General features: G+C 40.2%; 2 protein-coding genes across 3 annotated transcripts; one reads left to right on the forward strand and one right to left on the reverse strand.

Annotated features, from left to right (window-relative positions):
- Nucleotides 1-707: 707 nt before the first annotated feature.
- GSG1L2 (GSG1 like 2) lies at nucleotides 708-12,430 on the reverse strand. Its single transcript, XM_008933690.4, has 6 exons — nucleotides 12,406-12,430; nucleotides 12,015-12,338; nucleotides 10,389-10,436; nucleotides 7,911-8,063; nucleotides 5,715-5,826; nucleotides 708-963 (listed from the first exon to the last, which is right to left on the reverse strand). Exons 1-6 carry the CDS (start codon nucleotides 12,428-12,430, stop codon nucleotides 708-710), a joined length of 918 nt encoding a protein of 305 aa, XP_008931938.2.
- A 692-nt stretch (nucleotides 12,431-13,122) lies between these two features.
- On the forward strand, nucleotides 13,123-52,634 carry GLP2R (glucagon like peptide 2 receptor). 2 transcript variants are annotated; one of them, XM_018073142.1, is made up of 14 exons: nucleotides 13,123-13,217; nucleotides 16,110-16,270; nucleotides 23,009-23,117; nucleotides 25,832-25,936; nucleotides 27,394-27,515; nucleotides 29,269-29,375; nucleotides 29,968-30,124; nucleotides 31,425-31,584; nucleotides 40,958-41,018; nucleotides 42,379-42,448; nucleotides 43,254-43,342; nucleotides 44,861-44,999; nucleotides 49,066-49,107; nucleotides 51,914-52,634. In XM_018073142.1, exons 1-14 carry the CDS (start codon nucleotides 13,187-13,189, stop codon nucleotides 52,250-52,252), a joined length of 1,692 nt encoding a protein of 563 aa, XP_017928631.1. In that variant the 5' UTR covers nucleotides 13,123-13,186; the 3' UTR covers nucleotides 52,253-52,634. The 2 variants fall into 2 exon arrangements, with proteins under 2 accessions (XP_017928631.1, XP_008931939.2); XM_008933691.2 differs by having other exon boundaries at nucleotides 23,024-23,117.
- The last annotated feature ends 8,729 nt before the right edge of the window (nucleotides 52,635-61,363 follow it).

Below are 61,363 nucleotides of genomic sequence, written 5' to 3' on the forward strand. Positions count from 1 at the left end.
ATGTGATTATGGATGCTTCATGTGTAGTAATCACAAATCAAATTTTGGTTCTTTCTGTCACTGTTGCCAGAATGATTCCTAGAGAATGGTGAGTTGTGTGCTGTCTACAACAATGTATCTTTCCGATTTCAGTTTGCCTTCCTGATTGTTTTGAATAAGCAGTGTTTGCTTTGAAAACCTCTTCCCTCTATTAGCCTTCCTTTCACAGCAAATCTACTATGCATATGGTGAAACACTTGAATCATAACCTGCAATTCACAGATTTTCCTTTTCCTTCCTCCAAAGAGATTGTACCTTTAATAACAAAAAAATTAATCAAACCATGCACCATATGTCTTATTTGCTGCCCTGTTCTTTGTGAGTATTGGTTTTGGTTTGGGGATGGGATTTTTTACAGTCTTTTCAATAAAGAATAGAGTGGAATCCATAGTGCTCTGAAATTCTAACAAACTCACACGCTCTGTGTTAGCATTAGACACTGCTTAAAAACCAGAGCAGTAGGGGACCTGCATCACTGCTGTTTTCTGAAAAGAGAAACCTGAATCTACTTTTCCAATATCAAGATTTCCTTGAAACATCCATGGAAATATCATTTATTCATTAAGAAAAATAAATAATACTACACATTGATACGTTTTATTCATTAATACTGTTTCATTTGGATCTAGCATTATAATTTACAGAATGCCTATAGATGCGGTTCAGCTTTACAGAACTGAAATAGTGGCCAGGTGACGCAAGCCTCTTATTGCGTGCGTGGGGTCCTCCGTGGTGTTTTGAAAAGAGTTCACATACACATTGCAAGCTTTCTCTGGAGCTGTATGGTCAGGAAACTTGTATTTAATCTTTAAACTCCTTTCCAGCTTTTTTCTTTTGTGCTTGAATTCCAAAATAGTTTTTGTGTATTTGTTAATAGTGGTGACAGCTGCAGCCATACAGCAAGCGAAGGAAGCCCATGCGAGGCTATAAACAAAAAGGTTTATCAGAAATTAGCAGGACATTTTCATATCCAAGTCCTTCAATTTTATTTTTGAAAACACTGCACACATGTGCTTGTATTGGTGTGTATTAGGGAAAGATGAGCACATTTGGTGAGGAAGAAAGATTCTTGGTTAATGGCCATCTACAGATCTGATTTACATAGTTGACCTCTACATATTTGTTACAATATTCACATTTGACATTCCTGTTTAATGAAACCTTTCCTCCAATTTCGCTGTTTACTCTGCTTAGAGCTTAATGTCAGAAAAAGGAATTGCGAAAAATGTGTATGCATTAAAAAAATAAAAGGTGCGATTACTCAGACAACTAATCTCACAGGGGACACTGAGAAAAATGTGTGTGAATTATCCAAAAGTGTTTAAAAGAACAGAGAAAGCACAGTTAAATAGTTGACTAAAACAGGTTCAGAGCACTGAAATGCATTCCTGGGAAAATACAGGTCATGATTAATAGAGAAAAAAGGACATCGAGTCTGAAATGGTAAAAGTAAAACCCTAAGAAGACAGAACTAAAAAAAAATGATATTGAGATACAATTTGCCAAAAATAGGTGAAATTCCAGGCTACCAAGAGGGCAATGCATGCTGAAGGTATAAAAGCAGTATGTAAAAATATGTTCACAGTGGCATGGATTGGAGTTCACAGTGCAGGAACTTGCTCATCAGTGGCTTTTTTAACATGGCAAGGTCACAATTATCAAATGAAATGTGCTTTGGTGGAGAAGTCAATCTCATCTCTCCCTCAGAGCTGTTTGTTACCCCATCCTTGATGTGGTTCAACAAATTAATTTCTGTTTTTAAATAAATCCTTCTCCCTGCCTGCTTTTTTCCCCATTTCCCTCCTCAGTATTTTTGGCCAGGATTGATTTCTAGGGTGATCAGAAATCAGATGTGTTGACAGAACTTGAGGATAGTGGAGTATGGCACAGGGATGTGGAAGGATCCCAGAAGCAAGAAGGGGAGCAGCTTAAGCAGTCTTTGCTCCTAACATCAAAGTACACCCTGAGTAAGAACTCTTATAGCAAAGAGAGAGCAAGAATAGGGGAAAAATCATCAGATTTTCTCCCCATGCCAACAAAGCAAGAATGGGACAGCAGGTCTACCCATGGTGCTGTGTAACCTGTGGGTTCAGCCAATCATGGTAGATAAGAACTGAAGATTCAGGCTCTGGAATGACATAAAGGGGACTTAGTAGTTCTGAGTTGTGTAGTTGGCATTTTTGGTTGAATAACTGAAGCACAGTCACATTAGTAAACAAATTGATAGAACTGATATCATGAAGCACAGATTTTTTTTAAAGGTGCTTTTCCTAATTCATCCATTGAATCTCTTTGAAGGACTTGGTGACATAAGGGTAAGAAACTGACTTCAAGAGAGCCTCTATAAAAACTGAAGGAAATTAATCTGTTATGAACAGATTCTCTTGTAGACTAATATTGTGTTAAAAGAGAAAAAAACCAAAAGACAGAAACAAATGGTTTTCCTTTGACAACATAAGTATACTGGTGTGATTTGTCAAAGTTTTTGCCAGAAATTTTGCTTTTCCATAAACAACTTGGAATTAATGGGGAGTGCCCAATCTGACTAGAGAGGAAGTGAGTCTTGTTATCAAGGGAGCCAGAGACTAAAGGGCAGTTTGGCTGCAGAGGAAATTCAGCTTCAGTAAGGAGAGCATTCAACTTCAGTTCTGCCCAGAGACAAAGGAGACAAGGGGAAATCAAGTAGGTTGACTGGATAAGGAAAAAAACTAAAGCTACCAGTCCTTCATCTGCATAAGAGACATGCCAATAGAAGCTCAACTGGATTATGGATTCTCCATTTTCCTGTAGGGAGCATTCCATATGAGGTGAGTTATGGGAATTTAGTACAGAGGGCAGCTCTTTAGAGAGAAAATATCATCTTTTGATGTGAGGATGTCTCAATATGAGAAACATAATGAGCATGAGAGATTCACCAATAACAGAAACATCTTTCAACCTGCAGGAAAGCTGCTGAAGAAAAGAGGAATACAGAAGGAATTTTTGAAGAGAAGTTCAGGGATATCACAGAGTTAGTCTATCCATTGTTAGCAATTCCAGCACAGTAAAGGAAAAAGAAAGGTCTTCATGTTTCTTTGGCCAAATGGAAGAAAAGCCCTGGCCAGACAGTTGGATGGACATAGGGGAAACTGTGGCAGGTAGAAGATTCATGACAGAGCCTCAGTAGTTCTTGCAGGAATAGCTGCACTACTGGGTTTGGTGACTGGGAAGAAAAGCAGCTGCCATGGGGCAAATTCTTTGGGGATTTTTTGCTACTAAGGAGATGATTCTAAGTCCCAAAGAAAAAACAGCAGTCTTTGCCTGTGCCTCTGCCTGCCCACGCCCTTCTCATGGTTTTGGTGGTCACAGGTGGGTGCTGAGGTAATTAGAAAAGAGTGTCAGTTGTAATCAATAATGCCCCTTTTTTTGGTATCTGTTCTCTTTCCTCTTGTAAAAGACAAATAGCATTAGCATTCTTCCTCTCTTACCATCAGATGCAGTCAATGGGAGAGCAGCTAAGGGAGGCTGAAGATGAAGGTTCATATAGCAGGAAAGGAGGTGCAAATGTTGGTTATCAGAAGAGAGACAACATTACATATGAAACAGGACAAGAAGAAAGAAACCAAGGGAGACAACTGTGAGGAGTGTGTGAGGAACCTGCATGTATGGCTTGCTTTACTTTTAGATTACTGTCAAACAAGGTGGTGCAGTTGCAATTTAGGCCTGGGAAAAGGAAAGAAGAAAATAAATCTTGATAGAAAAATGGAGCATAGAATTCATTAGAAAAAATGCACCACATAGATCATCCTCCTCAATGTCTTCCTGTATGCAGACACTGATGGCTTGGAAAGTCTTGTGTTGGTAGAAGCATTTCTTTGGGCATTCGGGTGGCCCAAGCTGCCCTGAATCATTAGAGGGCAGCCGTGAAATCCTTAATTCCATGTATGTGCTACATGGTAAAAGTCATTCGTTCAAGGGCTCAGGAGAATATTGCCTGTAGTGGCAGCAGTGTTGACATCAGTGATTAACATGATAATGATGGTGATAGTGGCATTGATGGAGTTATGTCCGTTACAGTAGTAGTGACAGTGATTTGGGTGTTTTTCTTCTTCTCCCAGTGGGATGGAAAGGAGGGAACAGGGTCCTCAGTACCAGTCTGCAGTTTTCTGTTTCCACTCCCATAGGAAGGGGCAGATAATGAAGGAACACTTCTCCTTTCTCCACTGACTGTTCTTCTTACTGGTTTTTGGGTAAAAACAGACCCAGTCCCATTCATGAAAGAAATTGAGAGACTTTCCAGAAAAGAGATCCCAAAAAAAGGAAAGCCAAATTATTATTTTAAGAACAAACATATGAATGAATGGAAGCAAAATGTAAGCCTGAAAGGATGGAAGAAGGATCCTGCACACCTTTTGGAATAATATCTGTTGAGGTTATCCAAGTAGCCCCTGGACATTGTCCTAGGTGTTGTCTCGATGCTTGGTGTTGGACCTTCTCAGGTACATTCTTCCTGACGGAAACATGATCACACTTTCGACTTTGAGCAAGTGGGTGACATATAGGTGCTGTGCCACCTTATCTGCTGGACAAACATGGTAAAATACACCCTTTGTCACGAACTGGCTGATCTCCTGCTTGGGAGGACTGACCAGGTCCATCCTTCTGTGCTGTGAGAGCACTAGAGAAACATCTCTATCTATACACATGTAGCAATAACTTCAAACAAACTGCTTGGGAAACAGACTCCTGGAAAGAGGCAGAACAATGCACATTGACCTTCAAATGAGACTTGAGTTAATAAGAAGTTGAAAAGTGACAGAACAAAAGACAAAGGAACCCCCAATTTCACTGCAAAAATCCCTAGTGAGTCTGCATCATAGGGACCACGTGCAGCTACAAGCACCTGTTTGATAAAGATATAATAAAAGTAGAAAGAACAACTGAAAATGTGAGCTGTGATCTCACCTATCAGAGTGCATATAAATGAGACAATCAGCCTGAGCTCTGGTCTTCTGACCTAAAATATTGATCCTGAGTGACTTTTGATTTAACCCAATACAGTTGTTCCTATTCTTTTTCTCAGTCATAGTTGGGAAAATAGCAGCAGTTTCCAGCACCTGAATATTCAGATGTTTGCTATTGATCAGATTCTATGGATTTTGAAAGACACACTTCTATAGCAAAATTAATCTGAACAGCCCTCTTTCTGAATACTAGATCTCCTCAGAAATGAGGCCAAAATAATGTGGATTTTACCTAAGCCTATTTTGAACTTTGAATCATTACTTGTCTGTAATGTTCCAGATACAACAATCTCAAGCACATATGTGATAGGCAAATGCCAGCCTAAGTGGCTAAAACTGAAAGAGTTTTAAGCAATTTATGTAAGGCAGTTGTCCTGGGAGATGAGGATACTAAACCTGGGTCTGATGTGTATGGAGAAGAACCTCTGCTTTGTGCAGGGCAGTTGGACATCTCTGTACTGCCTGTAGGAAGTCATATGCAAAACTCACAAGTTTAAATGTTCTGTGTAATAATCTAAGACAACTGAATTTTGAGAACAACTGGTTACTGAACTGCGTCCTCAGGAGTGCAATAAGGGAAACCCATTGCTTATAAATTAGGTATACATTCCTTGAATGTAGGGTAAAACAACTGAAATGTAGTGGAAGAACCAAATATAAACCAGTAAGTACCAATAAGACCAGCCATAATCCCATGTGTGAGGTCTCCAGTCTTCAGGACCAAGATTTACTGTCATTTGAAATACAGTTGTGTACATCATGTGAGCAACCATACCCAGAAGACCTGAAAAGTATAATATTATAATAACATTAGAAAATTTATATTGAGAGTGTTCTTCTATGACAACTGTTTCCAGTTATCCATTGAACTCCTGCAGAATATTTTATGAACTATCTGAATTCCATAAAGCACTCACAAATACTGGACACTAACACTATAATTTAGATGTATTTAATGTGTCATGTATTTGCCACTATATTCATTCATACATTCCCTTAACACATATTCTCTATGGTAGAGGAATCTAGGGGCGCAGTGGGACATGCAACTCATAGATTTTAAAAAGCAACAGACTAGTTGGCTCTCATCCTCTGAAAACTTCTTAATTATATAATACTGAGCAAGGATCAGCTATTACAGAAAAACATTGCTCAACTGCATTGTGCTGGACACATTTCCCACAGTTTTCTGTCATTCAGTGGAAAGATTTGTCAAAGCTGTATGCCATTCCCACTGCTGTAAATGCAGTCAGATTTATCAGTTATGAAGGTGAATAAAAAAGTGGACAACACTTACTAAAACGTCCTGAAAGTCTAGGTTGTGAAAGAGGCTTATATTGAATAATTTAATTTTCAAAATTACTACTAGGCTACTGGCTGTTTCTAGGAGTATCTGTTTTCCCTAAACATTTTGTCTTCCGGTAGTGAACTTCCCTGTAAACACTGATGTTTTTTGTTTCCAGTTTCATTTACAAATTGATAAATACCCTTGAATTATCAACTATCCCACTGTATAAAACGTATGAGCTTCTCCAAGCAGACGGTCCCATACCAAGCTCGCAAGACCCAATTTGTTAGGTGTTCTTAAAGTAGGTCTCTTTCATGAATTGCACAGCTCGCGCTCTAGCACACAGTATCCCTGAGGCTCCCGGGCATAACAAATCCGTGCAGATGTGGCCTGGCTTCGGTAATTGCTGGGAAATGGCCTTCCCTGAAATACTGGTGTTGACTGAAACACCACCCACAGGCAGTTAGGAGAGCCTTTGGTGTAACACCGAGCTAAGAGGCTTCATGTTTTCAATCTCTGCATCTGGCACTGTATGGCAGACTCCTTACTGAACTGTTTGGAAAAGTGGTTTGACTGTTGATGTGGCTATCAGCATGTGGGATATTCTTTAATGTGGGTTTTTTTTCAATGTGTGGGAATGGAGAGTAGAGGTGGTGTGTCATAGCTATTGCTGAATTACACAAATTTCTGTCCTGATTCCTCCAGTCTGGCTGCCTAGAAATGCATATAACTGGAGTGAGAACATGAGCTCCTGTGCTGGAGCTCTCCTGTTAGTTAGCTCTTGTACAATCCTGAGTCAAGCTAGCATCTCAGCTGTGACTTCAGGGCAGTTTAGTGCCAGAGAAATGGTGAAAATGTTACTAATATAGATATAAAAGGCAAGCATAGTTATATGCTTGCTTAGTCACAGTGCCTGTCAAGCTCCATTTTCATCAAAGGTCACTGAGGGATAAAGGACAGTGTTATCGATAATCTGTATTTCATAGCAGGGTAGTTAACTAGCAGTGCTTATGTATTTAAGAGAAAATGCTCACAAATTAGAATAGTAATTTCTGTATAGCCAAGAGCCGCATATGGGACATCATAAATCTACATACCTATGGTCAGAAAATGTCACAGAGAGATTCTTCTTTAATTGACTTCTTCTTCAGTTAGAACATACATTTTAGAATTTAATTTAGTCTGAGCTAAAGACTGAGGGAACTGAGAAATCAAATAGTAGCTTTAATGTGGTTTTTTTCAACAGTTAAATATTGTAACAGGATTTTTTAATTGTATGTTTTCAATATAGCTAATGTTTCCAGTAGCAGAAGTTTAATTTGCATAGTCTGGAATGAAAATAAAAATTATAAAGTTTAAATAATTGAATTAAAAATGGCAAAAGCTATATATATAAAATACAAAATAAATAATATTAAAAAATAATTAATTGAAAATAATATTTTCCCATAATATTTTTCTTCATCTTGTATTGTTAGTGTCTCCATAGGCATTGTAAGAGTTTTGAAACTTGGACACTGTTATTAATTTTCAAATGGAAGATTATTCTGGATGCAATTAATTGAGATACTTAACCGTACCTGCTAATACGGTGACTATTGCAGAGAAGGCGTTGATCTTTAGCCCGTCAATGACAGAACTGTAGTAGCACATTTCTACTGACATAAGAATGTTTCCTGTCAGAAGTAAAATGACGTAGAGAAGCTCTGCTACAATAGACAGCCATAAAACCCCTGGAAACCAAACCAATAGCACTAATATTATAAGCAGTCATTTAGTATTTTCACAATTTCCTTCTTCTTCATTTATATAGTTCATACAACATTAAACAGAAGTTCAAAGGCTGTGAGGATGCCATGATAAGATCTATGGGAAGACTTCAATGTCAATGGACACCCTAAATTATAATTTCTTCTACTGACTTGGCCATTTAGTGGAAGAGCAGTTGCATGTTCCTGTTATACACTTAGAAGCTTACAGTATAAAATGGGGCAGTATGGTTTAATACTCAGCAGCTACCCTAAAATCACAGTGAACCAAAGTTAATATAAAAAGAATTACTATCCAATTGTCTAGCTGTCATGGTTTTGAGTCCAAAGAGAAGTGTACAGGAACAGCGGACCATGTCACCCAGCTAACAAACTGTGAGGTCATGCACATAGGGACACTGCCTGTGGGTCTAGTCATTAAATAAAATCTGCCCCATGGGCTTAACTTTCTGCCAAACAGGATTTTGATTTTCAGACAGAGAAGCCTTCATGAGCCCAGGCACTCTCCAGGTTTCAAGGGGATTCATTTCTCTGCTTATCTGCTAATTCATCTCTTTTTGGATATCTGGTAATTACATCTTATGCAAGAAATTAATCCTGCCATTAAAGTCTCTCAGCCAGCTGTTTGACCTTCGGCATGCTGATGTCCCACAGCCAGGAGCTGGAGGCCAGATTCACAGTAGCGAGAACTGGTAAATGACCTTCCCTAAACTTTTTAAAAAACAAATAAATGTGTCCTGACACAATTGGTTGTACATTCAAGTACATTCATTTCATATGAAGATATATACAAACTATCATAACTTAAAAACAAAACATTGCTAAGATACGTCCTTGACTACTAGACACCATTTAGGATAGCAGACAATGTGTGGTGAATAACCTCTACTGCTGGCTTTGACAATGTCTGTGGGACTTCTTTGATTCACTGGCCATTTAGACATCAAATTCTTGGACCAGGCTATGTGTGGGCATTCTTGGGCAAGGTTTATTTCTCCAGAAAGTCTTTGTCTCATTAAAAAATCGTGATTTTCTTTAGAAACTCCAGATGTTACATTTCCCAACAGTTTTGGCTGCTCCAGCTGTGGAACTTGCATCTTAACACTTTTAGTGAGTGAACCATCATTCCATATGCACTGACCAACGGTGATCATCCCTGCGTATGAGACCCACAGGTGATAAATTCAGGAAGAGTGAGCCTGCTGAGTTTTGTGCACACAGCAACCATAGGCATGTGCAGAACACAACATGGCTCTTCTCCTGTGCAGGGCAGGAGCCTATTTCCACACAGGATTTCACTGCCCAGGAAGAGCTTTTAAGTTTGGTGTTTAGGTACATTTAGCTGTCTAGGTCTAACCTGCCAGTGCCTGTGATGCTTGCTGGTGCTGTTCACAGAGTTAGTTTCACCACTGTGTCCAACAGTAGTTTTCCTTGTGAGGATCTCTCAGGGCAGAGCCTAGAATACACCCATCATTTCTGAGGACCATGTCTGTGTGACTACACCCATATCTCATTTATATTTTTTCTCATGCTATGAAACTCTTGAATTATTAATACTCAGTGACAACCTGCAATAGGTGGAAGGAAGACTAGCCTTCAGAGACTGAATATTTCTTCTTGTCCAAGGGGCTGAAGTTGCATATCCAGGAAAATACTCCACTCCCAGTATCCTGGAAAGAAAGCCTTTTTTTTTTTTTTTCTGGATCAGCCACTTGCAAAGTGATTGGTGTAATCAGACAAGTTTTTACACTGTTTTTACACTGGAGATTGGGCAAGGGAGGGGGCACTTCACAGCATCTGCAGGGATGTTTTATGGGAATATGAGTCCTTCTTTGGAGGAAGAGAATAGAAATGTCTCCTCACAGCTCTTTGCAAGGCATGGGGAGGAGATTCTGACTGTCATCAGAGAGCATAACTCCCTCAAGTCCCCTCAGCATACAAGAGCGAATGTTCACACACTGCCTGTCCCTCTGCCCTCTCAGTTGTGTGGTGCAGGCCACAGAATTCTTGCCTGGGAATATGGAGTTATGATGAAAAAGAGTGCAAAATTTACAAATTTATTCAAAGTAATTTCAAAAGCAATTCATATTCAAATGATGTGTCTTCAAAAAGACATAGATTGATATTTGAAGTCATATGGACCTCATTTTGAAGTTGGAAAACTAAATAAAGGAAAAAAAAATCTGTGTAGGATCAAAGCTAATATTTTTGAAAGTAAAATGCAGAATACTTATATTGGTAAATGTGATCAAGAAAGTTTTGATTACACAAAAAAATATGCATACCTACCTCGATCAGAAGCTGGAGTCAGACTGATAAAGCTTCTACATTTCTCACCTAAAAAAAATCAGGATTACTTTGTATTCTGTAATGATCTAAAGAAATAGATTAATAGAAAGAGGAAAATGCAAAATCTATCAGAAAAGCAGAAACTGGGACGATCAGGAAAAGCTATTTTTGATGTATATTTGTACACAGAGTGCCTGGTACATCAATCTACTCCTGGGGCTTAGCTAGAGAATCCTTACAGGCTTTTTCAAGGTGGAATCAGAGCCTAGAAGACAGAGAAAGGCTATGAACTGAGTTCCAAAAGGTGGTACCTGTGAAAGCCAGAATAGGAAAATTATCAATTCCTTTGGAAGATTGTCAACCTGGGTGCAATCTTCCCTGTGAGAGGAGAGCTGCTGTCCTTACAGCAACAAGGCTGCTGCTCACTCAAATTACTTCTAAGCTTCATTCCAATTTCTTTCTGTAAGCTTTGATTTTCAAACCCACGTGACCCCCTGAGCCCCACACAGATGCTGTGAACAAAGCTCTTCGAATTAATTCCTCTCTGCTCTGGAAATGCTGGGTGTTTTTTTCGAGCTCCTAACTGCACCAAGTTGGAAAATATGGACTGGTCATAGCAGATGCACAAATTACGCAACCTGGTATTCATAGCAATCACCACTTGAAAGGTATCTTTTGGACATGTAGTTTGCTCTGATCTTTGAAATTTACCCCATTAAAACTGCATAATTTACAAGACCTTCTGGTAGAACTGGATCTTCAGGACAGGTGACTGTGAAAATATTTGCATTTTATAGCACAGGTGACAGCTGATTTGATTTCTCTGAAGTTCTGTTCTAGTTTTCATTTGTACAGTGATCAGGACAGCAAGGGAAAAACTTAGTGTTGATCTGGATTTACAATAAATGTTTGAATTCTTGAACCAACAATCCCCTTTATACAAAGATCCAAAATTGACTGGAAAGTTTCTGTAATTGCAAGCTAATTTCATTCTACAGATATTTACATATGCAGAGTGAGTCTCAATTACATGCTACCATTTTTGACAGGTAAGTCTTTGAATCATGTTTTATCAAGGTGAAAAGAATCGTCTTCTGCTTTGATTTATGAAAGGTGAGATGACAGTAAGAAAGTAGAAATACTTGTGGTCAAGAGGAAATCCAGGAAATAACTGAGATCCCACAGATTTAATAGTGCAAATGATTTTTAAAACAAAAAAAGTCAGTTTGTGCTTTTTATGTTGCCATAAAAGCAAGGATCAGAAGCAATTATTTAAGGAAAGTATGTTCATTTTAACTAAGGGAAAATGGAACACTTCCCTGTTAAAGTAATTTAACTTACTGTTATGTTTAAAAGAATAAAAAATAAATAAATCTTCATCTGTACCACAACCTATCACTAAACCAGAAAGACAACCTGTCACTCTAATGTACTTTGCAGAATTCGTTACAAAATCTTGACTAGACAGTACCCTCTACGGTCCCCTTTGCCAGAGAAGAGCAACTTTTTAAGGATATGAGCACAACAAAATACATACATGATAATGCTGCAGATCAGAAGAGGACACCAACTAAGTAGGAAGAACTCTGATTGCTTTCTTGAGTAAATTTGCATGGTTTTACTCACCTTCTTCATTTATCATTTCTTCACAGGAATACCAAATCCCAGCATGAAACTTTCGCTCAACGAATTTATCATCTCCTGTCTCCCAAATATACTGCACAGCTTGGCTGTTGTTGGCATCAGGGCTGTTGAAGCGGATGCAAAGATCCCCCTTGCTCTCTCCTGTACAGAAAGGTTTGGCAACTTTTCTTGTCCCTTCACACCAGTAACTGCTACTGAATGCTGTAATAGAGAAGACTAAGGAGAGAAAACTGAGAGAAAATGCTGCTGAAGCTCTGTGCCGTCTGTCTGTCTCTGGGAATGAGGCTGGCATCCTCCAGGACTGCACTAGCAATTATTCTAGAAAAAAACCTTTTAGAAATTTATGCATCTATCTGCCTGGTGAAACACCTACCCGTCTTTACCATCATATTCTTCATTCCTCTCAGAAAATTGTACCAGCTTAGGAGTTAAGACAGAGAGCAGAGGCATGACCAGAAATCATGTGGCAGGAAGGATTAAGGATGTAGGACAGTGTTGTTTGGCAGTAATTTGTTGTGAAAGAAATATGAGGAATAGGGGCAATAAATTACAGTTTGCCCCACGAATCACAGGAGTAAAAATACACAGAACACAGAAGCATTGGAAGTACCCCAGGATGCAATCAGAAAAGTTTTATTTATACAAAAAATGATGCCTTTTTACCTTGGTTGGCAGATGGAGTCAGACTGATGGAACCCTTATATTTCATAGCTAAGAAATAAATAAAACAAATAAATGCTCCTGTTACACAGTGTTTAAATTGAATACAGTTGTGACTCTTACTGTAAAGAAATTATTAAGGAGCTAAAGCCAGTTGCTAAGCATTTCACAGCCATTGCAGCACTGCTCAAGAACACTGGAAAGGCAAATGCATAATGTCGAAAGTTCCACCAGTGACAAATGAAAGTCATAAGTTACCTGACTTTGCTATTGACAGGTTCCTGGGTGCTGTCCAGTCTGCCTCCATGAACACATAATACAAGTTTTGCCCAAGTTAGGTGAAACAGTAGAGAAAATGCTGAATTATTCTCATTTTGGCTGTGCATCTGCTCTCTCTGGAACAGCATTTCTTTTCTCTTCATCTAGGAAACATGTCCCACCTTGACATGTTATATGTATTGTTTTTTCTGCCTGTTTGATGATGCAAATAAGTGATGCAAAGAACCAAAAGGAGCAGGAGTGTTGGTAAGTGACTATTTCATTTTACAACTGTAAAGTCAAAACACACACCATAGGGGAGAATGATACCAGAGGACAGTGAAATTACATGTATATCTTTTAATGAAAATCTTTTGGATTTTTAAGACAACTCTACCCAAAGATATCAGAGTTGGAGAAGCATGTGACTAGATAAGTCCCCTCATGAAACTCAAAGGAACAGGATAAATTCCTGCTTTAGGTTGTTACGAAGAGCTCAGTTTATAGGGCTGACCAGCAACAGAGTGAAAGACCAAGCAGGTCTGGACTAAAAAGGCAGAGCAAATCTCACAACCCTGAAGTCAGATGTAGATTGAGCCAGGAGTTATTATTTTCTACATATTTGTCTTACTGCATCTTCACAAGGATGTAACATTTGTGAACCACTGAATCCACTGAGCATTGACACTGCTTCTGGACAGCTTTATCAACTGCACAGCAAGTATGAGGGGAATGAAGGAGGGAAGTCCTCCTAAAAGGATTACACATTTATCTATTTTTCCTGTAAATAATCTGCATATGGCTGTATTCAAACATATTTTGAGACCTGTGAAACCACTGATACCTTCTGGTTGACAACTGCAGTCTAAGATGTTTCACGGAGAAAATTTTCTGCTCATGCCCTAGCAATGCTGGTACCACAACTTTCAAATCAATTCTTCATATAAGAATGCTCTATGTAATAGGAGAAATATATTGCACAAGCATTTATTGGTTAGTTTTGTCAAACTGTGAAAAAAGAAAGAAAATAAGAGAGGAGCAAATTCATTACCTGGACCCTCCTTCAAAGTGTTATATGCAGTAATTTTTGCCAAAGTTGAGAGGGCACAAGGGTGGGCAGCTGTGGTGAGCATTCAGCAGTATGACTTTCCTTGCTTACAGTGTTCTAGTAAAAACTGTAAACAGTAGCTCAGAAATTCAAACTTCAGCTCTACCTTCTGTCTTTACCACTTTCTAGGTGGTATTAGTGGCCTTACAACATACTGTGGGTCTCCTGCTCTGACCTAGTCCTGAGGAGCATTAATTCTAGACAGGGACCACAGAGTTCCTTCATGTTTAAACTTCTGATGATTTTAAGAAGTGAGCATGTAAAAACCAACAACTCGTAGATGTCAATAACTAAAGAACAGACTCAGCTGCTGAGTGATAGCTATCAGTGGAGAAAATGAGGGGACTTGCATGCTTGTATGCAAGTGGTGCAGTGCAGTTCATGCCCTCACTGAATCACAGAATCATGGAATGTCCTGAGTTGGAAGGGGCCCATAACTACCAGGCTGCTGGAGTAGGCTGGATGCATTTCCACTGTGAAGAGCACTTCCACATCCCATGTCCAGGTACTCTTTTTTTTTACCACATTCAGACTTTATGTAAAGATGAGACATGGGTGTACATCACGCCCTTCCCCACTCCTGGATTCCTGCAGAAGAGAGTTTTGTCACATGTGTAGAGGAGGGAGTGGGGTCACCCTGGCAGTCAGGCTGATGGGGTGTGCTGCAGGGTGTATCTGCCACACCGTTTGGGTTTAGCCTAGGTCTGTCTTCGAAAACTGAGCTCCTGCTGGCCTCCACAGCCCCAGGGTGACACCTCTGCCTGTTCTCCAGCTATGTTGCTCACACCTTGAGGTCTTGACCAACAGCAAATTGAATATGAGTCAGCAGTGCCCTGAAGGTAGCGCCACATGAAGGTGGTGAAGAGCCCAGAGGAGCCTTATCAGGAGCTACTGAGGGAGCTTGGGTTGTTTGGCCTGAAGGAGACTGAGGTCAAACCTCACTGGGGTCTGCAGCTTCCTCCTGAGGGGCAGCAGAGAGGCAGCTTCATCTCTGCTCTCTGTGCCAGTGACAGAACTGGAGGAAATGTCTGGAGCTGTGTCAGGGGAGGTTTAGGTTGGATATTAGGAAAAGGTTCTTCCCCCAGAGGGTGGTTGAGCACTGGAACAGGAAATGATCACGGCTCCAACCCTGCCAGAGCTCCAGAAGCATTTGGACAACACTTCTATGATTCTCTGATTCTGAAAAGGACACGAGCTATCCTTCAATAGCCACAAGTTTCATTTCTCTTGGAAACAAATGACACAACATCCTCTTGACTCTCCATATTCCCAACTCAAAATATGACAATTATAAACTAGACCCTAAAATTATTGTATTATAAATTATTTTATTCTCTAAAACTAGATTTATTAATGTATTCAGGGTTTCTCGACAACTGGAAAAATTTTTTGAAAATTTAAACTGAAATTCATTGTCAGTTTCTACAACCTGGCAACTGAAGCTGTGAAGAAAACACTAAATGTCACAATAATTGTAGTAAAACTTTAACTGCTGGTCCCAAATTTTTTTGCACATTTAGATTCTCCCTGATCCTGCACTGGCATATTTACAAAACATAACAGTTTGCACATTTGCAAAACATATTTGACAAAACATGATCAGAAAGCATAAACCCAGCTATTATTTAGTTGCTTTCTAACAACCAACTAGAGTCAACAAGTTTCCTACAAAAAGTTTTTCTTGTGTTCTTAAACATCTTTTAATGATTTCGTGTGTGTAAGTATACATGTGAATTTATGGAGCTGGATTTCATTCTGGCAAAACCACTGGCAAAATTCCCATGGAGCTTCAAGGGAACAGCATCAGCCCCTTAATGTTTTAATAGTTTTCTGACTTCTTATTGGCTAATGGACAAGCTACAGTAAGCAAAATTGCTGTGAAGTTTAAAGTAAGCTCTCTCTGCCTTTAATCAGAAAAAACCAAAACGTAGTTGGAGTCTGGCAAGCCTAGACAGTTTAGGACACTTCCTCACTTATTTGTAGAGAAGATTCATGGAACAGTGGCACTCATAAAAGAAGACTTTATTTTTATTTTTATTTTTTTGTACAAGACAGAGTGAAAAAATTGACCTACAGTAGAGTGAAATACTGGGACAAATTTAATAGAATGGGCATGGTGACACTTTTTGGTCTTGATTCCAGCATGGGACTCTGGACCAGAATATCTCCCACATCTGCCAGCTCTGTCATGATATTCTTTCTCGTGAAACAGGTAAGCTAATTCAATAATTAATAATGGACAGTATGAAAGCAGATTTCTACCTTATAACATTTTAACCTTCACAAACAGCATGTTTGTTTCAAAAATCCTTCTGATATAACAACTTATTTTTATTACAAATTAGTCATGAGAAATGTTAGCTGCAAAGCTGTAGAGTTTTATATTAGAACTCAATTCTACTAGGTCATTTATTACAATTTACTTCTATTAATACTCATTCACACTGTGAATAAATTGTGTTTACAACCATTTATATAATCTCTTTTCCTACCAAGATTGATCAGTATTGAATTATATTTGTTTTTCAGTTTTCCTACCAGATATCATTACTATTGTGAATCATGTTTATTTTCTACTGTTTTTACTCTGTTCTAAAACCAGCTTTGCTTTGTTTCTGACACTACCTTTTAGCTTTTCTCTTGTATGAGGGGTGAGCATTGAATCTCCCATTTGTGAAATGTGGCATTACTGGTTTCATTCAGCACCTCCCTCTCCTACGGAGGGCTAGTAAATCTGTGTACGAGTTCTACCTTTATTTCTTGTAGAGGTCCACTAAACTCTTAATTTCCTTTTTTTTTTTTTTACTAAATAAAAAAAATTCGAATTCTTACTTCTTTCTTCTATACTGTCTTATAATTTGGAAGAATTTTAGGTATTTAATGATAAAACATCTCAGTGTAATTCACTTCAAGGAAATTTTCAAGTAGGTTTTTAATAATCATTATTTATTAATATCAATCTTGATTTGAATAAATTTTCAAAATAATTAATAATATGTGGTAAATTTCAATTCAACAGAATAAAATTCATATATAGATTTAGGGTACATTTCTTTGAAATGAGTGTATATAGGCATTAGCACAACCGACAGATTTACTCTAAACTGAAAACAATAAGGTATTTCTATTCACTCCTTCTCCATTCTTTTGACTTTCTAAGGAAGTGGGTTTGCATCTCTATGTGCTGGAGAGCTGATAACTGTGTTTCTAGCTGTTTTGTGAAGAAAAAGCTACCAGGAAACTCAATTTATTTTTTTAAAAAGAAAATATTCCTAATGCTTTTCTATAATTCAAATCTGGGGCTTCTCTGTTTGGAGCTTCTGTTTATAGAACTGAAACAACTCTTAGGCTTGTGAAACACCTCGACCAAAGCACTGGTTCCATCAATGTTAATAGAAAATCTCCCAAGTACTTCTGTGAGATCAAAACTTCACAAGACTATAAATCATAGTGAATTATTTTGTCATAGTGGTTCTTGGAACTTGTTTAAAGAAATATGTGCTATATTTCTTTATATTTTATTTCATAAGGAAGAAAAATTTAAAGGAATAAGAGTCATACATCACTATATCTGTATTTTCTAGCAAAAACTTCTATAAATATGAAAAATAATAAACCAGGACCATGGCTGAAAGAATAAGAAAATATTTAACCTTCTATTTCTAGTTTACACATACACTGAAGGATTTTTTTCTGTCCATTATAGCCTAGTCTCAATAAACAGAAACATTTCATTTCACCAGTAGCTTAGTACAAAAAATTAAAAGCATGAAATCCTGATTATACTGTGGTCAGTTATGAAAAATTTAAACTTAAACCAGTCTGCAAATCATATATAATCCATTTCCTAAATGAAAACTTCAGGCAGCACTTTCTGCTGCTTCCAACATATTTTTAAACAGAGGTGTCATCTTGGTGCAGTTTGTGGACTCTGAGCAAACTAAATAAATTGCTGATTTCTTTTGAGGTATGACCATCAGACTTAGTCATATTATCCAGATGGAGTTGCACCAGGGGCAAGTACTACTCATTAATGTTGTCCTGTACTCCTTCTCAACATCCTCTCTTGTATGTACAACTCCAGAAATGTCAATATTTCCCCGTACTGCAACATTTAGGACAGTAGGAAGAATTTCTTCACAGAAATGGTGATTTGATTTTGGAATGGGCTGCCCAGGGAGTGGTAGAGTCACTGTCCACAGAGGTGTTTAAGGAAAGACTGGATGTGGCACTCGGTGCCATGGTCTAGTTAACGTGATGGTATTTGGTCACAGGTTAGACTTGATCATCTCAGAGGTCTTTTCCAGCCTAATTGATTCTCTGGTTCTATGATTTTCAACAGATGGTTCATGTAACTTCATTTCTACAGCTAAATACAAATTTTCAAAAAGTCCTGACATATATCCTCCAACTGTGGCTCCTACAAGCAAAACATTGCATTAGGTTTATCATGGTGCATGCTCTGCCAAAGGATTCATGTTTCTCTGTGATCTAAATGACCCTTATTTTCTCCTGCCATGTCCAGGGACACCTTCCACCAGACCAAGTCACTCCAAACCCTGTCCAACATGGCCTTAAACGCTTCCAGAGGTGGGGCATACACAGATGCTATAGGAAACCTGTTCCATTCTGATTAGTAATTTAAATCTTTTATATGTTCTTCTAAGTATATTTAAAATTGATTTTTCAGATCAGCTGACAGCTCAACTTTTTTTTCAGCTGCAGCTCTGGTTTTACATAGACTTGATGTTTTTTCATGAGAAAGTTTCATGGTAGAAAACCAAGCAACTCACAAGTATTTACATCAGTAGTGACCAGGTATTGGCTATCTGACCATGCCTGCAGCTTAGAAGAAATGGACAATTCCATAAGGAAGTGATGTGGTTCATTTAGGCTTAAACTGCTCCTCACTGTGGTTGAGTGAACTTCTTCACGACTGTCTGTCAACCTTGACTCCAGGAATGGAACCAAACAAGCAGTCATGTAGCAGTGAGGCTTTCTTTGTATTTCCTTGTCTGTTTAATGCATTTGTTTATCAGAAATTGAAGTGTTCTCCCTTAAACACTGTCTTAAAGTCCTGTCTCCAAATGCATCATCTCCATGTCTCTGCCTCTTCAAATGAGGTTCACCGACCTCTGAGTGTCTGAAAAATCTCCCATGGTTCCCAGCATTTTGAGGCCTGCATGAGGGAAATGTCAAGATGCTTTTTATTTTGGAAACATGCATTCCTTTCTCATGGCTGTTGTAAATATTCTCTCCTTATCTTACAAGCCCATCAGAGGAAGAATAATTATAGTCTTTCTACTCCCTGTAACTTAAGGTAGAATGTCTGGAAATTAGCTGAGAGACTAAAAGCAGAGCACTGAGTGGGTAACATTTTACACAGTAAAAACATGCATGAAATAGTGGTCCTAAGGAAGACCTAGCTCACAGTCTCCATTGTTCTTGTTTTGAAAGTAAATAAATATGGTTTTCTTTTCTTTCTTTAAAAAAAAAAACACTCCATAGGTTCAAAGGAACAAATACAGGTGAAGTTCACAGCCATACATTGTTCTGGTTATAAATCTCAGCCCTTAGCACATCACAAAGCTCAGACAAGTTCCGGACAACGATGCATGTGGGAAAGGTAGTTTCAAAAAAAAGGGTCTAGTCCTGACAAAAGGAAATTGATTTTTCCTGGAGAACAGAAAAGCATTCTTTTGGTAGAAGGATTGTTTTAGAAAACTTACATTTGGTTTGGTCACCAAAATTTACTGACTACAATTGGTAACATTTTAAATTTTCATTTCAATTTTCATTTTCGGTAACTTACAGTGACAGTGTTTTTTGACTGTTGGCCTGCCTCTGGCCTCTCAAAGCCCTGGTTTCAGGAGACCAGGGTGCTCATTGCACAGAGACTTCTTAGGCTGGTGTTCTTTTCCCTGGATAAAAAATGATCAAGTCATTGTGCTAATATTGGACTGTAAGCAGCATCTAGCATTATCCTTTCTCTGCTGCTTGGATCCTAATTGGGCATTTCTTCATCAGACCAAACTACCAAAATTATCAATTTTGCATTTAATTCTTCTATTTTTAGCCATTGCTTTTCTAAACAGTTATTATCAGCTATGGCCCTCTTAAAGGCCTCTGCAGTCAGTGTTGTAGGATAAAGATGTGCCAGAAAATATGAATATCCATATATTTAGGGAGGGTATGTTAAAGTATGAGAGTCTCCTTGGGAAAACTGCAACCCTTACATTGCTAAAGGTATATGCCACAGATGTCGACACCGTCCTAAACATTTCAATCACTGTATATAAAATCATTACTAAAATTTGCCTATAACTGGGAATTTAAATTTTTTTTTAAGAGTATAGTAGATTTGATATCAGAACTAATTTTATCATTGGAGATAAATTTAATTTTTTCCTCTCTGCTAGCAGCTGTTGATTTACATCCCTGACTTCACCTTTTCATGCTAATGTCTAGGTCTCTTTCCTTTCTGCCTACAGGCTTCCCAGTGCTAAGGGGGTAACTCAAGCCAGCACATCCAAGCAGGGCTCCTAAGACTCTACTCTCAGTCCCTTTATCAATCAGCACTGACAATCCCCTCAAGCCCTGTCATCTGTGGCCACAGAGTTATCCACATCTTATAAATGCTGCAACTCTCTCCCATGCAACATGCCAGAATTTGTCTGTCAAAGCAAGTACCTGTTCAGACATCAATGTCCTTTTTTGCTTTACTTGCGGTCTCAGCCCATCTTCACCCAGAGAAGAAAAGAGTGGGTGATAGGCCCAGTATGACCTTGTGGGTTGAGGGTGGATTGTTCTTGCTTTTAGGAGCAGCTAAACATGTTTGGGCACGGAAGATTCCAGAGCACAGCACAGGGTGAGCAGGCAAAGAGAAAGAATCAGAGCAAGTGTTCTGGTTCCAGCCATGGTAGGGACAAAGAGATTATTCCATGACACCTCACCTCATTGCTGGGGGAGGGGGAAGGGACTCTCTTCCAGGGGGAAGGGGTTACTTCCAGTCAAGCAAATGTGGAGGAAGGACCGGTTTGGTACTGTCTGTTTTCAGTGGTTGATTTCCATGTGAGTAATTTCTTCTCTTGTACCCTCTATCCTTAGTACTGATGGTGTTGCTGTTCTCTTTCTTATCTCATTGCTGTTTCCAGTAAATTGTTCTTATCTCAACTTGTGATCTTTGCCTTTATGCCTCCAGTTAGAGAGGAGAGGGGAAGTTGCTCATGGTTTTATTGGGAGTACTAAACTGGAAAATACCATTCCTAAACCATGACAGCCTGGAGCCAGGAGCCTGCCAGCATAGGAGCAGCCAAGCAGTGGAGACTGCTCTTGTAATCACAGGATGGTGGCCTTCCAGAAGGGACTCAGTAGAGTCTGCTATCATTAGACTGACTAAATACGAAGTTAAGACTGTCTTCAAAGCTTCACTACTAAAAGGGAGATTTTTCTTGAGGTGCTTTTATTTCTATTCTTTCTAAACAGATCACATCAACATATCATATTCCAGATTAAACTGTCTTCAGAAATGTAGCTTTTCAGAATTTAAAAATTCTTGATCTCCTCTGGAAGAGGAAGATCAGACTGGAAGGTGTAGAAAAAAACAGCTTTGAAAATATCTAAAACATAGATATTACATAGTAATACTAGATATTATATATTGATATAAGGTATTAGATATAACATTAGATATTGAAAATATCTAAAACAAAAAAACCCCAACGCCAGTAAAGCCCCCCAACCATGCAAAAACATCTCATCCTAAAAAAGAAAAAAAACCCAAATAAGAAAAAAGGAAAATAAATGTACTTATAAAAGTTCAGAACATAAGAAAATCCATTTGTGTGAGATGTTTTATATGGAGAAAATTTTGAAAAGGGGAAAAACAATTCTCCATTTTATTACATGGATAATCTTGAGGGCAAAGACTCTTCTCACCTATGGACACAAGAGGAAAGCAAATTAGTGTCCTGTCCAGGCAAAAAAGGGCAGCACGGTGCAGATGGGAGAGTAAAACTAAAATTTACAAAAGTGTTTCTTAAAAAAAAAATAAAAAAAGAGGAAAAGAAATATGTCTAGGGCACAATTGTGCAGCTGCTAGTGAAATAAGTGGTCTTTGAAATGCTGGACAGGAGTACAGAACACACCAGAGGAAAGGTGGTAGTAGTTAAATAACAAAACTTATTCATTACTCTTATATTCTTTTTTTTCTTTTTTTTTTTTCTGTACTACTCAACCAGGTGTGCTTGATTATCTTTAAAAAACTGTAAAAATAAACAGCCATCAAAATTGTCGTCAGTCAGATTCCTGCATTGAACTAGCAGAAACCTAAATCCATGGCTGACCTTGGCATAAGTTAACTATAAAAAGACTAGAAAGACTGTGAAGTTAGTGAAGATCAGCACACATTTTCTACAGTAGAGGAATGAAATGACAATATTTTTAGTGCACCCTCACAATTCCTGGCAATTAAATGTCCATGTAGATTTTTTAAAAGGGACTTTACAGAAGTTGAAAAAAAAATGTGGTAATATAGCACTATGGCAATACATTACTTGTTTGGGCAGAGAGAGCAAATGAAGAAATTTCAATAATAGTGTGGTGAGGCCCTGGCACAGGTTGCCCAGAGAAGCTGTGGCTGCCCCATCCCTGGAAGGGTTCAAGGCCAGGTTGGACGGGGTTTGGAGCAATCTGGAATAGTGGAAGGTGCCCCTGCCCATGATGGGGAGTTGGAACTACATGATCTTTAATCTCCCTTCTAACCCCAAGCTTTCTGTGTTTCTGCGATTCTATAATTTCCAGAGAAGGAATGTCTGTCTTTATCTCCCTTTTTATCTACCCTCCATTGTCCTCTCTGTCCTCTTCTTTCCTCTTCTCTGACATTTCTTATAATGGAAAGAATCCTGCCATTAAAGACCACAAGACTCTAACTGATTTTCCTCATGTACAGTATTTTCACTCCCAGGCCAAAGGATCTCTGCTGGAAAAAACCACTACTGAATGGAATAAATATAAACAGGAATGCTTGAAAATGCTACAGGAATCAACTATAGATACTGGTAAGGAATTAAACAGCACAATAAAGAATCATGTTAAGTAACATAAATGAATATGCAAATCATGAAATTAATGGCTCTCTTATTCCTGAAACATATTAGGTTCCTACACATAAAACCAGGTCATATAAAGAAAGGAAACATTGAACAGATGATACCACTGTGGTGTGTCATTGAGTGCCTGGTCCAGAGGTATCTGCTAGCCATTTTTTGTAAGAACCTGGTAAGACCAGTTTTCACTTCCTGTTTCAGCCTGAAGGAAGTCAAACCTGATTCCTGGAAACTATGCTAACCACAGGAGAACAGAGCACCCAGGGAAAAGAATATGTCTCCCATTTCTGTACTTTGAAACCTGAACCATGGCAAAAAAGGACTCAAAACACTTGGGACATGACAGAGGACAGAGTCTGTTTTCTGCCTGGTCAAGGCAGCTGAGGAGCTGCTACCTTCTCACAGGACTGCTTGTGCATTTTGGGACACAGTCATTAGGATAATAAGCTGAGATACAGAACCAGGTTTCCCCATGTTCGCTTGACACAAACATTAGCTTTATGTCCCTTGTTTATTCTCTTGTGTCTATGGCTCTTGGATTCTTGGATAAAGAGCAGTATAGCTTCAGAGGACAGTGTCTTGTCCTGAGTCCATACCTCCCACCTTTGGTTAGGTGCTCAAAGTTTTATGCTGTTTGGCAAAAAAGGATTTTATAATCTGTCATTCTTTCACTCTGCTCATGTGTAAACTCTGCTCAGTAGAGTATAAACTCGGCTCAGCTAGGTGTTTTGTCTTAAAGAAAAGATAGAAAGGATTTGGTTACAGTAGTTGGAGAAGTCCAAGAAGCAGCTGGGAGAGAGGTGATTGCAGTTCACCAAGGAAAGATTAAAAGTGAATCTGGCTATAGGTAGGTATTGAAAGCACCCTCACCAAATTTGATGGGGACTCCAAATGAGGAGGTGAGGTGGATGTGTCAGAAGTCAGAGTCATCTGTGGAAAATAGGACAGAAAACACAGAAAGGTCAGAGAAAGAAGCTTGCATAAGTTACACACTATGTGACTACAGTCAAAGAGGCAAGAAAGTGGTGAGGACTGCAGAGAGGACAAGTGTTTTTCTGAAAAGCAAGGGAAGCAAAGCACAGATCAGCTCAACCAGTACACGTACAGTATGGTTTACAACTAACACTGACAGGAAAGAAAGAGAAAGAGTAGTGAGCAGCTAGAGATCAATGACCAGTGGTGACCTTAGTGTGCAGAAACCCTCAGCATGATGCAAAAGAAGAGTATGTTCTCCTGCGAAGGCAGAGAATGGTGTCTTTGGTGGCAATTACAACTAAGCCAGATGACCCTGGCAAGATATTAGAGGGAAGTAGTTTGTAGTAGGTGATGAAGAGAACTATGGGGACTCAGAACTCCAGTTTTCATGAAATCAAAAAAAAAAAAGAGGTATTTATCTGGCAACCTACCCAATCTACACTTGAACAAACCTTGATCAGAAATTGGGGAAAGGAATAATAAAAATGCAGCTGTAAATGTTAACAGCTACACAGGTCATAACACAGATGGTGCCACAGATGTTGAGCCTCAAAGATAGAATGGAATTTGTAAAAATGCACATACTGTGCTCTGTATTTGAGCAGAAGCACCCCACAAAATATGCTAGTGAGATAGCACACAATATATTTTTGCTAAGTGAGAAGAACTTCAGTGTATCCCAAAAAGAAAGACACTAGGGAAACCATTAATGCATTTTATTTTTTGTTACCGTCACCTGATTGCACCATTTCAATTCTGCATTATCAAATGTTTTATCTTTACCTTAAGTCCTGGGAGTGATATGATACCTATGAATCTTAAAACTGAGTTAGTCTGAGATATTACCAGTGATACCACCTCTGTTAATATCTCTTGTAATATGAGGTATTGCCTAAAGTCTAAGAGAAGTCACTGTGAGAAGCTGGCAGAGGTCTGAGCTAAGAACAGTTGTCACAGGGTTTGGGAAAGGTGAAATATCTTCCATTTACCAGTCTGCTGCATGTACCAAAACCAATGAGTGATAGCATGCCCAGAATCTGACTGTTATATTTGGACCACAGAGGCCTCAGGATCATAATCTCGTAAAATCACAGACACATAGAACTTCCTGAGTTGGAAGGGACCCACAAGGATCATCCCATCCAACCCCTGACCCTGCCCATGACACCCCAACAATCCCATGATCTCCCTGAGAGCATTGTCCAAATGCTCCTTGAGCTCTGGCAGCCTTGGTGCTGTGCCCACTGCCCTGGGGAGCCTGGCCAGTGCCCCACCACCCTCTGGAGGAAGAACCTTTTGCTGAGATCCAACCTGACCCTGCCCTGACACAGCTCCAGCCATTCCCTCAGGTGCTGTCACTGGTCACAGAGATCAGAGATCAGTGCCTGCCCCTCCACTACCCCTTTTGAGGAAGTTACAGACCACAGTGAGGTCTGACCTCAGTATCTGTGAAGAGCAATACCCTTATCTCTTAGTAAAGTGTGTAAAACCTGCAGCTGTTGTGTGGATCCAAGGAAGAAAGGCAGCAGCTGTTTCTGCCCTGTGCATGGAGCACTGCACAGTGAATGCACAATGTTTATCTGCTACATCTTGTTACTCTGGAGTAGCTTGCAGGTTACCTGGAACAGCACACTGGTTTGTCCATTGTCTGGACAGCTTTTTGTAAAACTTTTATTTGCTTCTCTCACCAGGAATACATTGCAATGGGACATTCGATCAGTTTGTTTGCTGGCCTTACTCACCCCCAGGAAATGTCTCTGTTCCTTGTCCTTCATATTTGCCATGGTTGGAAAATGGTAATGTGAAAGTGGTAACTTGTCTTCGAGTTTGTACTGGGAATCCAGCTAAAGGACAGGTGATGCTTGTCTACCTTGTCCCTGTGTCCTCTGAAGTGTCTGAGTGCTCTCTTGGCTCTTTCTACCCCTTTTCTGAATTGAGGTACAAAATCATTGTTGATGTTTATTTGCTGTTTTTTCCATTTGTGCTTGCCACATCTCCATATTGTCTGCTCTAAAGCAACATTGGCAAGGTCACATAAAGATATTGTCAGGACTTTATTGATAGTAACTGATCAGGGGCTCAGCTTCTGAAGTTCAACTTCTGGAGTCCCCACTGACCCCCAGACATGAAGTTCTCTCCCAGAAAACTGTAAGAGCCAAACCAAGCAGCAGACCAAGCAGTCAGCCCTCCAGTAGGATATAGCACATCAACAGCAAGTGATGTGGTGAACAAACAAGCCTTCCAAGTAGTGTTTTCCTGGCAGGAGTGGAGCAAGGAAGTTCTTAAGAAGGGAAAAATAAAAACATCTTCAGAAGCAAAATTGTTGAAGAGCAAACAACATTACATTTCTCCTAAAGAAATGAAAAGCTATTCCTACCACCACAGACCAGCATTTGTGAATCCTGCTACACAGCCTTTCTTAGCTGCATTTCTAATACCACTTGGAGGGACCAATTCTGCCTGAGTTTTTTAACACTTGGGAGACTACTATAGGTTGCTTATCTCAGCTTTCTCGAGCTCACACCACACATAGTTTGTTCTTTAATATCATTTATTCTTTTTTATGCTGATAAGCAGAAAGAGACCAAGCTTCTATCTAATCTTCCAAACAACCGCTTCTGCCAACAATTTAGAACAGATCCAATTCTTCACAATAAACACAAAAACATCTTCCCTCCGTGTAACAGAGACTCTTTTTTCTCTTTTTCTGTCTGAATTTTCACAAAAACTAGGACAATGCAGTGAAAACCAAGAAAGATTCACCAGTTCACTCCAGGTGCTGAAGGGGCCCCGTAGCACAGAACTGAAACGCCAACCTGCAACACTTACCATACCAGGTGTTACAGGGAAATATTATTCCTTAATCAAATTCTCCTACAGTTTTGACTGCACAACCTGGGCAATGAATTACCCATATTTGATGGAGCTTAGGAGCTTAATGAGGAAAAAGAATAAAGTGAGATTTAGGCTTTTTTTTTTTTTTTTTTTTTGGATGTAGTAACTGTGTGGAGTTGTTTGTAAAAATCAGGTACTTTCTGGGAATTTATTTCTACTAGATTACATTCCTACTTTGTCCTATGTAAATATGGAAAATATATTGTCCAAGACAAAAGAAAAGTGGAGTTTATTGCTTTTTTGAGTGGGGGTGGTGTGGCATCTATTGTGGTGGTACAAGGAAGAAATCTTTCCAACGTGTATGAAAAAATGAAATCTTTATTTTGATCTTTCTGACTAAACCTCTGTTTACTTTCAGGAAGCATAGGACATGTATACAGAGTCTGCTTGGATGAAGGGATTTGGCAAACAAAGGAAAATTCCACAGACATTTGGCGAGATAGTTCAGAATGTTCTGAGCAAAATCATTTCAAAAAAAAAGTAAGTATGTTTTATATTATGGTTGAATACTTTAATCTTCTTAATCCCTTCTTGAGTAACTGACAAAACATTTCCACTGAATACCTGAAATGAATGTTCAAATTTCATTTAAATTACCAAATGGAAAGCTGTTATTTTATTTAGAAGCAGCAGAAGAGGAAATATTAAGGAAGGGGATTCCTGCTTTAGATGCCACAAATTATTTTCTCTTCAGAGTCTAGTGTTCACATATGCTGTTTTTCCCTAATAAAATAGAAAAAGACTGCAACCTGTCAAGCAAATAAATGCAAACATCCCAGCATCTCCACAAATCATAATAGTCTATCAAGTTCAGACAACTTCCTCTTGAGCCCTTCAACATTTAATAAGCCTTTTAGCACTTAATGAACCATTAATTGGTCATTTCAAGTTTAGCTGATCAGAGACTGGAGGATTCTCTCTAGTGCTGATGCCTTCCATCCTGTATTTTCCGTATTGCATCAGCCCAAGAGCTGGACTTTGTCAACAGAGGGGAAACTTCTTTTGCCATGGAATTCAGCTTAGCTGATGTAAAAATTAATCTTTTAGATGAGCACTGTTATTTTTTACTTTATTGGATGAGTACTGTTTATTACTTTATCTAGTAACATTGCTTTATTGATTAGTAATGAAACACTATTAGTTCAGTATCTCCAGGCACTACAACTACTAAGTTTTTCATAAGCTCTTTATATAGTGAGTACATGAATTTATAAACTTTCAGTTTATTTAGTGACTAATGGCTGGGAATCTCCTGCAACCACACTGCTCTGCCTGGTCATTTTCACCCTCTTCGAGAGGCCCAGCTCACAAGCATAAAATCATTAAGGACAACTACTAGCAGAAAGACCGTGCTAAAATCCCTGGTGCTGAGAAGGAAAACAAGAAAAACAGCAAACTCACGGAGGAAAAGACACAGGTTCCAAGAAAATCTCTGCAGACCAGATATGGATTATGAAAATTGCATATATCTCACATTCCCTCTGCAGAGAAGCTTTCATTGAGCTAGAAAAGGAGTATGAATAGTTGAGAGGTAGACATAAGCAGCTAAAATGGAAAAACCTAGCAAAAAAAAAAAAGTTAAATGAAGTAAATTGGAAGGAAATTTGTGGTGCAGGGCCAGGAGCTGAACTTGGACTCCTTGTGGGTACCTTTCAGCTCAGGATGTTCTATGATAATCTATGAAAATGTAAGTGCTTTTCTTCCTCCTCTGGGGTCTTATTTGTCACTTGAAGACATTCTATAAAGCTCCAATTTAATATTTTTTATTTTTTTTCTTTGAACTCGAGGCTGAAGTCAGGCTATTTCAATACCTCTCGACAGAGCTAACTCTCAAAATTGTACAGCACAACTGATCTATAACTGTGTCTCCAGGCCACACACAGAGTAAGTGTACTTGTGTGTGCAGGTTGAGTGTGTTGATCTCTGCAACTGTTAACCCACCAGGATCTATTTGGTGCATGGAATCATGGCAATGAGTAGCTGTGATTCAGACTATGAATGGTGTTTGTGCAGGAGAAATTTGAAAAGAGTCTGAGAGTGCTTTTGAATTTATAAAGAAACTAAGGCTGGCTGCAAATGTCTCTGTCATACACTGGTTTCACAAGGCAGTGCAGAGGGCAGGCACAAGAACTCTACCCTGGCTCCTTGCAGCTCGAAGGTGAACATGAAAGTTTCTGAGCTGTGTTTGTGATCTGCCTGCCTGCCTACATAACATATTTTTCTTTGTTTCTAGGAAGAAGAACATAAACTACTTACCATATTACAGCTGTTATACACTATAGGATATTACTTTTCTCTGATCTCACTTGTATTAGCTCTGCTTATACTTTCTTTACTCAGGTTAGTACAAATTTACATGCATTTTAGAAGTACAGACTCCTGTACACACATTCTCCTTTTTATGTAATTGAATGTATGACTTAGATTGCAATGCTCTGGTACATTCCAGCCTTCCAGTACCTAAAGGGGTTACAAAAAATGCTGGAAAGGGACTTTGGACAAGGGCATGGAGTGACAGGAAAAGGCTTTAAGATGAAGAGGGTATATTTAGACTAGATATTAGGAAGAAATTCCTGTTAGGCCGTGGCACAGGTCATCCACAGAAACTGGTCTCCCCATCCCTGGAAGTGTTCAAGGCCAGGTTGGACAGGCCTTGGAGCAACCTGTTCTAGTGGAAGGTGTACCTGACCATGGTAGGGGGTGGAATGAGAAGGGGATTATGGTCCCTTCCAACCCAAACTATTCTGTGATTCTATGTAAATAACTTGTTTTCCTAATAAGCAATACAAAAGCAATTCCTAAGCAAAATCCACTCATGACAACAATATGAATACAACAGCTGTTTTGTTACTTTTTTGTTGATTTTTTAAAATTTTATTTCTGCAAATTAAATATATTGCAGAGGATTCATACATTATTTTTTCTCCCACAGAAAACTTCACTGCACAAGAAACTACATCCATATGAATTTATTTGCATCTTTTATCTTGCGTGCCACAGCAGTTCTTATAAAAGACACTGTATACTACAATATTTACTCAAAGAGACCAAATGATGAAACTGGATGGATACTATACCTCAGTCCAGAGGTAATGAGTTATTTCATAGCTAATAGTAAATATGTGCTGCTAGTGGCCATAACAGTTACAGTTTTGGAAATTTACCATCATCAGGTTTTGAGGTATTTGTTGATTGAACTTAGGATGTTGAAATTTGGCTGATAAAATTTGGCATAATCAAGATAAAATTCTGATTTGACAAATTGTAATAGATTGATTTTATAGGAAGGCTCTTATAGAAAGAACATATTAATGGAGTGCTATATTTAGAAACAGACACCTAAGTGAAACAACTCACACCTGCAACTTTCAGGAAGAAATCTCGGTATTTATTTGGCACCTATTTAACACCACATTTATTCACTCCTCTTATGCATAGCATAAAGCAGTGCACACAAATCTTGCTTTTCCGACAATAGTAATTGTAGTGATTTAGGAATGGTATTCCCCAACTTGGTGTTCACTGAAACACCACGTGCCGCTCGCTCACTCCCCCCATCCCCCTGCGGTGGGAAGGAGAGGAGAATTAGAGATACAGAAGGCAGAGATCGTGGGTTGAGAAAAGAGCAATTTACTGGAAGAAGCAATAAGATAATAAAATGAACAGTAATATCCACAATACCAATGACAGAGGTAGGCAAACGATTCACACCAATCACTCACCATGTGGAACTGATGCCACCTGACTGCTCACCCAGCAAACCGGAAAAATGCAACTGCCCTGTGCAGGGCTGGGGTGGGATCGAAAACCCTGGGGTCCTGCTGTACATCTCCTGGCTGCTGCAAAAGTTACTCCTGGCTGGCTGGAACCAGGACAGTATCACACAGTGTATTTCTTCCCTGTGAGAGTGGTGAGGTCCTGACACAGGCTGTCCAGAGAAGCTGTGGCTGCCCCATCCCTGGAAGTGTCCAAGGCCAGGTTGGATGGGGCTTGGAGCAACCTGGTCTAGTGGAAGGTGTCCCTGTCTGTGGTTGGGGGGTGGAACTAGATGATCTCTAATGTCCCTTCCAACCCAAACCACTCTGTGATTTTCTATGAAACAGCACTAAGAGAGAGGAAAAACAGTATAAAGGCTTTTCTGTACTAGGAAAATGTATTAATTTTCTTACATTTGTTTAGAAAATGGAATAACAACACCTCATTTGTGACCACTGTGAATAAATTATACTTGCAGAATGTTGTAAGAATAAAGCTTACCCATGTCAACAAGCAAAATTAACTGCAAGATGTTAATGGTGACTATTATTTTAATAGTTCATCAGTAAAAATTCTGATATGCGGATTATGACACCTATATTTACAATGATTCCTGATCTCTCATTCCTACAGATTGTAATAATTTGCAGGACTGCCCAGTTTTTCATGCATTACTTTGTTGGGGCAAATTACTTTTGGCTATTAGTAGAAGGAATTTATCTGCACACATTATTGATAACTGTGGTACTCTCTGAAAGACGACTGCTGCAGACATACATTGTGATAGGATGGGGTAAGTCCTTAACTATTTCTAAGTACTTGATTATGTGATGCTTTGTTGAGTCAGTGGAGGATATTTTGTAAAGAAGAAAGTAAAATCTGAACTCTGCTAGTTTTGAAGCCAGCAATTGTAAATGAGAGTATGCCAGTAGTGGTACATTCATGGCAGCTCAGCTGGACCTGCACGTAGAGGACTTAGTAAAATTGGTTCATAAGAAAACAGGAACCTGGTGGGCAGAACAAGAAGAAATTTTACTATATTTGACTGTATATTCTGTCGTCACTGAATATTATGGTACCACCAGCAACTTCATTTCCTTCTTTTGTAATAGAGCACCTACGTAACAAAAAATGTCAAAACATAAGCAATTTTCTTTTAAATGTTCCCCTTCCAACCTCACCTGAAAGTTCTACAGTGTGCTTTAAGGTAGAGGACAATCTGAAACAGTGCATGAGTCAGGTCTTACATTTCAGGCATTTTTCGTGAAATAAAGACAATGTAATGTTAGTTACAAGCATTTAAACAATTTTGTATATACTATGTCCTGTAGTCTGACAATTTTTTATTTTTTTTTTGCTTACTCAGTGAGTGTAATTCTGTATCTTGCCTGGACAAAGGAGAAAATCAAGGTTTCCCAATTACAGATAATCATCTAAAAGCTACCTGTACAACTTGCTGGCCTCTGAAAGTTTAAAATTATGATTAAAAGTGTCCTCTTAAACAGTATCTAAGTTTGTTGCAAGAGCTTTTCATTCAAATCTGGGGGCCTGAGCTAAGAAGTAGGATAGAAGGGTTGGCCATAAGAAGTTCTGACTATAAAACTTTTATCAATGTATGATTTTACAAGATGGTTCACTGTCACTCCCGGAGTGCGTCCTTCACAGCACCGCGGCCCCGGCCTGGCCCCGGGCGTGTGTGCACGGCTCGACCCCGCGTGCGGAAAGGAGCGAGAGAGTGGGAGCTTTGCCGGTGCGGACAGTGCCATCGTGGGACATAAGAGGGGGAGCTTCGGAGCGCACAGAGGAGAAGGACAACTCTAAACCCGGGCAGATGGAGCTCGATCAGCCCTGTAAGGTCATCCATCTAAGAGAAGGTCATTCTAATTAAACCTATGTCCTGAGGACCTCGCTGCCACCGTCCAAGCTCGCTCGGCCCTGGCAGATGAACCTTAGGATTAAAGGGTGGGTTCAGTCCAGCGCATGCTGCGTCTCACCTAAAAAATCCATTGCGCGGGCTCGAAGGCCTTACCCGCATTTGCAAAGCCCTGTAGTGACATCTTCTACAAATGCAGTCACACAAAGATCAAAAAACAAAGGCATACACCTGCCTCCAAAGGTGTACCCAAATTAACTCTAGCATGCTGGAACATCAGAACCATGCTCGATTCGGCAGATAGGGGATGTCCTGAGCGTCGGTCTGCCCTAACTGCCCATGAACTGTCATGTCTCAACATTGGCATTGCTGCTCTCAGCGAAGTTCGCCTTCACGAGGAAGGCAGCCTCAGAGAACATGGTGCCAGTTACACACTCTTTTGGTCAGGTAAGTCCAGAACTGAAAGGCATCTCTCAGGAGTCGGCTTCATGATCAAAAACTCTATTGTTCCTAAACTCAAAAATCTGCCAACAAGTCATTCTGACCAAATTATCTCCCTACATCTTCCACTACACAACAAGCAACACGTTGTCCTCTTTAGTATATACACCCCAACTCTCCAAGCTGACCCTACTGAAAAAGATAAATTTTACACCAACCTGCGCCACCTTACCCAGGAGGTTCCTGCAGATGATAAGATCATTATCCTTGGTGATTTCAACGCCAGAGTAGGAAAGAATTTTGAAGCCTGGAAAGGAATATTAGGCAAGCATGGTGTTGGAAACTGCAACGATAATGGTCGACTTCTGTTAGAATTCTGTGCGGAGCAACAGCTCACCATCACTAACACTATCTTTCAGCAGAAAAATAGTCTGAAGACAACCTGGATGCATCCCAGATCCAAACATTGGCACCTCGTCAATTATGTCTTGGTGCGTCGGAGAGATGTCCACGATGTCCACCATACCCGTGTGATACCCAGTGCAGAATGCCAAACAGACCATGGGCTGGTGCACTACAAACTTAACCTCAATCTTAAATTCAAACCTAAAAGGGGCAGTATCCCAAGGAGGAGACTCCAAGTTAACAATCTTCAATCAACCACAGTGAGAAACAAATTCCAGACTAATCTTCAAACTAGGCTCAAAAACCATTCCATGGATTCTACAGATACCTCTCCTAAAACACTTTGGCACCATATTAAAAACAGCATCCTGCAGTCCTCTGAAAAATCCTTAGGGTTTTCCCTCAAGAAGAACAAGGACTGGTTCGATGAAAACAATCAAGAGATCCAGGAATTGTTGAGGAAGAAGAGAACTGCCCACAAGCACACCTTGCACTGCCATCGTGGCACATAAGAAAAGGAGCCTTTCGCCTTGCATGCAGCAAGCTCCAACAGAAACTCCGTGACATCCAGAACAAGTGGTGGATCAGTCTAGCTGAAAAAACACAATTATGCCGAGACATGGGTGATCACAGAGGATTCTATGAAGCCCTGAAAACAGCATACGGGCCTACATACCAAGCTCAAAGTCCTCTACTCAGCACTGATGGTCAAACTCTTCTGACACATAAAACCTCCATTCTGAATCGATGGTCTGAACACTTTCAGACTCTTTTCAGTACTAACCGTGTAGTCCAAGACTCAGCTATTCAGTCCATCACACAACAACCGGTGAAGTATGAATTGGATACTGCCCCCACTTTAGGAGAAACCCTTAAGGTCATACAGCAGGTGAAAATCAGCAAGGCAGCTGGGGTTGATGGAATTCCACCTGAAGTCTGGAAACATGGGGCCTTGCACTCCATGCTAAATTTCACGAGTTTGTGGTGTGCTGTTGGGAACTAGGCGAACTACCAGATCTGTTCAAATTACCGTGGTATTACTCTGCTCTCCATTGCTGGCAAAATCCTGGCAAGAATACTCTTGAACAGACTAATACCCACTATAGCAGAAGGAATTCTACCTGAAAGCCAGTGTGGTTTCAGAGTCAACAGGAGTACCACAGACATGGTATTTGTTCTCAGACAACTGCAAGAGAAGTGTAGGGAACAAAACAAAGGTCTCTATGTAACCTTTGTTGATCTCACCAAGGTTTTCGATACTGTGAGCAGAAAAGGTCTGTGGCAGATTTTGGAACATTTAGGATGTCCCCCCAAGTTCCTTAAAATGATCGTCTCACTCCATGAGGATCAACACGGACAAATCAGATATGGCAATGCACTTTCTGAGCCCTTTCTAATAACCAATGGTGTGAAACAAGGTTGCGTTCTCACACCAACCCTATTCACAATCTTTTTCAGCAGGACGCTCCAAAGGGCCACTGCAGACCTTGATGATCAGGATGGTATCTACATTCATAGAATCATAGAATTGATTGGGTTGGAAAAGACCTCCGAGATCATCCGTACTGATGGAAACCTTTTCAACCTAAGGCGACTGAAGGCCCACATTAAGACCTTAAACCATCTTGTCCAGGAGCTGCTTTATGCTGATGACGCCACCCTCGTGGCTCACACAGAAGCAGCTCTGCAGCGTTTAGCATCCTGCTTTGCTGAGGCTGCTGAGCTCTTTGGGCTGGAAGTCAGCTTAAAGAAGACAGAAGTTCTCTATCAACCGGCACCTCAGAAAGTCTTCCATCATCCCCATATCACCATTGGTGAATCAGAGCTCAAATCAGTCCAGCAGTTTAATTACCTAGGCAGCCTCATCTCCTTGGATGGTAAGATTGACGGGGAGATAGACAACAGGTTAGCAAAGGCATACAGTGCCTTCGGAAAGCTTCATAAAAGAGTTTGGCGAAATAAACAGTTGAAGAAAAGTACAAAGATCAGTGTTTACAGAGCCATAGTGCTGTCTACTCTTTTATATGGATCTGAATCTTGGGTCATCTGCCTCCACCACCTGTGACTCCATCAACGTTGCCTTCGTACAATCCTAAACATCCACTGGTTAGATTATGTGACTAATACTTCTGTTCTAGAACAAGCAGCAGTCACAAGAATTGAGGCCATGTTGCTGAGAACACAGCTGCACTGGGCAGGGCACGTCTCAAGGATGAAGGACCAACCACCGCCTCCCTAAGATCTTGCTTTATGGTGAACTTGCCACTGGTTGCCGCATGAGAGGAGCCCCGAAGAGGAGATACAAGGACTCCCTGAAACAACATCTCAGCCTTGGCCATATTGATCAACATAACTGGTCTACTCTGGCCTCCAATCGGGAGGTCTGGAGACACACCATCTATAACGCTGCTGCTTCCTTTGAGAACGCATGCAGGATCACCCTTGAGGAGAAAAGACAACACAGAAAGAATCGTGCCCTGCAGAATTTACCACCTAAGGAGTCCTTCTGCTGTGCCTTTTGCAACCGGACATGCCTGTCTTGTATTGGCCTTTTTAACCACCAGCATGCTTCTAGCAAACGTGGGTAAAGCCCTTTCCCAAATCTTCGTTCGCAAAGCCTGGCCATGATGATGATCACTGTCACTACATCTGTGTCTATTAAATTGTGCTGAAAAAAGTAAAACTGTGTGTCCAGGACTGTGGGACTGTAGTGTACAGCACACTTGAAAAAAAGGAAAAGTGATTTTTAAAAGGATGGTGGATAATTTTTCAATTGTAAATGAACTATTCCATATTTACTGTGCTGTACTTCTTGCTAAAATTATCTAATAAATTGAGGTCTGATTTTAAAGGGGTGTTCAAACTTAAATGTAAATTGATGAAGTTGAAATTATTGAAATTTTAATCATTAAGTTGGAATGTTACAACATCTAAATATTTGAAGGAAATTTTTGGTTCTTGTTATCAAGACTGTGACAGTCTCTCTGTCACTTTGACAGTCATTCATGTAATTTAGTTTCAGGTATCTAAAAGCTGTACTGAGCTTGCTTTGCAAAAATCACAGGGAATGAATACAGGTAGACTCTTTGATGTCTGCCTTATCTCAAATTTACTTAATTCTAGAAATTTCTGCAGTAGCTTGATTTAGATGCTATCCAATTTTCATTTTAAAATTCAAGGGATAAGACCATTTTTATGCTCTTCTAATATGACTATTCATTTATTAATAAAGAACCCTTGTAGAAAAATGTCAGTGCTTAAGGCAAGATTCGAAACAGAACTTCAAGCATCCAAATAACCACACAGGGCGAAACCTCAGCGAAACATAAAGTCCTCTTGAAGTATACCAGATGGTTTTGCTTTAAATTAACTATCTTGCTGGAAAGAATAATGATCCGTTAAAGAAAACCCAGAAGATTTAGATGTCTCTTACAGAAATGGCATGTGTTTACTACTACTGATCAGATTAAAAGGTACCTAACTTATGTCTCTTAGAGTGTTTGAACCAGGTTTTGAACACACATGAGATAGTATCGTATGTATTGTTCTGAGGATGTCAGTAGAATGGACACTTAATCTTGTGCATTGTGTAATCTTGTTATTGGGCACCAATAAAAAGTATTTGGACCCAGCAATGTTAGCAGTGGCACATTTAATTAGGAGCATTAAATCAGTTAGTTATCAGTGAACATAAAACTTATAGTTGGCATTGTGTCAATTTTTCCTTTTGTTAACAATTAGAACACTTCTGTTCTTTTCTCCTTGTTTTGCAGTTTTAAATCCCAAATAAGATTTTATTTAGCCGCTTGTAACAATAGAAGAGCTCTAACAGACTGTTTCACATCTCATGCCTCTTAGTTCTTCAAAGACCAACTAAAAACTAGCTTATCTCCAGACGTTAAGAAACTCAGGTTGTTTTAGCGAGGCCCATGAGAAGCAAAGGAGTTCTGAGGTTCAGATGACAAATGCAGAGTCCTCACTACTGAGCACCATCACAATTGAATAAAGTGGAAAAGCTGAGAGGACAGAAGGAGGATTAGACAGAGGTGTTTGCATTTTGACATCACATGAGAAGGGAGCTTCAGGGAAAAAAATCATTACTTTTTATTGAGGAATCATGTACAGTGGGGAAAGGGGGGTTTACTGCATAATTGCAAAAAAACTGATTTTTTTTTTCACATTTGAAACACGATGACTGTTCTTCAAGTTAAGCTGAAGCTTACCTTAATCAAGTCAACATAGTAAACAATTTGATGAAAATTGTTATTTAATACCTATGATGAAGAGATAAGGAAAGCCTAAGCAAAGCAATCATCAATCATTTGGAATGCAATTCCGCAAAGTTAATACTAAAGTTTTTCCAGGTTCCAAGGCAGAAATTTGATACATGAAATCTTTTTTCACCAAATATACTCATGTATTTAAGCTGAGAAGGACATCTACATCTATGGCACTATATTACAACTCAGACTTGGGGACTAAATCTAAGTACATATTGAGACATCTCTGTGGAGGACAATGTTTTGTCAGGACAAATACTAAGAATAAACTGGAATATTCAAATATTGCATTTTGGCGCATGGACAGAAATTTGATGGTTAAAATTGCCTCAGAAAGTTGGTCTTGCCCCAAAACAACTGTAGTTTTTTAGAGTAAAGGCACTTGACAAAAAAGAAGATAAAATACATTCCTGTATCCTTTTCTGCACAGTCGGTACTGAGTCCTGTGTTCCAGACCAACTTTCTTATGTTTACAGGGAAATCAAATAGTTAATATTAAAAAAAAACCTCCAACTTTTCTGATTATCTAACTATGAAGTCAAGTTTCATATGATTAAAGCAGAATTCCTAATTTTTTCATCCTCGTTCCATCTCCCACCCTCTGTGCCTCCTCTGCTCCCCCAGTATGATTTCTGCTGTGTTCATCAAGTGCTCTGAGGGGTGTTTTCAGATCACAGAGTTCCTGTGTGTTCTTAGAATCAGGAAGAGCTTAAATCTTTAGTTTAGTCTACCTGTGGAGGAGTACGAGGGTCCAGAAAGCTAAGATGATCCCAGATATGGAGGTAGAAACTGGAATACTTTATTGAACACATGAGTGCAATTTAAGGGTCTTGGGGGTTGGATATGTTAATGAGGAGGATGGTTTATGATAATTAGGGGACTGACTATGGTAACTAGGGGATTACACAGGTTTCTGCTATAGTTACACAATTGATTAATATTTTCCTTAACCAGGATTACATGGGGGAGAAGAAAACAAAGGGGTTTCAACATGGTTTGATAACTTCATCTCAAAGTCCTTCCTTATCCTGCTGCAGGAGCCAGGTTAATCCACATGACTGTATATCAACAGGTCTCGTGAGGAAGGTCCAGTCCTTCAGATGCAGGGATTTCTCTCAGCCTCTGTTGCCCAAAGTTTACTGCATAGGCCCACCAAGCTCCTTTCTGCTGACAGCTGGGTTTCAGATCCTACAGAGGAGGGATTTAATTTTATCTAACAAGGTTAAATTCAGGTCACTAATACTGAGATTTTCTCTAGAACCAAAGTAAGAAGAAAAGTACCTTCGTAGACTGAATTATTTCAATGTTTCAGTGAAGTGGGATATTACCTTAATCTTTTATGCAACTCTATATATAGGCACATTAGAACTTGTCTTATTTCCTACAGCATTTTTTTTCTCTGTCCTTCCTGTATTCATCCATTATGCTGCTGCGACAACTATTTCTCAGGCTTGTAGTTTTGAACATGCTACCCCATTTTTGGCATCTCTTCTTTTGCTCTTTTGCTTCTTCCTTATCAGATATAAAATACTTTCCTTCACTTTCACACTAATTCCCATCCTTCCTCATCTATCGAAAGTTCCTGTCAAAGCCTAACATCACACTCCATTGCCCGTTGCCAAGCCTCTAGGCTTTGTCCTCTGTTGTGCCCTACACTTTTGAGGGTCCTTCTCACCACCCATGCCCTGATTTCTCTGCTCCCCTTCAGATTCTTCTTTAAAGGACCCTTGTGCTCTACCAGTATGGCCATATGAGCGCACAGGTTGCTGATGCACCAAGACCACTGTCTTTCACGGTGCTTAGTGTTGTTTCACCATACTTCCGTATCTCTCTAAATCACTTTGTTGCTTTGATCACCAGCTTGTTGGATGAGTGGTGACTAGTTATTTTATTCCTTGTTCAAACTGCAATAGACAAGTTTGTTAGGAAATTTTCTCACTAGAGTATAAATAATAATGATCCTCCTGATTATTATTGTTACTATTATGCCTGTTGGTCATCCTCTATTGCACTCCTATCTGCACCATATTCACTGATTTCCTAAAGGCTTTCCTCACTAATTAGTTTAATCTCTTATTTATATTTATTACCATCACTACTAAGATGGGCCATCTGGCAAGTGTCTCACAGACATGCGTCAGCAGGGCTGAACTGCACTCACACTGACTGAGACATTTCCTCAGCTACTGTACAGGAACTGCCTTTTGATAACATCCCCTCATCATCCTTGGTATCACCTTTCCTCATGAGACCACGTCATACTCCCCCGGATCTATTGCTCCGTTAGCAAGTTCTCCATGCCCTGATTGTTCTCTCAGACCCGCTTGTTGCACCAATGCCATCTCCCACCGAAGTGAGACCCCTTTCATCTCTTTCCCCCTTTTTACCTGCTCAGAGATCTATTTTTTAGAGAGTATTTTGGTTTTGGACCTTTCCCTGCATCGCCACACTCCAGCTTTCCCCCTGACCTTAGCTAGTGTCCCAGAATACTGAATAATCCCTCTTCTGGCCCCGGCGACCCACATCTCCTTTCATTTCTGCCACATCCACCACAGACTCTCCCATGTGTTATTGGGCTGAGAATGCAGTGGAACGCCTGCTTGTTGTAGCTCACATGCCTTCTGCTTCTGATTGAGACTTGTGCCCGGACATATGTAGACCATTGCAATAATGCACTAATCCTTTATTTCAGGGTGTTTGTTTTTTTTTTTTTCCCAACCTGAAGCCTATGACTTCCAGGAAGGAGTGAGGGTAACAATGGGGGAAGGGGGACCACAGATCCTCTTGATCCAGGACAACAATCCTTTATCAGCTCTTTTGATTAGGCAGAGTTTCATGCCTTCACTGAAAACTCTTTTAAGGTTCAACAACTGTTGCCTAAGGTAGTCTACGAGGCCTCATGTGCCAGTTACTTTGAATTCCCAGGGTCAGAAATTTAGAAAATTTCAAAAGGCCGGCAGTGTGTGTTTGTGTGTGTATGTATATGTCAGTCTGAAAATGAAAGATTCAATTACACAATGAAGCTTCATTTTGTATTTGAACTAGAAATGGGGAAAGCCAGGATTAGGTTGATTTTTGTACATTTCTAAATAGAAGACTGAAAAGCACATATCTCTGCACCACACACTTCTGCAAACTTGGCTGTAATTGATGTTTTTTCCTTTCAGTTGTCCCGATCCTGTTTGTGGGTCCTTGGGGAATAAGCAGATCCAAACTGGAGAACACTGGGTAGGTTACTAAATAAAAAGAACCTTAGCACACTGTCTTTCTGTTTACTTAACTTTTCTGAAAGCCCTTGACAGTACTTGACACAAGTACTGATTACTAGATTATAAAATACATACAGCACCTATAGATACTTGTTACATTTTTCAGGTTCCTTTTAGTACTTTTACATTAAACTACTTCTAGGAATTCTCAGATTCACTTATGCATGAATCAAGAAGTAGAATGAACCTTCACTGTTCCTGAGAGGAAAGGTATCACATCCAGTGTTCATCCACTTACATGAAGCAAGTTGTCAGCACCACCATCTTTATGGAGAGCATCCTCTCAGTAGGAAAAGGGAACCAGTGGTCTCCTTGGAGACCATCTACACTTTGCATTTAATTACTAACTATTCCCCGTCATTTTGTAAAAAAACAATTATTATGAATTCTAATGGCAAAATCTTATAGTCACTGAAAGCTGATACTAATGAATGTGTTCATATTTGGTGGAGGAATTAGTGACAGTAATGTGCACTAGTAAGCATCACTTTTCCAGTCTTCTGGTCTTCAATGATGCTGTTAGTAGCATCACATAAACTTTGTGAGTTTTGTATGATTTCTCTTGTTCTCTTTTTATTATTCATGGCTTCTAGAGAATTTAATGTGGAATGCCAATATAGATAATAAGCAGCAACCAAATAATAATTACAGGCTCATAGAGTTAGATGTTATCTAAATCGTAAATGACAAACCAAGATAGTACAGAACCTCAGGCAAGAGAAAACATGTGCATAGGACAAATTAGAAGGCTAGAGCAGGATAAAAGGACATAGATTCAAGGAAACAGTATGCATATTTTTTAGCAAGACATGAAGCAATTCCTGTTTACTACACAATTCTTAGTTTACTCATTTATAGTTTCCGACAGGTAATTTAAGTAGGATGAATTTCATTATGAAGGTTTGGTGTCATATACAGTTATTTTGTGGATTTGAAGATTGAGTTTGCCAGATAGTTCTGAAGTTTGTGGTCCAGGGAAACAGCTCTCAACATTCACGTGGAAAGATCTTCAGAATAAATACAACTAGAGTTGTTGATGAGACTCTTCATAGTTTTACTCTGTTTCTTCTGAGGACCACCTGAAAAACTTGTACTGCATCAACTTCCTTTTGAAATATATACACAGGTTATGTAAGCTTCCTAATTTTTCTATGAAAAATTATATATTCAATTATTATTAAAATTATGTATTATATGTACATATATAAAATGTAAATAGATAAATATACAAAATGTATATTATATAAAATTACATATTATATTAAATTATTAGTAAAATTATATATTAAATATTAATTATACTTCAAATTATTCTCCAGGTGCTGGGGAACAAATGAACACATGGGAATCTGGTGGATCATCCGAGGACCAATGTTGTTTTCCATTACAGTAAGAATTATATAACCCATATTTTTTCCCCTCCTTGGTCTTTTTAATTAGTACCTGTTTTGTCCTTCGATATTTTGGAACAAATAAGATACAGTTTCCTACTACAGAAATATCATGGGGCTATAAAGTGACATAAGGGATAAACTACTGTTCAAATAATGAGGAAGCAGAGTTCTATGTTAAAAAATTAAAATATAATTTTGTACTGGAAGATCATGTATCACAAATTATACGCCAATCAGGCTGAATAAGGCAATGCAAAGTTCCTCAATTTTGCAACTTTAGTAACTTTTTTGCATAGGGCTTTTGGTCTGTGAAAGATAAATAGTTCATGACTCATAGGCATTGGCAGGTCTCATTAGAAAGAATTATTTGCAAATTTTTCTGGCTCAAGTCAGGACAACTTAATTAACAGAGGAGATAATCAGTTGTAAAAAGAATGCCCAGGGCTTTTTGGTCTGCCTACATCCTCTTTATCTGAAGAATTGCGATCACTGTGGATTTTTACTACATCCTGCTTACCTGTCATGGTTTGGCGAAGCGTTGCATGACCTAAAGGTAAATAAACTGTTAGCTGCTTTGTTTGGAGAGAGTTGATACCAGCAGAGTCTGTCACTGCTGCTCTGTACGCTCTGCTGCAGATGTGGCAAAAACCTGCTTGAATTCCAGCCTCATCACAACTGCATTCCAGTTATTTGGTGGCAGGTTTTGCAAGTGTTTAATATCAATTTTGCATTTATTTAATAGTTATATGATTAGTGCCATAACATTTATATTAAGTAATCCATATGTATTTTTGTTAAAGGTTAACTTTGGCATCTTCTTAAAAATTCTCAGGATGCTGATTTCCAAACTAAAAGCTCAGCAAATGAGCTTTCATGACTACAAATACAGGTATGTAATAAGTAACACAGAAATCTAGGCCCTTTCTTTTTATTTTCTCATAACATCAGAAGATTGCCTGTTTGTCCTTAAATATTTACCTACCACCACCAGGCGTAACAGATACTTAGAGTATGATATAGGAAAACCATCTGGGAAAAAAGGCTCCACAGACATTTCCTTATCTGAGAGGTAAAGACAGGTCAGCACCTATGTGCTGAGTTTTGTGGGCATTTTCACAAAGGTTTTGCAATGCAATGACATCCCTGCTCTCAGGTATCTTCACTCACACCTGCGGCCTCTGCTGCTGTGATGCATTTTTCCCTTGAATGTGACAAAAGGTCCTCAAAAGAAAAGGGTGTGAAGATTTGTTAGACACTGAAATGTCTCAGTGTTTCTGATATACCTTCTTCCTTAGCCTGCACTCTTGTAGGCCTTGGTGTGGGCTCTTTTGGAGGAGTCTCAATGGTACATCATATTAAAGTCTCGGAGTTGACATTTTCACAAATATCTTCTCTCTTTGTGGGAACTACAAGGGCAGGCTGCTCTGCAAGAAGCTAAGGCTGCAGTGAAAACCTGGAAATGATGGAAACACGAGGATTTAACTGCTTTCCATATGCCAGTCCTTTCCTGTTCTTAGTATCTTTTAGTATCATTGTGAACCCCTGGTTGCTACTACAGTCCTGCCTTACTAACACTAATTAATTTATTGTCAAAAAGAACCAGGTAAGGGGAGGGGGGGGATGGAAATTTTGCTACTGACTTCCTCTTAAACCTAGTATTACATCCCTAACAAAATAATATTTCCATTTTCCTTCAACAGTCAATGTCCAAAGGATCTCAGCTATATTCTGCAGAATGATGCGGGAAGGTGGTTGTGATGTACAGACAGCAATGCCTATATTTAACATTGCCTAATGTTTTGTATTATATTCCACTTTCTACTGTTTATAATTTTGCTAAACTTTTAAAGAGTCAAGCTATTCTTCATAATGCAAATCATCCTCATAATTCACTTTGTTTTGAGAGCTCTTCTTTCATCCATATAAATATGTCCCCAGACTCGTTAAAGAAGATTCTCTTCTAGCAAATTATTCTAGTTGCATTTTTTAGGAAGCAGATGGCTGCTGACAGTACCGCAGGATGTTCTCAATGCAGCTACACAGAGCTTTCAGCAGTGATAGGAAGGTCTAAGGACCCTGTTACTAGACCACTCATATTTAGCTACGTAAATATTTTTCTGTTACCTAACAACATGTTTGATGATAGCAGCCTTCCTGTTCTATTTCTTGTCCCTAACTTTTCACCTGAAACTCAAAACCAAGATTCCTTCCTGTTCATACCTTTATGATAGTATGTTTCAAAACTCATATCTGAGGATTTATTTCCAAAATCACTAAACTGCTAATACCATTCCAGAGTCAGAATATTGGGGGAATGTTTCTGGAATCATTTCTTTGTAGCTGAATTTTTTTATATTTGTACCAAAGATACTTAAAAATATAATAATCAAACATTTTCTTTTTTAAGATTGGCAAGATCTACGCTTGTGTTGATTCCATTGTTGGGCATCCATGAGTTTGTATTTACCTTCATCACTGATGAACAGGTGGAAGGACTTCCAAGACATATAAGACTTTTCATTCAGCTGACAATGAGCTCATTTCATGTAAGTACTGTTTTGCAAGTACTGTTTTTAGGGGTCATAGATCCATGTGCATATGCTGCTCACCTATATATACCACAAATATAGAGAATTCTTATTTAATATTACACTCCAACCTAAAATGTCTCTAAATACACTATTGCAGTGACAAGATAAAACATTCACAAACTGCATATTCAAAATATAGTAGTCCCAATCACCAAAAAAGGAGTCAGACATCTTCAGAAACAGTGTATCCTGTATTCTTTGATAGTAGGTGACAGTTCATCACAGACCCCTGAACACAGGATTAAAGCGATCTATTTAAAGTAATCCCCACCAAAATCATAACTATGAGAATGTCTGTCCTCATCCAAGGTTTGGGTTCCATTTCCCTAAAGGATCTGTTCATTCACCTTATCTGCAAAGTGACACTATGGGCTCCTAGATGTACACTCACAAAAGTACTGTACTCACAAATTTTTAGAGCTAGGAGAAAAATTTTCAGAGCCCTTACATGGATGGAACAGACACACAGACCAGTGTCTGCAGGTCGAAAAGAAGTTTCTTACCTATACGGTCAGCAGCGTTTTACAGATGTTCGCACACTTGACTCCTCTTCAGTCACCCTGCCTTAGTCTTGTGAAAATAGGCAGAAACCTGAGGTAGGAAAGGAAGAGAGTTTGACTGTAGCAAACCTGTGGCAAGCCTGAGGGGGTGAAGGACTCACACTCCAGTTAAATAGCCAATCCTAAGTAGTCCTAATTGTAGAGTGAGCTGTCACTGGAACTCTCAGATGGCCACTTATGCACAGGTATAGGTGTGCTTCCCCATAACTATTTGCTCTTCAGTTTGCAAAGCCAAAGAACTGGACACTGGCACAAAGCAGTGCTGTCTGCTTCAGTCTGAGTTCTGCAGAGCTGCTGAGTAACGGCTCTTCCAGGTAGTAGTAATGAACCTGCTTAGAAAAGTTGTCCTTTACCCTTATCTTCCTGTCTTGACCTTCTTAGGGCAACAGAACAGCGATTTCCAGGCCTCCTCTCTTTACTGAGGAACCCAGCAATCTCTCTGGCTACAAGTCCTTGCTCCTCACTAACTCAGTGCTCTGACACATGCTGCCCACTTCTGCAGCCTGAGGCATGAAGTCATCACAGCATTGCTGCACTTTTCCCACAATTTATGATGATCCTTGGTTTTGACCTTTATGTATGCACCCACACTACGGTGTACGTATGCATCAGTGTTTTGACACTGTTTTTGAGGCTCCAATTAAAAATTTCCACTACAGTTTGAGGGGAAAAAACTCCCAGAGAGTTCCTGCAGAGCCACAACCCTGAGAGGCTCGCTGACATGGTGTTCACAGAATCACAGAATGATTTAGGTTGGAAGGGACCTTAGTGTTGGAGCATGCATTCCTCAGTTAGACGTATCCTTACTTGGAGACGTTGCAGTGGCTAGATGTTATTTTAAAAACACAGAAAACACTTAAAATTAAGTGAAAATTTCATTTACTGGATTGTACAGAGAAATCTGATATATAAACCAGCTTACTCATCCTTGCTAGAGAACACAAACTTCATTCCTTTTAGAGAAACATTCATGTGCTTGGCTGCATGTCATGCTTTAGAAACAAAATGTCTTTACAAAATACCCAAAGTTTATTGCAGACTCTCTCTTTTAGCTATGGCATTATTTGTGAAGGGATTAGCCAAAAAGCGCATCAACTGTACACAATTACATTTGTTTAGTCTGTAAATCTTCTCAATAGTTTTAAAAGACAGTTAAACTGTTTTGTTAAAGAAAAACAATTACCCCTGTGATCTTATCTGGAGGTTTAACTCAAACATTTTGAAGGAGCACAGAATTAAATTCTAAATAGGAGTTCTGCTGTACGTATGATGCTGCTTTGCTCTAGAAAGTGGAGCAATCCAAATACCTTGGCTCCCTGATGCATGCAAACTGCTAGCCACAGGAAAACCTACTGTTTCTGGTGGAGAGAACACGTTATTTAATGAGTAATTTATCATGTTGCCATTGTCAATGGAACTGAAAAACAGTTGTGAGGCTTACGTGTGCATCTATTCTTTTCTATTGGTGTTTATGCTAATGAACATTTCTTCTGAATTTCTGATTCTTCTTTTTCACTCATACTAGGATAATTCTGAAATTGTGTGCTTGAGAAGTCACAGCATATTGGAAAGATTTCTAAGTGTGAAATTCAATTTATTGGGAAAAAATGAGTAAGCATTAAAGAAATCAGGATATAAAATGAACATCAAACATGAATAATCAGCAGAACTTTCCACCTTCTGGTATGATTTCACAGTGCTTCTGCCTGTCACTGCATGCTCTGGTCCTGCAGGAGCAGGGAACTAGATTCACAGAGGGATTTACAAACTGAAATCAGCACAGAGATGTCACTCGTGTTCACACAGGCAGCTCCTAATCTGGTGAGTCTCTGCTTTTCTGGCAGTGGCTATCACCAGGCTTAGCAGTCAAAGGACTCAACAGCACCATGTAGTTCAAATCCTGTTTCTGCTTGCAGTGCCCGCGAGGCTAAATTTAGAGCTCATAAATAAAACAAAAAAACCCCCAAACCACCCACCAGGTAAAGACATTTTCATGAACTTTCTACCTAAAATAATGAGAACTATGTCCAGGTGCAGGAGCAGTTCTGCATAAAAAAGTTGCTTTTTAAGCTCTTAAATCTGTACTTAATATCATATGTGAGAATATATTGTAATTATAATAGTTATAAGATACAATTATTATAATGTATTATAATTGGTATTTAATATCATCCATTATTAACTCTAATGTCCACAGTATTTTGTGAATTTTTTTGCATATTTCCATGAAATAATTCAGATGCCAAATATTATTTAAAAGTTATGCTGATAAATGACATGCCAAAATTAACTATATCTTGCTAGCATAACCCAGGTGAAGCACGAAAAATGATAGAAATAAAATACATGGAAAAAGCAATTGTCACTGGTATTTCTCCTGTCCCCGTTTCCACTGGTGTGGCAGATAAACTGCTTGTTTTCATACTTACTGCATATATGCTTAAGGTATTAATGACTCCAAGCCTTTCAGGATTGCTAGACAATTAACAGTGGCCTCAAAATGCTATTGGTTAACGCTAGGTATAATGAAAAATATTGAAGATTCTGGGTATGTGAATTTCTTTTTAAGCTTTTGTCCGAGAAAAGCAGAAACATTTCTGGAAAAGTATATGAGTGTGAAACCAATTGAATGCTGTCAGCTGCATTGTATATGGTTATAGTACCTTTGTAGTTGTGATATAAACATTGCCTTGAGACTGAGATTATTTTTCTCTTAATCAGCACTTGTGTCACAGATGCCTTTAGACATACCAAAAGAAGGGCATTTCCTGAAGAACTGGGAATAAATCTGCATGTCTGTGCCAGCCTGTGGAGTTGAGATGCAGCCTGGAAGCTGCTTTGGTCTGAGATCAAACACAGAGAGAAGGCAAATGGAAAAAATAATTTTGGCGTTGGTTTAAAACAAGTTCTATTTCTAGGATTTTTTTAAGGTGTTTATTTATATCAATTTTGAAGGAACAATAACAATTCAAAATAGCTGTAACACTCAATACAGCTGTACTTTGAATTAACACTGATCACTTAATATAGAACTAATTTGTAAAAAGCACCCAAATGAGATCTGTCTCAGTAGTCTCATATGCAAACCCCAATAAACACATAGATGGTATGACAAACCAAGTAGCACTTTTTTGCCTTAGCATGTTTAGAAATAGCACCAGTTATAGCAGTAGTGGTTTGGGAAAAAAGTATTATATGCTAGTAAAATGAAGTTCAAACTGGGTTGTATATAGTCTCTTCTTCTCAGTATCTGCACAAAATGTGCCCTGCATTTGCCAAGGCACTGCACAAAAACAACCGACTGGGTACTTCAATAACAATAATAAGTAAATTGGTTGCCTTTTTGAAAATTAAGCAGCACTGTTTATATTTATGGTTTTAACAATAATGTCATCCTTAAAGTAAAGCTTCACGTATTTCCTGCACGCTGATTTTTTCCTCTCACTTTCTTTCTCTTACAGGGTTTTTTGGTAGCAGTTCTGTATTGCTTTGCTAATGGAGAGGTAAGACACAGTTTATGAGAAAAGTTTTTAGTTTGTTAGTGAAGTATATTAATGACACTCAAAAGGATGAACACACTGACCAGCTCTGCTTATTGAGAACATGTGTGCATTCTTTTGAGCTGGTAAAATTTTGTGAACAGGACAGCAAGAACTCTCACAGCTTTGGGATTCAAATGCAAAGTATTTCCACTGAAGCCTGAGTGGTGTCTGAGATACCATGATATGAGATAACCATACTGGAGGTATGGTTAGCCTGTGGTGTCTGAGATACCACCAGAAACTTATGGTCAGTCACACACCTAAACCCCACTCCTTTATTCAGCTGAAACCCCAGACTGCATGGTTGGTCAGGCTGAACCCCTTAGTTTACCCCTGAACTCCATGTGAAGTGACCATATTTAGGGTTCTATGATATCTTAGACAGCAACATGCTGAAAAAATAGTTTAATAGAATCACAGAATGGTTTGGGTTGGAAGGGACCTTAAAGATCATCTTCCAATCTCCTGCAACAGTCAGAGACACTTTTTAATGTGTGCACATCCCTAAACTTGCTGTAAGGGATTCCTTGTCTGGAAGTTGTCTCCTGCTGTGCCTCAAGGGACAGCTGGGGGTTCAATTTGCTCTGCACCAGGATGTAGACGGAGCAGAGATGACAGCAGAGAAAGCTAACCTCCTGCCAGTATGGGGTGAAGACTGAAATCACACCAGGTTACTCAGAGGTTTGTCCAGCTAAACTTCGAACCCCCCAGCCCAAGGACAGAGGTTCCACCACCTCTCTGGTCCTCTGTTCCAGTGCTTCTCCATACTCAGGAGGGAATATTTTTTCCATATATTGTCATAGAATCGTGGAATTGTTTTAAGTTGGAAAACACCTTAAAAAGATTGAGTCCACTTGTTAACCCAGTACTGCAAGTCTGCCACTAGACCATGTCCCCAAGTGTCACAACCACATAAATGTCTCCAGGGATGGTGACTCAATCACTCCCCTGGGCAGCCTGTTTGATATAGAATATTTTGCTAATGTCTAATATAAACTTCCCCTGGTGCAACTGGAGGCCATTTTTTCTTGTCCTCTCCCTTGTTCACCGGGAGTAGAGCCCTATTTCCCCTAGTTCCCCCATCCTGTCAGGGAGTTGCAGAGCCAGAAGGTCCCCCCTGAACCTCCTTTTCTCCTGGGTGAGTGCTCACAGCTCCCTCAGCTGCTCCTGCTGCTCCAGACCCTTTCTGTATATATTTCAGTTTGTAATCACTGTCTCTTGTGTCCCTACCAAACACCTCTGCAGAGTGCCTGACTCCACCTCCTCCATGATCTCCTTATAGAAAGTATCTGGGCTTTGAAGCGTAAATATATCTCCTCATAGGGCAAGTGCCCCAGTGCTGATCTCTGCCGATAAGTTCAAGCTTATCAACACAGTTCCTATACTGGGGGTTCAAAATTAGTCACGGTATTCAAAGGTGATCTGAGTAAGGGAGAACAACTGCTTCTCTTGAACTACTACTGGCCCTCCTCCTGTCCATACAGTCCAGTGACAGCTGCATGCTACCTCTGCCTTATCACTCTGACTGCACAGAATCATATAATCACAGACTGGTTTGGGTTGGAATGGACTTTAAAGCTTACCTCATTCCACCCACATCTCATCTAAATCTCTCCTCTTGTTGTTTAAAACTGTTCCTCCCTCGTCCAATCACTATCTGCACATGTGAAAAGTGGCTCTCCCTCTTTTTCTATGTCCTGTTTGGGCACTGGAACGGGCTCTGAGGTCTCCCCAGAGCCTTCTCCAGGCTGAACACCTCAGCTTTCTCAGCCTGACTTGCTACAAACTGCCTTGGAAAATGATACTGTGTAGGCTGTGGAATTAATCTCACTTAATTTTAAATGTTTTCTAAGTTGAATCTTGCTGTCTGTACTTCCCTTGTATTTGGCCTGGGTGCAGACTGCCACAATTGGAATAAACAGACACATATCCAGCATCAGAACACTGGCACAGACAGTTGTCATGGGACACACTACACAAACAGGACTACAGGAATTGGACACCTTTCTAAAGACATCAGTGAAACAAATGGATGTGCTTTATACAGAAGGTAGACCAGATGTTCCTAATATCTATAAAGGAAATGTGCTGTAATTTCAGAAGTACTTAAATGAAAAAGAGAACTGGCACTTGTCTGCAATAGAGGAGTGCTTGTCTGACACTTGTGAAGGGCACAGAACTGCTATCAGCTCTCATCAGCAGTTGAAAGTTGCTCTTTTGGCCTTCTACCACCTGGTCCAGCTGAGTTCTCAGGCCAAAGTTCTGCTGGTTAGAGCCAGGGGAAGTCCTGGTCCTCCACATGGGGCTGGAGCCTGCCCTCCAGCTGCAGCATGGGCTCAGGGGGTGCAGGCAGTGGGACATCCAGTGCTGAGGATTTCAGTCAGGCTTTAACAAAACAAATCAGCTCCACGAGCACAACATTCTGGCAAAACTGCATGGTCTTCATTTCCACAGCGCCTGGGCTTTCCTCCTCTTCACTCTATCAGGCTGTAAACTGAGAAGTCACTTGAGCTCTCCCGCACACATGCATAAGATTTGCAGAGGAAAATCCTTCCTTAGAGCGCAGAGGTTGGGCTTTTCAGGTTGACTTAGCCAACAAGTCTGTTCCTACCTTAGAAGGACCCCACCAGGTACAAGTGAAGCCCCAAAGAGACAGGAAGCTCAGGACTGCACAGTTCCTCTCATTTTACATCTAGTATTTGTGTTAGTGAACTACAGGGTGGTCACAAGCCATCGCTATGACCAGACTGTTTTCTCCTCCACCCAGGTGAAAGCAGAACTCCAGAAGCAGTGGTCCCGTTTCCTGCTGGCAGATCCCTTTGGCTGCAAACTCTGCTTTCTTGGGGAAAACATAAAATACCTCAGAAAATGTTCACAGAAGCGAAAAAACCAGCATTTCAGCAGCAAACACCGCTTGTGCCTGGAGGTGAGCAAACCCTGGGGCATGCAGCTGCAGCAGGTGCTGGTGAGGCAGAGGACAGACTTCAACCTGGAGCCCTGCTCCGCACTCCCATCCCACCCACGGACAAGCATGTCAGACAGCAGCGAGGGAGAGGTCACCACTGGAGAGACAACTGAGGAAGTCTTTGAGGAAAGTGAGATTTAGAAAGCTGTCCACTGGGACAGCACCTGCCAACAGCCAGTGCTGTGAAAGATCTTCTTTCACCTCCAGACTGTTCAGAGTTCTGGGATGTGCAATGCAAGGAGGAAGGAGTTAATATCCCAGATGTTCCAGTTTTCTTAATCTGAGAAAAATCGTATCTGCATGTTGCTAACCTGTGTGGCTGGGTAGAAGAGGTCTGAATCAAAAAATGCTCTCAGCTGACCAGTCTGGAAGGTAGCTGATGCTGAGAGTGATGTGCACAGGAAAGCAGGATGTACTCTGGAAACAAGTAGACTCTGAACGCGCATTGTGTCCCAGCAGCTTCATCCATACATGACTGCCCTTTGACTCACATAATAAAGAAGTTGTTAATTTTTCTTTTTCATAGGATTGTTTCATAAATAAAGATATGTGTGTGGAAGACTCTTCACAGATTGAAATCATCCCCCATCTCAAAAAACCACCCCAATTTCAGACCAAACCAGACACGTTTTGTTTAAGCAAAATGACATGAGATACTTATATACATTAAATTCCAAAAAACAAACTTGAGTTGAACCAAACTTCTGCTTGCATTTTAATTCTCACATACAACTCATCCAGAGACCTATGAAATTCAATTGTTTGTTAAGATCCAGTTTCCAAAGTGGTGAACACGAGCCAATTGGCATCCTGAAAAGAAAAAAGAAAAAGGCGGCAGAAAGGTTAGCAGGTAATATTTATCTGCAATATAAATGCCTACCCTAGGTCTCACGTGTTCATTCTCTAGCCTGCAGCCAGTTACATAGCACAGTTATTCATTTTCCCTGTACTTTACTGGCGAGCATTCTATTTTAACACAGATGCCTGCAAATGTAAAAATATCCATAACCTTGGCAACTGACTCCAAGTTTGACCAAGTGACCTCTAGAGGATCCTTCCCACCTCAACCAGTCTGTGTTTCAGTGAGAACACCACATGTCAAATAACTGTTTTTAAGGGCTGCTTGTGGGTTCTATTCACATGGCTTGTCCCCATCAGGTGCCCATGCTGTGCCTGCCCTTCTAGCTTTCCCTGCTCCTACACTTCTCTATGGGGAGACTTTGTTCTCTGACCCCTGCTTCTAGCTTTGCAACCCCAAAGGACACTTTTTTAAGACAGGGGGCTTATATCTTCAATGTATTGTTTGAGCAGTATGATTGTATGCAGCTTATGTAACTTACCAACGCTTTCAAAATTATTTATCAGACTTAAAAGGTTTAGCCACGTAAACTTTAGCAGTTACGATATGCTGTTTTGTTGCAAAGAACAGACCAATTAATTGACTACCACTAGGTCAAGAACATATTTGAGCTATCACATTTCTGGCATCTTAAAATGTATTTCTTTTACTGTTCTATCTGTGTTTAACAATCTATTTAATCAATACAAAGTTTGTATTTCAGTAATATATTAATAAAGTGTAAATATTTGATTCATTTAAAAATATATGTGCAGTTTTAAAATGCTTTTTATTTAAATGTGCATTCTGTTTATATAGCATTTTACTGCAATGGATTTCTTCAGCACCCACTGGAAACACCAGACACCACACGTATGTCGTGTCTTCCCCAATTTAAAATAGACGGATTTCTTCTAGAGCTGTTGTTTAAGATATTAAAGAGCTTGAACTGGTTTAGAATGTGTTTTACTTGGGTTTTTAAAATGTGTGAAAACTGTAAGATTTTACTTCACCTCAGTGAAATAGTTTACTTTTAATTGCATTGTAAAGTGTTTCAGATGATCAAGAAACCAGTTTTCTGTGCTCTCAACAGCAGTCCCTGTAGCTGGATTTTTCCTTTCTATTATGTGTTTGGGCTTTTTGCCTCTTTCAGTTTATTAAAATCAACTGTTGTTATATAAGCAGGCCCTGGAGGCCTGAGGTCTGATAAAAACAATCATCACATGGATTCCTTCAGAAAGCATGTTTTAAGTAGATAAATCAGCAAGATTCATCATAAGATTATAGCATTATTTATTATACCATTAAAGTACAGAAGTTGTTAGATCTAGATGGCCACACACATGAGGTCTTTTTAGAGAATTATTACAAGCTCCTCAGTTCTAAATAAACTATTTCTAGAAGACAGCAGGGAACTCCACAATTCAAATATGTTTAGTACAGTCAGTGTCACATCTGTGGAAAGTCTGTAGGAATGCTGACTGTCCTCCTGGGGAGCTGAACGTCTGTATCCAGGTATCCTCCTGGGATCTTCCTTCCAGTCTTCATGGAGCCCCAGAAGGGACAGTACAGCCCAAGGAGCTGATAAAATCAGCTGCAGTGGGTCCCTGGGCTGTGACAGAAGCCAGGGGACTCTCCAGGGATCCTACAAGCGCACAAACTGGACAGTCAAAAACAGTTGGAAGAAAGAACAAGAAATATGATCTTGCTTGGACAAAAAAAGTGGAGGAGACAGACTGACCTAAGCTGGTATTTGTTTACAAGTGACATTTTATGTAAATTACTTATCCAATTTGCACATAGACTAATTATCAGACAACGGAAACTTCAACATTCCCCCAGGGGTTTATGCTTGTGTAGACCCAGTAAGGCCTTTTCTCTTTATCAATTTATTGCTCCCCAGATTTTCACTGCCCTATGAGAAAGCCTGGTGAGAGTCTGTGTTCTTCCCTCTTGGTGAGAGAGCCCATCCTCCCACAGTCCTGTCAAGTTTGGGTTCTGCGGAGTCAGTCCATTAAGTAAGGCAAGTGACATATTAACGCTTAGGTCATCAGAGACAACCCATGCCAAAACCTGATTCCCACAGCTTTGGAGTTGTCTTTGCCAAGGATTTTGCTTTCCATCAAAACTTGCATGACAAAAACCCAAAAAAAGCAAAAACAAACAAACAAACAAGATAGAATTTCAAGCCTATAATAGCTTATGAGGTTCAGCAGAGTTTTCCCATTAGATGTAATGTGATAATGATCCAAGAGGTACAAATAAGGTTTATTCAGTCTCAGTCATCTGCTATGAGACATGCTATAAATCTTTATGTTTTAGTACACCTAGAGCATACCCTTCCAGACACAATGGCTCCTCCTACAGCCAGAGATGTCAACTATACGCTAATTATTCATGCGTACTTACATTCTTTGTTAAATATACTGCTTCTACATGACAGAGTCTGTGCCTCAAAGGTTCAAAAGTAAAGCACAAACATTCCAATCTGGAGAGCTCTGTCAGCTCTGCCTTGGAATCAATAATACTGGTCCTTCCTTTCAGGACACAGCTGTTTCTTTTCATTTACTTCTGGAATTTTATCACTTTTTCCTATGAGTCTCAGCTCTCAGTAAAGGAAATCCTATGATCTGTAAAATTCTTCCTGATGTTAGTAACTTTTTTTTTCTTTTAATCAAGTCTATTTTACTGACATCATCATTTTTCAGCTTTCATAGCAACAACAGCTCTGCATTTTTAACTATTTCTTTTCAACCTGCCATTCAAAATCTCACAAACTCCCTGCTGAGCTAAAATGTCATCTTGTGTTTAGGTATCTCTGCAGTCATTCCTGGACCCACATAGAACTACAGTGAGAAGCAGCTGCTTGTGAATTGTGTCATTGCAATTAGCTCCAGGAAATTAAAGTTCAGCTGCCACATAACCAGTCCTCAAAGTCTCGAAGGCTCGGTTCCCTTGTGCATTGTGTTCATCACATTGTAATAATTATTTTCTCCCATCACAGCTAAATACTTTCCTTGTTTGCTGTTCAGCTTGTTTCTTTGCCTTCTCTGGAGTCAGATCTGATTTTAAGCCCAGCATCACCCCTGCAGACAGTGCCCAGTAGAGCCCTTGGGCTGCTCACTCACTCCCAGAGCCTGGCCTCTTCCCTGTGTGCATCTGAGTCCCTCGTTGACAGCCCTGTCCACCCAGCATTTCATCTCTGCCCCAGATGCCATAATCCTGATGATTTTACCCTGTTCCACATGGGCCCTTTCCTCTCAGGACCCTAGTTTCCCTGCCTGGAGGACCGTATGATTTCCAGAAAATGGTTGGATTTGGAGGGAGTATGGTTTGCCGCCGTGTGGAGACCTGAATCCATGTGATGTGTACCCTAAACCAGAGACACCACATGGGCCACATCCACAGCAGTGATGATGAGGCCGATTGAATGCTCCTGGCTTCCTCTCCTCCTTTGTCTTTAAGGGGTAGTGCTTAGGTCTGGCTCAGTTGTACTGCTCTGGGGTTGCAGTGTGCCCTGCTGCAGTCCCTTCCTCAGGTAGACAGCAAGGCTGAGCAAAGACAGTGTAAAACACTACCTAGAAGAACCTAAGGAAAGCAATGACAACAACAAAAAAGCACTGTGGGAATTCTTTAGCTTTTTCCATTCTTCTTTGTCTCTCAGAGAAGGAAACAGGTGGATTTATTGAACTTTATTTGTAAAAGGTATCACAGAAGATCACTATCTATCTATCATCTATCTATCCCTTTATCTGGTAACTCGAGTACAGTCAGAACATTATGCTGCCTAGAGCACATTAAATGTGGAAATCCCTGAGGTGTCCAGGAAAGACTGATGTTCTGCCTGGGTGCTGCTGCAGCTCACACAGAGGGATAGTCCTATAAGGAGGTAGTGAAAGTCAGCACAGAAACAGCAGCAGTGGTAGATAAGAGTGATGAAGTCTGGTGGAAATGAAGAAAGTGGATTTGCGGACAGGACTTATGGAATTGAACACTGCCAGGAACAAGAAAAGGTGTTGCAGGATAACAAAGCAGACATACCATTTAGAGGGAAAGGGTGCAGAGTGGAGAGGGAGACAGCAACTGTAGGAACTCAGGGAATAACCATTATGAACTGCATCAGCAATCCGGGTGGGAGAAGAGCTGGCTGGAGAAGCGCCTGGATGAGAAGATGCCCTTGGATGACATGTGTGGTGGGAGAGAAAGCAGGAAGAAATGGGGAGGTCAAAAGGAGAATCATTTACTGGAGGCATAGTGGGAAGTTAAGGGTTTGACTCTGAAATGAGGCAATGAGATAGAGGAGTGTGTATGGTCAAGGCAGGAATTGAGGGACCTCAAGGAAGTGCTTGTGTCCAAGGGTAAAGGGGAGATGCTGTCTTTACTGGGTGAGCAACAGGTAGGTGTGATTGTAAAAAAAAAAAGCACAGGTTAAAAGCAGCACAGGCAGTATCTGTGCAAGAAAACCATTTAAACCATTTGTGCTGGAGCCATTGCCTATTGCCATTGCCGATACTTCAGTGATTACTGATAGCTCCACACATGGATTGTAGAGACGACTTGGTATTTTCACTGTTGTAACCACCTCATTTGTAAACCAAGCCTGTGCCCAAACTGCTTCTCTAGGTCTTCTCTCCTGTACCATGTCATAGAGGTAATGCTATGGGAAGGTTATATGAGTTCCAAAAACTCATGGGAGACAAAAAAATCTGTCAAGTGCTGTTTAACTACAACATTGACACTGCTGGGGAAGAGAGTACCTCAGCAGAGGGTCAAAGTGTAATCTAGGGATGAATCACAACGTATTTCATGTGTTCCTTACAAAGCTTTCTTCTCCCACCCTTCTCTAAGAAACTGGTGCGTACTGGTCACTGGCATGCCAGGACACAGGACTACATGGACCTTTGTTCTAATCCAGATTTTTACTTTTCACAGACTTGGGAGGTAAGAAATGAGTTTGCTTCAGCAATAGAGAAGACTGAGGAAAAGCATAAAGCAACAAAGACCAAAAAGGCATTGAGCACACATCTGCCTGTGATATATGTAAGCACCACAGCAACCAGACTGTTAACTATGCTCTTAAGCACACAGCTGCACACATTTGCAGGCATTTTCATGATAATGTGAGCCAACATGAAGGATCCCTGGGAACTGTGAGCAGTGCTAAGACGGCATCCTGACTAAACTCCCACATTTTCACATTTCATCACAGTGTCATCCAGCAGCCTTGCTTCCTTTTACATAGACTTGGAGAAATTGAAAGGGCAGTGGGAAGAGCCCCTGAAGCCTGTACCTGTGATCAGAGCCATGAATGGTACTGAGGAACTCAGCTTAAAGAAAGACATACAAGAAGTTGATATAAAAAAAGAGTCCCGGTCTCTGAACAAACAAGCAGACAAATGATACAGTCTTGAAGCATTTGCTAAGTCTACCAAAAAAAAAAAAATCATAGCTCTGTAAATAAAAAGACTGTAACTTCTGCTGTAGCTCACAGACACTTGAGTGTTTGGTTTTCTACTTTAGAAAACAGTAAGTCAAAATCAAATCAGAAATGGATGTTTTCATCCTCCGCTTTCAGGGACTTGTGAACAAACCAGTGCAAACAGCCTGGAGCACAGACCAGTGAGGCTGGACTGTTTGTGCCTACAATAAATACTTCACTAGAGCATGTTTGTAATTTTTTTTCATTTGTATAAGGACTGAGACAGTAATTTCCAGAAGTGAGATTGAGTAAGAAATGTGACATGAGTATTTCTGTGGTTTGAGTCGAGCTAGAAAATTCTGACTGCTGAAACCTTCCCTGTGCATGAGGTCAGTTCAATATAAGATGTGCAAACAGCATTCCTTGGGCCATTTGGTCTCAACCATCAGTTCAGAAATTGCCATATATAATGAAACCAGATGACAGAAATGGTGGTTGGAACCTGTGTAGCAAACCAGGAAAGATTACAAGAGTTGAGTTAAACCAATTGCTTTAATTTTGCGCATAGCTTTACTTTTTAAGGGCCTCATGCAGGACACATTGACCTCTAAGGCTTCAAAACCACTTTCAGCCCATTCAGCTTGTAGAATAAGTTTAACTTCTTCAACTGACTCACAGTAGTAGCTATGACTTCTCCTATGCCATGACCTTGTGTGAATCCTTCCATGAGCACTGCAAATCATCATAAGCATCTGCGACCTTCCGCAGCTTGGTTCTCTGTCCATCCTAAGCACTGCAAGGCAGTTGTCTCTTCTTGTGTTTGCACAGTGGCCAACACAGATAAAGACAGGCCCAACAGATCATTGTTAGACCTCTAAATGCACCAACAGGACTTACCTGCCCTATGGCTGCCACCCATACTCTCCGCCCACGGTTCCAGGAACACTGCTTAACTTCAGCCTGAGCCATGTTGTAGGTGTCTCAGGTATGTTGTAGGTGCAGTTACCTGCAGCTTTTCCTCTTGAATGGACCTCAGACCTTGCTTGTAGCCTTGTTTCTCAGTCCTGTCTGTCTCCCCCTGACAAAATTCCATGGATGAACCATGGATGAATTCCTTGTCTTGGGATGCCGATGAACCCAGTTAACAGTACCCTGTTTTTTCCACACTTTTCAGACCTGATCAGTGAGGGTTCTGCCTGTGCTGTGGTCACTGAGCTCCTAGTTTGTTCCACCCTCACAGAGCAACCCTGACTCTTGCTGCTTCCTGACACCATTGCTGAGCACATTTTTCATCAGGAAACATGACGATCTGCAATGGTTATATAAATGAAACATCAGAAGATGTGAGTAGGAACTGCATTGGATTCCATCAGAGAATTGTCCAGCATAGGATTAGGTGGCCCCTTTCCAGGTTGGTCATCCTGTCATCCATCTGGTAGACATGCTGGTTGCCTTGGTGCTTCCAAAATTGCAGCCTCCCATAGTAAAAAACTTCAGCATTACTTCTTTCTAACTTCAGGTTATGCCTTGCTCTTTAAGCAAGGTGTCATGTGGTGCCTAACCTCTGTTTTGCCCTAGAAAAATGCTGTAAGTGCAAGGCTTTTCCCTGAAACCCCATCAAAGGTTTCAGGTTAGGGTTAAGAAGTAATGATTGAAGTAAGGTAAGTAATGTGGCTGCAAGTGTCATGTTGGCCTCTGATGACCATACATCAAGGTCATATATGAAGAAAATGATGCAGTTAGAAATATGTCACATGGCACATCACAGGACATGGCCTGTCACCTCCTCTTTCCTGGCCCTGTTCTGAATTGGGCCACACTGAGGCACTGTAGACTGACAATGATTAAGAATGAGTCAATTGTGGCAACAAAGTCGGATTTGAAAAAGCAGACGGCTTTCACTTTTGTGGCTGAGGGGATGATCTCTCTGCTGTTGGCTCCATCACCATTCCTGGTAATACACCTTGCTATTTTCAACTGCCACAGATGCAGTTCTTTAACATCCTAATCTGGAGCCCTCTTAAGGCAAAGAGCGAGGCACACTGACATCTGCTGTGGAAGTTTGTCACTTGCACTCCAAAAACTGCACTGTGAGGCTTTGAAGTGTAGGGGAGTGAAAGGGCACTGGACACATAACCTCAGGGTTTCTTCTCAGGGAGCAAGCTGCTTAAAAAAAAAAATCATTAAGCTATGTTCTGACATAACACAGAATCACAGAATCTGCTGATTTGGAAGGGACCCACTATGATCATCGAGTCCAACCCTTAGCCATGCACAGGACCATCCCCACCCAGGAGTCACCCCCTGTGCCCCAGAGGATCAGCCAAACCCTCCTGGAGCTCTGGCAGCCTTGGGGCTGTGCCCACTGCCCTGGGGAGCCTGGGCAGTGCCCAATCAGCCTCTGGGGGAAGAACCTTTGGCTGAGATCCAACCTGAGCCTGCCCTGACACAGCTCCAGCCATTCCCTGGCTGCTGTCCCTGATCCCCCCAGAGCACAGCTCAGTCCCTGCCCCTCCTCTGCCCCTCCCCAGGCAGATGGAACTGCAGTGAGATCTCCCCTCAGTCTCCTCTAGCTGAACACACCAAGTGCCCCCAGCCACTCCTCAAGGCTCTTCCCCATCTTCATTGCCCTCCTTTGGAGACTCCCTAAGAGCTTAATATCTTTTTTATATTCAGTGCCCAAAACTGCCCTAATATTGCAGGTGAGGGCCGCCTCAGGGCAGAGCCGGCCCTCCTGGTTGCCAGGGCACTGCTGACTCAGGGCCAACTGGCACCCATCAGGACCCCCACGGCCCTTTCCCAGCGCTGCTTTCCAGCATCTCATTCCCCAGCCTGTCTGTACATCCCAGGAGCAGAATCCAGCACTTCCCCTTGTTGAACTTTCTATGGTTGGTGATTCCCAACCCTCTGATTTGTCGAGGTCTCTCTGCAGGGTCTCCCTGCTCTCGAGGGACTCAGCAGTTCCTCCCAGTTTGGGGTCATCTGCAGACTTGCT

The sequence above is a fragment of the Manacus vitellinus genome, unplaced genomic scaffold, assembly GCF_001715985.3.
Source record: "Manacus vitellinus isolate BGI_N305 unplaced genomic scaffold, ASM171598v3 scaffold_24_pilon, whole genome shotgun sequence".
NCBI lineage: Eukaryota > Metazoa > Chordata > Aves > Passeriformes > Pipridae > Manacus > Manacus vitellinus.

Coding starts and splice junctions, on each gene's coding strand:
- GLP2R (XM_018073142.1), top strand. CDS start 13,187: ATGCAAAGAACCAAAAGGAGCAGGAGTGTTG. Junction 29,376..29,967: donor CTTATACTTTCTTTACTCAG/GTTAGTACAAAT, acceptor TTTCTCCCACAG/AAAACTTCACTGCACAAGAA. Junction 43,343..44,860: donor TTTCATGACTACAAATACAG/GTATGTAATAAG, acceptor TTCTTTTTTAAG/ATTGGCAAGATCTACGCTTG.
- GSG1L2 (XM_008933690.4), bottom strand. CDS start 12,430: ATGAAGAATATGATGGTAAAGACGG. Junction 10,437..12,014: donor AGAAATGATAAATGAAGAAG/GTGAGTAAAACC, acceptor GATTTTTTTTAG/GTGAGAAATGTAGAAGCTTT. Junction 964..5,714: donor GATTATGGCTGGTCTTATTG/GTACTTACTGGT, acceptor TTTTGTTTATAG/CCTCGCATGGGCTTCCTTCG.